The 71,645-nt window shown below is 43.8% G+C and overlaps 1 protein-coding gene, 1 long non-coding RNA gene and 1 pseudogene across 4 annotated transcripts; 1 reads left to right on the top strand and 2 right to left on the bottom strand.

Moving 5' to 3' along the window:
- Positions 1-4,057: 4,057 nt before the first annotated feature.
- ELF5 (E74 like ETS transcription factor 5) lies at positions 4,058-27,985 on the bottom strand. 3 transcript variants are annotated; one of them, XM_039866769.1, is made up of 8 exons: positions 27,874-27,926; positions 25,471-25,617; positions 20,861-20,988; positions 9,733-9,966; positions 8,780-8,830; positions 7,070-7,138; positions 5,903-6,098; positions 4,058-5,437 (listed from the first exon to the last, which is right to left on the bottom strand). In XM_039866769.1, the coding sequence occupies exons 2-8, from the start codon at positions 25,494-25,496 to the stop codon at positions 5,341-5,343; spliced, it is 801 nt and encodes a 266-aa protein (XP_039722703.1). In that variant the 5' UTR covers positions 25,497-25,617; positions 27,874-27,926; the 3' UTR covers positions 4,058-5,340. The 3 variants fall into 3 exon arrangements, with proteins under 3 accessions (XP_039722703.1, XP_039722704.1, XP_039722714.1); XM_039866770.1 differs by lacking the exon at positions 25,471-25,617 and having other exon boundaries at positions 27,874-27,985; XM_039866780.1 differs by lacking the exon at positions 27,874-27,926 and having other exon boundaries at positions 25,560-25,693.
- LOC120610117 (uncharacterized) lies at positions 22,241-22,359 on the bottom strand (annotated as a pseudogene).
- A 31,901-nt stretch (positions 27,986-59,886) lies between the features above and the next one.
- Positions 59,887-69,902, top strand: LOC120604308 (uncharacterized). The gene is made up of 3 exons (XR_005653305.1): positions 59,887-60,635; positions 65,492-65,550; positions 69,737-69,902. It is a non-coding gene; the product is annotated as an uncharacterized LOC120604308 (long non-coding RNA).
- Positions 69,903-71,645: the final 1,743 nt, after the last annotated feature.

Here is a 71,645-nt window from a genome sequence, read left to right on the forward strand (position 1 = left end):
CACTAGTAGAACCTTTACTGGTCATCACTCTTTTTCCATTCCTTCTTCCCTTCTTACTCTGTTTAGAATTTATATTTCAAAATAATAATTACTCCAGAACCCAGCCTTGCTAAAGTACACCTCTTACTCAGCTCCTGCACTAAAATGACTGTGGCTGGAGCAAAACACAGCCTCGTGGACTGGGCTTTTACAAATTTGACCACAAACCTCGAGTGGACCCTCGGCACTGCCTGGAAATCTGTCTTCCCTTTCTCAGTAAATTCTCCCACTTGTCTCTCTCCGTCCCTCTCAGCTCCTTAGTTCATCGAGGATAGGATAACGTCCTTATTTTCCCTCCACCAAAATCCTCCAGTGTGCCAGCATTGACATCGCGTGCTCGTCTTGCCTTCCCGTTGATAGAGGTGAGCTCTGCTAATACGGCAGGTCCGCCCCCTGTGTACGCACCGGTCCCATGCCTCCTGCCTACTCCGGAATTATCCCTGCCCTCTCTCGCTTCATCCGTTCTTCCCTCTCTTCTGTATCACTCCTCTTAACACGCAAACCTGCTGTTATGAATCTTCTCAAATTCTCTCTTGATCTCATAGGCCTTTCCTGTCATTGCCCCCTTTATTCTGCTCCTCTTTATTGAAAAATACCTTAAAATAATTGCCTTTCTTTGCTATGCCCTCTATCTTCTGTCTTCTCTTGAACTTACTTCGAGCGGGCTGTCCTGGGTTACCAAGGTTACCAATGACTTCCAGGCCACTAAACTCTGATGGTCCCATCCAGCAATCCCACTTCTGGGTATATACCCCAAAGAAGTGAAAGCAGAGACTTGAGAAGATAGTGTACACCCCATGTTCATAGCATTATTTTCAATAGCCAAAAGGTGAAACAACCTAAGTGTCCATTGATGGATGAATGGAGAAACAAAATGTGATATATCCAGACAGTGGGATATTATTCAGCCTTAAAAAGGAAGACTATTCTGACATATGCTACAACATGGGTGAACCTTGAAGACATTGTGCTGAATGAAATAAGCCAGATACAAAAGGGTAAATATGGTATGATTCCACTTGTATGAGGTGCCTAGAGTAGTCAAAAATACAGACACAGAAAGTAGAATTAGTAGTTGCTGGGGTTGGGGGAGGAGGGAATGGGGAATTATTGTTTACTGGTTACAGAGTTTCTCTTTGGGATGATGAGAAAATTTTGGAGATGGATGGTGGTGATGATAGCACAACATTGTGAATATATTTGTGTTTAATGTCATTGAACTGTGCACTTAAAAGTGATTAAAATTGTAAATTTTGTGTTATGTATATTTTACAACACTAAAAAAGAAATCTAGTGGTCCATTCTCATTCCTTGTCTCATATGGCCACTCAGCAGTATTTGACACCATTGATTACTGGCGCCTTCTCCTTTTTTTAAATAACAGCTTTTTTTGTGATATAATTTGCATACCATAAAAATCACCCACTTAAAGTGTACAAGTCATTGTTTTTTAGTATATGTAGAGAGTTGTGCAATCATCACCACAATCAATATTAGAATATTTTTATCACCCCCACCAAAACACCCTGTAACCATTGGCAGACACTTATCATTTTCCCTAACTTAATCCTGCCCAAATCTTGGCCATTATGAATCTTACTTTCTGTCTAGATTTGCCTACTTTGCACATTTCATTGAAATGGAATCATATAATGTGTGTTTTTCTGTGCCTGGCCTCTTTCACTTAACATAATGTTTTCAAGGTTCTTATTTGCTGTAGCATGTTATCGGTACTTCATTTTCTTTTATTGCCAAATAATATTTCACTGTACGGATATGCCATGTTTTATTTACCCATTCTTGGTGGGTAGATGTTTGAGTGGTTTCCACTTTTTGGCTATGATGAATAATGCTGCTATGAACATTTGTGTACATGATTTGGTGTGGACACGTGTTCTCATTGCTCACATTCTCACCTTCTCACAAGGCATTTTCACTTACCTTCTGGCACACCACTCTCTAAAAATCAACTCTTGATATTTTAAAATCTATTATTTGCTCTTTTGAAAGGACAAGTCGTGGTCTGGGCTTTTCAAAGCAGTGAAGGATCACCTTGTTCATTTCGAATTCTATGTCTGAAATCTGTTTAAAAGCATATTAATTTTTTCTTTCTCTGATAAGGAGACATCACTCTAATTTGTAATCTCCCCTAAGGAAATGAGTTTTAAGAACTTCTTAGCACTTGTTTTTCTGAGAGAGAGAGAGAAAAAAAAATAATGGGCAAGCTGCTAAGCCATTTCTTTACATCTTAGTTCATGGTATTACCAGAAGGCAAAGGGCCAAATTCTGCTTTAAATGATCTGGTAAGACAAATTGAAGGTTTAAAATTCTTATCAGAGGTTTTAAAGATGTGAAGGGTTAGCAGAGGTGAACTCAAAAAGTTCTGTATACTTTTGAATTTTTGAGAATTTTAAATCACATGTTAACATATGGAAAGTTTGCCGTGGAAAAAGCTCTATTTGGATCCTTTTTACAAAGGAAATACTTCTTCCCTCATTTGACTGTTTGGTAAGTGAATTTTGCATTGTCTGTTTTTATTTTTTGTTGTTTGCTTTGGTATTGTTTGCTTGTAATGTGGTATTTTAAACAGTCCTTCGTATTTTCTTTTCTTTAATGAATTGCATATGTTTAAGTAAAACCCACATTTTAAAGGACATAGTGGGTTGAATAATGAATGACTCCCAAAAGGATATGTCCATGTTCTAAACTCCGGAACTTGCCAAGGTGACCTTTTTTGGAAAAAAAGGCCTTTGCTAGTGTCATTAAGTTATGGATCTGGAGATGAGATCACCCGGGATTATCCAGATGGACCCTGAATCCAATGAAAAGTGTCTTTTTAAGAGAGCAAAGGGGAGGAGGAGAGGCGGGCCATAGGAAGATAGAGGCAGAGATTAGCATTTTACAGCTACAAGCTGAGGAATGCATTGAGCCACCAGAAGCTGGAAGAGCCTAAGGTTCTTCCTTAGGGCCTATGGCCCTTCTATCTTGATTCTGGACTTCCAGCTTCTACAACTGTAAGAGAACACATTTCTGTTGTTTTAAGCTACAAAATTTGGTGATTTGTCCTGAGGTAGTTCTAAGAAACTAATACAAAGAGGATGCTGGTTTAATGGTTTTACAAAATGAAAACTTCTTGAGTAGCAGAGGGATTCATTTTTTCATTCTCTGAATTGCCTGATATCTGGGGTTGGGGCCGCATCTCATAGGTAATGTATTAGTCCTCAGTCCTGTCCGTCACTGCCTTCTCTGCCTCACCTCGGTCCCCACCATCCCCCTGAGCTGCTGGCTTCTGCCAAGCTCTTTGCTTGAAAGCTCCCAGTTCCCCTTCTATTAGCTAATTTCCAATGTCCTGGACAACCTTTTCTTTCAACCGGACTGTGGGCTTTGATCCAGTCTATCAATGTGGTACTTACCTCTTCAGATGGCCAGGACAGGGGTCCCAAATTCAAAATGCACAAGCTTTCTGGATGTATGAAACAAACAACAATAGTACAAGAACAAAGCCAAACTCTGGAAGGCGGTAAAAATGGTTACCAAATGCTCTGCCCAAAGGGGCAGCTTCCACTTAGCTCCAGGAAATTATTGCCACAAATAACTGAGAAACTAGTGTTGCCAGATCTGATTTGTTAAAAGAAGCTGGAAATCTAGATTTTTCTGTAAATCTGATTTTTAAATAAGGCAACTAATTCGTAGTAAGACACAAAACAAAACCTTAAAATAACAAGCAAAAAAAAAAAAATCGTGGTGTGTGTGTGTGCGCAGCAAACAAAAATACATCTGTAGGCCTCACATTTCTTTTTTGAGATGACTTCTGTCTTATTATGTAAAGGTGTTGGATAGGATCACTCCATACATTTCTTACATCTTTTAGGGCTCTATAAAAATCTCCATCTCCTAAAGCTAGGGAGTGGAAGGGTCATCAAAGGTTTTACAAGTTGTCAATGCTTTGTTGGGTCTGCTTTGCTGAATTTAACAATACAGAGACAGTTTAACATGTTAAATATTTTATTCACATTGTTTACAAACTATATCCACCTGGAAAACACATGAATCCAAAAATAGATTATTTTACAGTAATTCACATTTTTTAAAACAAATTACTTTTGAAGTTAAACTCTAAGCATGGAGGTCCTTAGCCTGTATTGTGCATGGTTCAGTGCCTTGTCACATGAAGCTTCCTGCTCTGGCAAAGGGGAAGTCCTGGGCTGTCTACCTAGTTATAGGTAACTATAACTAGGCTTACCTACCAGTGACCGATAAGAAAGGTCAGTGCAGACTTTAACCCGTGAACATTTACTCGAGTAAATTCACTGTTGCTATTTTTGTCAAGGAAATATGTGTTTTGGAGCTTGAGTACGTATCAGGTAGGAAGACAAAACAGAAGAGACATGATTTAATTTGCTATTACAGAATTGTCAGGACATTCCCAGTTCTATAAAGGTTTAACAGCTTGGCTACAGATAGAATCAATGAATAACGATTTTATCAAAATCGTGTTGACAGCTTGAATCACATAAACGGTGGTGATTTGGGAACTGATATGTCTGTTGACTAACTCTTTGCATATCTGATGCCTCCTACCAATAAGAGAAGGCCGGGGCGGGGGGTTAGGGGGACGGAGGGAACTCAGCAAAAATTAAGAATTACTTGAGAAGGATGGCCCTGGGAGTTTGGCTGAGTGGCCACAAAAATGTTCTGGTTAAAAAACGTACTATCAAACTATGCTAAACCCAGTGATGTACCAGCTCAATGGCTTAGCTCTTTCACTAATTAAGAAGCTTTCCTATGGAATTCGACTTATGATTTAAAATCTACGGTATGTTTGTCTTACCCACATCTTACCTCCTCCTACTATATTAACTACAAACCAATCACTTTTTCCCCTTTGTGAGCTGCCACAGTTAAATAAATGCGTGAACACTTTGGAGCCTTTGGAATGGGAGTGCTAGGTGGGTCTAATGGCAGAATTGGATGCTTTTTCTCTGAGCAGCACCAATGGCGCTGGCTACTGTGGTTCTGCATCTCTTGATTAGGAAGTAATGTTTGCTCAAGGTATCGCAAAAGATCACCCTTCCTCCTCCTCTCAAGTTGAAAAAAAAAAAGGAATTTCTTAAGGGTTGTTGCCATCACCCCCACGTAGACAACAACAAATCTGAATCCAAATGTAAGATGAGATGTGGAGAAATTTTATCAGCACATTTGCAGGTTTAAAAGACAAAAACAAAGACGTTCAAATGTCTATTGCAATCTGATTGTTTTAAAAGACAGAAATCCATAACATAAGCTCGATGATGGAGCAGATCATAGCTTGTCTTCCTGCCACCCGTGTGCATTTTTTCCAAATTTGTACACTAACCTTCGGTCGACCCGTTCCAAAATTCCCGTTTTATAGTAGTACCTGAGAGAAACAGCAGAAGAGAATCGTGGGGAGGGTTTGCACCTCAGGAAAACAACAGAACATAAACACTCTCCTCCTTCCTCTCAGGTGACAAGGCTGCTCTTTGGTTACCCTGGTATTTTCACACCCTCTTATCAACTTACACTTAAACCTTTCCCAGACATCTTGAAGACTGAACCTCACCACATTCAGTTCAGAACGTGTTTTGTGTGTGTGTGTGCAAGATGGTGTTTTGTGGGTATGCATGAGATGGCCTGGATTCAGAGTGATCCTGTGGAAAACTGCCAAGAATGGAAAGGATGGCGTGTCCATTTACAAACCATAATCCCACCTGTAAGAACCAAAGTGTTGTCTCATGACCTTTCATTTATCAAGAAAAAAAAACTGCAAACACAATTTTTCTATGGCTGGCCACTTTATATAACTCTACCTGAAGGCTCATGGCATCTTGTGCTATTAACTTACCTCAGAGCTCTGCTCAACTTTTCGTATGTCATTCTGTCATTTTTCTTCCTTTGTCCCCACATCTTTGCCAGGGCTTCTGATTTAACCACCCGAAAAATACCTTGTTCCCTATCTTCCCATTCCAGAATGCCACAGTTTTCTTCAGGAGATAGAAGCAAGTCTCGTACAAATTCCCATAGGTGAGAACTTTGAAGGCCTTTTGAGAAGGAAAAAAAAAAAAGTTACTTAATTTTGTTTTTTAAATTATAAGCGTTGCACAACTTCTCATAACCCACGAGAACTGCTGCTTTATAGGGTTCTTTCCCATGATTATGATGGAGTGCTCTGCTTAGAACCTTACCGAGCTGTGAAATGTCTGACTTCTAGTAAAGAAATCACAAAACACATTCAGGGACACCAAACTTACTCTGACCAGCAACACTGTGGCTTACAGGCTTTCCTTGCTGTGGAATCATGGACGAATTCTTACGGAATTAATGAAATGACCATGAAACAATCTTTTCATTCATTCTAGCAGGCAATCTTGTTGTCCCACAGCCACAACTGTCTGGGTGGACCAATCCTACAGTCATGTTGGTCATGAAAAGCTGGTGTTTCCATTGTTCCACCGTGTTGTGGTTAAGACTGGTTCTGGAGTCCAACTGCCTGAATTCACCTCTTCCTAGATCTGTAATCATAATCTCTCTACTTATCTGTAAAATGGGATAATAAGAGTACCTGCCTCATGACAGAGGTTATAGGATTATGAGCTAATACATATCAAGTGGCTAGAACCAAACCTAGCAGACCGATTCTGCACTGGGTGGATCTGCCTTAGTGCTGGGAAAGGCTATCAGAATTGCCAACTCATGGCATTTTCTCTACTATCGTCCCTGAGGAGTTCAGTGAGAAGGGCCCTCAGCGGACCAGGACAAATAAACCTTTATTCAGGAATTCAACATGTTTAGAGAATTGTTTCCTCATTTTAATTCTTATAGTACCATTTCTAAGCGAAAAGAAATAAATGTGAATTTGATTACGTTTATAAAAATCGTCAACTTCTTCACTACCTGCTTTGGGAAAAAACTGGTCCCACTTAAACATTCAGTTTCAGAGCTTATGAAAGTGGATTACTTTGTCTCATGGTTTTAAGAAATTAGAAATGAAAGGTGGCATCTCTACACTTACTTGTTCGACTATGACTGTGACAGTCTTGACTTTTGATGCCACTTGTTTTCAAGCAGCTGGAATCAGCATCTGAAATAGAATGATTTACAATAGTAAGAAGCAATCTAGAGGCCACATTCAGACCTCGAATCACACCAAAATGAGAAAATAGTAATTGAACACCTTTGTGGTGGAAGACACCATGCTAGATGCTTTGGAGAACATTAGTAGGTGGGAGGTGCAGAGATGCCTAAGACTCAATATTTGTCTTTAAGGAACATTTGTATTCAACACTGGGGACCTGCTGTGAGCCAGGTTCTGGGCTCCATGCTAGGGATACAAGATCAACCAAGGTAGACTCAGCTTCGATCACGTGAGATTTAAGGACTAATGGGCAAGGTAAAATGCAAATGAAACGAACCATTGTCCGTGGTTTTAAGTGTTAGGAAGGAAACGGGATATTGGATGGAGAATGAAGGTGGGGAAAAGCACCTAGTTGCCGTAGAGTAGCCTGGGAGGGTCTCATGAAAAGGAGACATTTGCGCTGACAGATAAAGATGAGAAGGAGCCGTGTGAGTAGGAGGGAGAGAGTGTTCCAGCCCATGCAAAGTCAAGCATGGAGAGGGGACCAGTGAGGCAGGTGTGCAGCGGGCCCTGGGTAGAGTGGTAGATGATGGAGCTGGGGAAGCGGGCTGCCAGCAGATTACATAGGGCCTTCCTTACAGGCTTTGGTAAGGAGTCAGGATTTATTCCTAAAATAAAGAGAAGACTTTGGAGTTTGACAAGGTCCACATTTTAAGACAGTCTCTCTGGCTAGTGCGTGAAGAACAGACTGAAAGGGGCACAAGTTAAAGCAAAGAGACCAGTGCCTCGCTCTGGGCCTGGTGCAGTAGATGTTCAATAAATGTTTGTCAAATGAAAGAAAAGAGAAAGAAAAATGGATGAGGAAAGCAAAGGAGTTAAGGGCTTCGGATTTAGACATACTAGGGTCATCTGTCACCTTCTAACCTTGTCACCTTAACCTCTAAGCTTTAGTTCCTAATCCTGTAAAAAAGGCTATGGTACTAGGACTTGTCTTCTAGGGTTACAGGAGAGATTACCTGAGACAATGTCTGTAAAGATTCTAGCACAGGGCCTGGCTCATAGGAAGCCATGTCCCCTCCTGGCCTCGAGGCCAGAGCCTTCGTGTAGGGCTCAGTAACTAACAGGAATCATCATTATCATCTTATAAAAATGAAAGCTCCAAAGTTCCCTTTCCTAAACCTTCCCCATCTGCAAAAGCGAAAGAGTGAGGGCTAATTTTCAGAATCCGACAAGGCCATCTGAGGTCCTCTATCACCTTATAATTACAAAGTGGATCTGCTTAGTGAGCTCAGATTCTTTGTGGACACTATCAACCACAAGACCTCTAATGGTTAGTAATTATGGTTATTATTGCTAATGGATACCAGTTTTTGGAGCATCGATGCTGGCTGGCACTTGCTAGGCACTTTGCATACACTGTTTCTTGAACTCGCACACCATTTTATAGATAGGGAAACCGAGTCTGGGGGAGGATCAGAAGTCATAGACCCAAATCCCAGGCTCTGTCCATTGCATTTCTCCTGCTGCTTCTAGTCTGTGATTGTTTCGGGTCATCAACATTTCATGTGATCCTAAAAGAATGATCAAGCCCAGGTGCCCAATAGTAGCCTCAGCAGAGCCTTGAGCAGCTTGAACTCAGCTACTTACAGTCTTTGATGGCAGCCTTGGTCTCTTCGGCATCATTAAAAAAGGAATAACCTGGGAAAGAAAAAGAAATTCACAAATCATATCATGCAATCCTGGTTTTCCCTGGCCAGGCCTGGAGAGGAGGTGCTGAGGAGAAGGGGAGCAGTTCCCCTCTGCGAGGTGCTTTTATTTCAGAAAGAACCCTGAAGACAATCTGGCCTTTATAGGAGCACCCTGAAGCCAGCCCCAAGAGGTGACAATCTCTTTGTTTTGAAAGGCCATCTGGAGAGAGCCCCCAGGCCAGGTGTCCCAGCAGCCTCTAAGATTCTCAGTGGGCACTGGCTTGGGAGTGAGTCCTGGCTTGGGTTCAGGAGGCCTGGGTTCTGAGTTGGGCCGGGCCACTGACCCCTGTGGGGCCTTGCCTAGTCACTCAGTCTTTGGGCTCATGGGACACAACCACCACTGAGCTCCCCTATGGCTGTAAGAGTTTGTGATCTATGACCTGGCCTCGAATGTCTCAAGAATTTGAATGCTGGTTGGGTGCTGGTCAAAGGAGAAAATAGACATAGGAGGCCACAAGGAGTGCACAACCTGACCGGAGAATGTCATGAGGATTCGGGAGGCTGCCGGGGCCTTGGTCTGCTCCTCTGGAGAATGGGCAGGCTGGAGGTGAAGCAGGAGTTTCAGATCATGTTTTCATGAAGCTGCACAGTCCAAAGGACACCTACTTTCTGGCTGGGTGTCTTCAATTTTCTTTTCTTTTTTTAAAAAAATGCACTCAACTTGCTTTCCTGCTCCCTTTTCCTACAGTCTCCAGTTCTAGCATATGAGAGCTTCCTCTGGGCATCGAGAGGTTTTGGTGAATAGGATTTTGGTCCAGTGAATGAAAGTTTGCTGTGGGAGTCACATGGCAGGGAAGGACCTGATAGGGTCATGTAGTCCCTCCCCTCGGGTCCTGGCCCCTGGACACCGACCTTGCGAGCGGATGTTCTGCAGGATGAAGTACAGGTACTCCCCGCAGACGCCAGCCGCCTCGATGAACTCCTCCTGTGTCATGCTGCACAGCTGCAGCCCGCTGATGTTGAAGTGGCAGAATGAGATGCAACTGGTGTCCAGCTTGTACTGGTCGCAGCAGAACTGGAGCCATTCCCAGACATGGCGCTTAGTCCAGTACTCGGGGTGGACAGATGTCCAGTATGAGTCGCAAGCTACACCAGAGGAGAGAGAAGTGAGGGACAATGGCCCCTAGGGGAGCCTTCGAAAGGCCCCCTGAAAGTGGCTCTAGTTATGTTAACATCCTCACCCTTTGCACCATGAATTGAAAGGGCCACCAGCCCTGGAGTGTTCTGCTGGGGTTCAGGTCACTTTCTATTCTGCAGTGAAAACCAGAGGGGACTGGATCCAACCAATGAACTTTGGGGCAGGAGAGGGAATGACAGAGGCAAGAAACCCAGTCATAGCTTGTGAGTGCCCAGGCCTAGTTTCATTGCTTACAAGGGGAAGAACAAGTCCCGCCAGTGATTCAGTTTCAGACAACATGGTGTCAAAGTACAGGCTTTGGAGCCTGACAAGCCTGAGTTCAAATCTTGGTTCTGCCACTTTCTACTTGGGTCAGGTCTATAGACGTTACGTTTATGTTCTCATCTGTAAAAGGGAGAAAATATGCCCAACTCATGGAACTATTATGCAGTTTGGGATTCATGTATATAGGGTATTTGGTACATAGAAAATTATCAATTGGTTTAACAGTTATTAAATGCCTACTGTGTGCCAGGTGCCATTTGAAGCTGATTTGATTTCCTCTACCCCTATGGACGGCTGCCAACACTAGCCATTGGTTTATGCACTGCCTCTGGACATCGTGTGCCAAGGTCCTCAGACTGGTGAAATGTTGCCCAGAGTCCAATAGGACTTGGATCTCCACAGTAGGCTCCTCTGGGGGAAAAGGAAGTAGAAGAATTCACTGTATTTTTTGTGTTTTTGGTGTTGTTCTGAAGAATTTCTATTCTGAGACCAGTGCTCCTTCACTCCTTCAGAGGAACCCACCCAGACAGAAGCGCGTGCCATCCTGTGTGGGAGGCTGGGAAGTGGCCATGCCTCGCTCAGAGCAGAGGCTGAGTGCTTGACAGTCCTGTCCTAATGCCAGGAGAAACAGAAAGGGCGGCAGACATAGGGTACGGAAGGGGCGATGTACCAGGTACTTGGTCAAGCTCTTCGACATAAATAATTCTTGCAACTGCCATTTATTCATTCACCCATTCATTCAATAAATGAGCTTCAGGTACCTCACTGGTAAAATGGAGATAATGATAGCACTTATATCATAGAGTCGTTCTGTGGATTAAATGAGTTCATATATGTAAAATTACTTAGAACAGAGCCTGGAAGAGTTTAATGCTATTATTAAAATTATGATCGAACACCTACTATAGGCAAAGCAACAGACTGTGTGCTAAGGATTCATAGTAAATAAGAGGTTTGGTCCTTGTACTCTGGGAAGTCACAGATGAGGAGCCTGAGGATCATGGAGGACTTGCCCAAGATCCCACAGCCAGTGTGTGGTGGACCTGAAATTTGAACCCCAGTCCGAACTTGAAAGCCAGGTTCTTCCCACTCCGTCACACTGGTCCTCAGAGGGTCAGCACAGAGAAGAGGTGAACCATGGAGAGAGGAGTGGAGACAGTCAGAGAGCTAGAGAGAATTAAAGGCCTGAGGAGAAAGGCAGAGAGTGAGCACGCATAGCTGACCGGCTCAGGATGAGTCCACGACAGAAAAGGTCACTCACGAGCTAGTCTCCACAGGAAATGGCAACGAGTCCATTCTGTTACCCCCTTCAAATGCTGCATTTGCTGTCACTGTCCCCAGTGGAACTGTGGAGCTTCCCATCCCAAGCAACTAGGTTCTCTGCCCTGTCAGGTATAGGGCTCCCTAAGCATCCCCTGCGTGTCAGCATCTCAAGTTCCTCAGATCTTCCCAAATAGGGCGATTTCACAAAGGGGAAACTCACAAGGCTCTCTCTAAAACTCAGAGCCATTCCAGAAATCTCTTTTCCTACCCTGGTGTAGATTGAGGGGCAGTCAAACTTAAACAATAGATTTGTTTTAATTTAATTAAAATTTTAAATCAGAATTCTATGTGGGATGGCTGAGGCTGATGTCACCTCTACCTGGTAGTTGAGGAGAGCAGTGCGGCAGGTGAGGCCCACGCCTCTTCTCTGGCTCCCTGTCTGCTGGCTGGGGCGGCCCACCCGCCCAGGGGGGGTGACTCGTGAAAATAGGGTGGGCATTCCCAGTCTGGTCTGTGCTTTCGTGTGCTGATTTCTGGCTTGAGTAAATTTGGGCGGGGAGGGGCGGGGGGACTTGACTTTCCTGATATTCTGAGGAGATGTTTAGGAGCCTTGAAATTTTTCTGCCCTTGGTCCCGAGCTGAGCCCTGACGGAGATGGCTATTGGTGCCCTGCGGTTGGAGAACACAGCTCATTCCTTTTCATGGAAAGGCTTCGCCAAGCCCCTATTCCCCTCCCCTGTCCACGTCCACCTCTTCGTTATTTTCTTTGGCACTCGAAGGAGGACCACGTTGTTTCTGGGAGCCAAGAGGGCCTGAAGGGTTCGGAGAAGTGCCTGGGCGGGGGTGGGCGCTGGCACCGCGCACGCGGTTGCTGGCTCAGGCCGCCTCCTCCGCAGCGCTCTCCTCGGACGCTCACGCACAGAGCAGGCTTTGTGTGCGGCCGGCCCCTGGAGGCCAGCCAGGGCCAGTGCCAAGCACCGCGGGCTCGCCTCACCAGGAGAGTCCCTCCCACAGCCCCAGGGCCACAAAGAAAATGGCAGTTCTCAGCGACATGGAGGGCAAGGAGACAACTTCGTGGGGTGCTTTTCCGTTGTGTTTCCACGGCCTCATCCTCACGAGGAGAGCCGCAGAGGCGAGGCTGACAGGGCGAGAATGGCCTGCTTCACCTGGGCTTCTCGTCACCCGGGCTCCTGTCACTCCCCCAGTAGTGCTTCCTGGCTCAGCCCCTATCCACAGGCGCTGCCCTTTGCCTAGGATGAGGTCCCCGTCTACCTTCTTCTAACTAATTCCTGCTCATTCTCAAGACCACAGCTCACACCCCACTTTCGGAGTCTCTCCTACCTACACAGCCCCCCATCTCAGGTGCCCTTCTTAGAAGGATTCACACCCCCGCTCCCTCTCCCCAGACCTTAGGCTCCCTGAGGGGGAGTGGGCAGCTCAGCTTCGCTCACCCTGAGTCAGGGGTGCTTAGAGCCCTGCCTAGCCCACTGTGGGTGCTCAGCCAGTGTGACTGACTGGCTGGATGCCAGGTGGTTTTTATAGCCACTTTACAGTGAGGAAACAGGTTCTGGGAGGTTATATGAGTCTGCTGAAGCCACACAGCTAGTCAGTAAGGGAGTCAGGCCTCAGGCCAGCTCTTCCCTCTTTGTATATGTATTAAATTTTACACCTTTCACTCTTGGTTATTATCACCAGAGAGCCCCGAAAACCGTCCAAGTGAATGCACAGACATGTGTGTGTGGTTCTGTGTGTATTGTGTGTGTGTGTGTGTGTATTATTATTGTGTGTGTGTGTATTCACATACATATACATTGTCTCTGTATATAATCTTAATTTGAAAAGTCAGAAAAAGGATTGAGAGACTGATGACGACAATGTTTGCAACCCCAGTGAATGACCCAAAGAAGAGTCTTTTGCTACTTGGAAGAAATGAACTCAGAGCAAATAAAAGAAAGGGTAATACACACACAGAATAGGTTACCTTTAATCTGGAAATGTAAAGTGTTTTCCTCACTGCATCTACCATTTATAAAATAATCTAAACTTTGCGGAGGAGCTGAGCTCTGAGGCTCTTTCACCAATGTCTACCAGTTGGGGATGATGGCACCGAGTACCTAGTAGACTCCATCCAAATGTCCACGGGCCACTGTTAAGCAGCAGGCTTGGACAGCTCCTCTGAAGTAGGAAGTGGGTCAGGACACTTTTTTAAGGGCCAGCTGCACTGGGAAAAAGAATCGAAGAGCTAAAAGGAGCAATTCTGGGTGAATTGCCACAAGTGATGTGCTATAAACTGGGATTAAATTCGGAAGGAGCCCATTTGATCTTGAAAGAGAAGCAGGGTCAGGCCTGGTTAGTACTTGGATGGGAGACCACCTAGGAAGATCAGGTGCTGTAGGCATAAAAAATAAAAAAATAAGGGATTGTAAGCTGACAAGGTCCTTGCAATCTATGAGGTCAACCAAAGGTTGCCTCGCCTAAAAATAAAAATAATAATAAAATAAATTAAAAAAATAAATAAATTCAGAAGGAGGACTTGAGCTTTCAGAGCTGGGCTGGCACACTCAAATGCCCATAGGGTCAGCAGGTTACATCCATCCTCGAAGTGACCTCAGGAGGGGACAGTGGGAATTGGAAAGTTTGTGCCAAATTGGCAGCTGCTGCCCAACTCTGCTTGGCCATTGCTGGGCGGGAAGGTGGGCCCTGTGTGGCCAGGCCCAGACTGTTATGTGAAACTTCATGAATTTTAAATCCTGGCAAGAATTTTAATTTTTAAAATACACTCTGAAGGCCAATCAAAACTCTCCCATAGAAAATTTCACACGCTTTCAGGCAGCTGTCTCCTTTGAGATTATTGTTTAGAGTGAGCATGCTACAGTTTTATTTTTTTTTTAGTTGAATAGTATTTTCTTCAAATTAAAACTTATTTGGAAAAAAAGGAGCACTGCTTTTCTGTGAGTTGTGATGAAGGTAATAGATGGCTTCCCTCCTTAGCTCCAGAAGCCTCCTTGAAAATCTCCACTCTAGCATGTGAAACCAGGGTTCCTGTTATTTGGATTCCCCTTAAAAGTTGAAAAGTACATGGTCTCACATTTAGTGGTCCTGCCTTCTTGGGACTTATCTGTAACGTGGGGAAAATGGGACCTCCCTCACCATGCTGTTAAAAAGATTAAATGAATTAAAACATGGAAAATGCTTAGAACAGGGGAGGAATGGAGTAAGTGTTCATTAAATACCATCCACTTATACTTGTTAATATTGGGGCTACCCATACTACTACTTTAACTGCATTTCCTCAAATACTTCTAATATGTTCTCTCTTTTCTCTCTCTCTCTCTCTCTCTCTCTCTCTCTCTCTCTCTCTCTCTCTTTCTGTGTGTGGGCGTGGGTGTTTTTAGGCCAGCAGTTTTGTCCCTTTCCAGAGTTTTGGGTTTATTTTCATTAAAAAAAGTGAGGATACTATATATCTAATCATGCCAATTTGTCCTTGTATTGCTAGCATGAGTTAGGTGGCCAATGCTGTTCGAAATATGGGAACACAGGTTGAGGCTGTGTGACTTTGTAAAATGCTTCATGATCGGGACATACTCTGGACTCATACTTCTGAAACTGGAATGGAAGGGTAGGAGCTAAGTCCCCAGGGTAGACAGAGGGCGGCAGGGGTAACTGAAGCCCATGATAACGCCTGTGCACCTTTAGTGCAAATGCCAGAGAGTGGATCCATTACCCCACTGCCATCTTTGTTGTGGACAACTTGATAGTTTCTCAGTGCTTTTAAAAAAATTGTAGGCAAGTCCCGCCATCTCTCCCAATTGCATTGCTGCCCCGAAGTCCTTTCTGTATAGAAATGTTGGAGCCAACATTATTCATTTTCTTGGAGCCTCACTTGAAGCAAGAATTTAGGGGGAGGTTTTGATTTTTTTTATTACAACAAAATAGATATGAAGCAGAATGCAAAATCTGCAGCTTGCCGAAGTACTTTGAGCTTACAGCTTTGAGTTGTATCCCTAGATCCTCTGGCAGAGAACCTGATTTCACCTCTGCTGATCGGGGAGCATTGATGGGAAAGTCTGTGAAGCTAAATGAACCAGACTCTTGATCCCATCCTCTATCCTAGGGTTCTGTCAACTGGCCTGGCGTGAAAAGGACCTTACAATGGGAGTTGTAGGACTGTGTAGAGTAACTGAGCTTGGGCTGCGGCGATGGACCTTCCTAATCTGTGGTCCTGGCTCTTCATCTTATTAGCTGTGTAATCCTTACAAAGTGTCCTAACTTCTCTGTACCTCAGCTCCCTTCATCTGTAAAATAGGAATAATAATAGTGCTTACCTCTAAGGAAGTTTGCTGTGTGAAGAGGTAAAGAAATGATGTGTGGAAAGAACTTAGCTCAATTATCTAGATGACAGTAGCTTTTGGTATAAGTCACCTATCAATAGTCATTATTTTGGGACTACATTTGTTCCCAGGGAAATGAGACCTTCCTGGGCCCTCAGCCAGCCTAGCTGAGGGACAGCTAGAACAAAGTGAGCCCAGGGATCGGCTTGGGCGAGACAGACAGTCTGTGTCGGAGGAGGCCTGAGTTAGACAGCTTGGATCGTAATTAGCATGATTTATTAGCATGGGGAGTTGGGAAAGTTTTTTGCCCAGGGCAGCACTGAAGAGAGCCAGTGAGTGAACTGGATAGCAGGACACCATCAATTGTGTCTTTGTCACTGAAAGGAAGGACTTTATGAGGGGAAACCTGAAATGATAAATTGCTTCCAGGTTTCCTTCCAGAGCAGGTCTAGCCCTTCTTGGCTTTCCTTCCAAGCTGGTGGAATGATTTAGACCAGGAGATGGAAAAGAAAAAAAGCCCAGAGCCATGTAAGGACCTGGAGGGAGAAGCGACGAGAAAGGATGGCTGGGCATCAGCGAAGGGCTGTTGCCTGAGGTGCCTGAGATAGCAAGGGATGAAGAACACCAATCCCTGAGTGGTCCTGGGGCCACGGCTGCCCAGAAGCCTCAGATGTGTGCAGAACGGCCTAGGGCGGCAAACGGTGAGGCTTCTCCCTGGGGCGTCCTGCAATGTCACGATTACCACAGCCCTCACCTCAGACTTTCCAGTGATCTTCTACTTACTTATCTGCTTTTGATTTAGAAATTCTTAGACTCTTACTTTTGCATGTGCTCTCAAACTTCTACGCCAGGCACATGAGTCTTGCTTAGAAAAGCCCACATGGGACCCAAATAACTCTCTCCCTGATCTTTTGGATAGTAAAAACAAAAATCAGTGGGTTTTACACCTTTTTAAAAAAGTTCTTTCTTCAAATAAAGTCTCCCATTGGGTAATAATAGTCAATAGATTTGTTGAGTGCTTAGTATGTGCCAGACACCATGATACAATCTGAGTTTTCTCATGCTATCCTGAACACAATGCTATCAGGTCCTAGATCACACTACCCATCTTACAAAATAAATGAAGAAAGTAAGGCACAGAGCATGAAGTCCCTTTTCAAGGTCACACATGAGTAAGTGGCAGAGCTGGGAGTAGGTCACATAGGTATCTTCCAGCTCCCGTCGCCAAGCCTTGATAACCACTATGCTGTGCTATCTTCAGAAGTAAAGTACAGGAGCCTGGCTTAAGGGTAAGAATAAAGAAGGGGGAGCTGGAGCCTGTCCTGAGGGACCTCCCAGGAGCTCCTAGACCTGCCCCAACCTAGAAACCCTGCTGCAAAGTAGAAACAAGATTCCAAAGCAAAGGGGGCAGTGCACGTGGGCGTGGCTACCTTGGCACTGGGGGTGGAGGTTAAGGGTGGAGTTCCAGAAAGTAGGAGTGAGGCCAGGATGCTCCATGGCTTGTCCAATGCTTGGCTACTGGAACTCGATTGGAGAAATAATCTTTTAAAAATATCATATGCATGTGAAATATACACAGCACTCCCTTTGACAAATTTTTTTCAGTATTTGTAATTTTTTTTAAATTTTAAGAGCCAAAGGGAAGGCCAAGGCGAATGAATGAAATTCTGGAATATTTTGCAATCTGATCGCCCGCTCCCAAGCCTGCAGTACAGCCACGCAGAAGTCCTCCTTCAAGAGCAGATCACGTCTTTTGCAGTTAGCACAGAATCAGCTGCCCTCTGTGAAAGCCACTTGAAAAGGTTGTAAAAACAGCTGGTTTTCCTAACTATGCTGAGTATTCTTGCCTGCCCGCTCAGAAACATCATCTGGCCAGTGGGCACATCATTGCTTTCTCCCTTTCTCTCCATTTGGTCTCGAATGTCTAAACTGTCAAAAATTCTGAGTTGGAAAGGGCGAGATGGAGACCTTTGTTGCTTTCGTTCAACATGAAAAATGAAGAGAGGAGAGAGAAAGCTATTTTTCCATTACCTGGGAGTCGCCAGCTGTTTCTGGCTGTGGTAAGCATCTCCCAAGAGCCAGGCTCTTTGCTATGCACTTGATGCGTGGAATCTGTCAGTCCTTCCAACACTAGGAAGCAGACAATGTTCCAGCTGGGGAAAGTAAATCTCAGAGGCGTTAGATAAAACCCACCCAAGGTCATGGGGTTGGTAAGTGGCAGAGCCGGCCCTTGAGCCTGGATTCTAACAGGAAGCTGCCACTGGTACAAACAACCCTGAATTTAAAATGGAATCTCCCATGAGGTAGGAGAGGTGTCTCTGAGCCTGCTGACCACAGAGCACATGAAGTTTGCAGAGCAGTGTCCAGAGTGAACCTAGCTGTCTCCTGACACATCCTTCTGGGGGTGGGAGGGGAGCTTTTCAGATATGCAAACTGATGTGTCGTCTCTCTGGGTGAGAAAAAGACAGAAGGCACCTGCCAGGCCTTCCTCCCCTAAGTGAGCTCCGAGGAGAGCCAGCGCCTAGGAGGCTCACCCAGCTGCCCACTGGGGACTTCCAAACTTTGACCTTTAGGAGGTCAGAGACACTCAGCTCCTTCTAAAGTGCAGACAGCCAGATCCAAGTCAAAAGTCTGGTTCCTCCCTCTGCTAGGAAACTGGATCACTCCTGGGGGCTATTTTATTCCCATTGGTCTCACAGCTTGGTGGGAATTTCTGTTCTCTCAATGGGTGATGGGGGAAGAGGGCTGCATCTACGATCTTGCCTGATGCAGAAATCATAGAAGCTTCTGAAAGAGATCCTTGCAATGACCTGGGCCAACCCCTCCTTACACTGATGGAAATCCAGAGGCCTCAGACAGGAGAAGACTATGTCTGTATATCTGATTGTTGGATTTAAGCCACATTGACAATTGTATTGGTGATCACATTGATTAATTCTTCATTTTTTTTCACTGTGGTAAAACACGCATAACATAAAATTTACTGTTTCGGCCCTTTTTTAAGTGTACAGTTTAGTGACATGAAACATATTCATTGTTGTGCAGCCATCGCCACTGTCCATCTCCGAAAACTTTTCATCCCAAACTGAAACGAATCCTTCATCTTAAGACACTTCTGTGTGCTGGCCATGTGCCTGATTGTCCCAAACACTTCACACATATTAACTCATTTCACCCCCATAACAACTCTCTAAGGTAGGCATTATTACTATCTCCATTTTACAGTTGAGAAAACTGAGGAGCGAGAGGTAAGAAGACACAGTTATTAAATATCAAAGCCAGACTTAGCATTTCGGAAGCCTGGTTCAAGTCCGAGCTCTTGACAACTGCAGAAGCTGACGCCTGGGGTAGCACATGGGGCAGGTGAGTCCACCCTCTTCCACCACCACTCTAGTTGCCACCCTGCAGAATAGGCGGGAAGAGGGGGCTCCCAGGATGGCAGGTCCTGGGATCAGGAGCTGGGCCCACCATGGTGGGACACATGGAGAGGGGACGTGGATGTGAAAGCCACCATATTCCTCCTTCGAATTTAGCCTCTTAATCAAATATTGAGGGGAAGAGATTGAGTACATTTCTCATCGTCTTTCTGGGAATGACGTGTTTCTTAGGCCTAAGGGAGAATTGCAGTATGTATCTGAATGAATCAGGTCGAAATGCAGTTACCTGGACCCTTCAGATGAGGGTGCCAGATGCGACGTGCGTATGTGTGCACAGGGGTAGGGGTTGGGAGTGGGTGCACCACTGAGTTGTATGGGTAAGGGCCTCCAGTCTGTCTGTACAGCCCTGGCTTCTGGCCTGGAGGCTGGGGCTTCCTTGTGGTGGTGGACATTTCACAGCATCCTCGGAGGCCTGGCCTTTCCTGGACTCCTCCCTCAGGGAAAGTTGGCTGCCGCCTCCTGACCCAGCCTCCCGACTCTGAACATGGACTCCACCAGGGTTAAGGCTCTGTGAGGACTGAGGCTTGATGCCTTGATTAGCAATTGCATCACTGACTCCCAGCAGGGTGTGCACCTGCCCGGTGCTAGCAGTTGGCCAGGTTTGCTGTGAACTGCAGTCACCCAAGCACCTGGGGAAAGAGGCCCTCGGAGGGCAGAGCTCAGCTGGCCTCCCTCTGGCAGGGGATTGGCACAAGGCCCTGTGCTTCCTTCTCAGGAGGAGAAAGCTGGGGTGAGAGAGGAGGAAGGGTAAGGAGGGTGGCCTAGGGGCGTGCTCCTATTTCCTGAGCACTCGCTTGGGCCAGGCTACATATTTTACACACTTTGGCTTTCTTAATCCTCACAGTAACTCTCATCATTCCTGCGTTAGGGATAAGGAGATAGAATCTCAGAGAATAATGATAATACTAATATCAATAACCACAGCACTGTGTCATTTATAAGATGACCATGTAGGATAATTAAGAGTTCAGGTGCTCAAGTCAACTTGCATGAAATTTAACTAACATTGAGACCTTGGACAAGTCACTTAACCTCTCTGTGCCTCAGTTTCTTTATCTATAAATTGAGAATAATAATTGTTTGTTACTCATAGGGCTTCTATAAGGATGAGATGGGTGCTTGGCACAGGGTCTGGTGCATAGCTAGTATTCAGTATATGTTAGCTAAAGCCATGAAGATCAAGCAATAACAATGTACTAGGCTATGGGCTAAGAGTTTCTTTCCACTATGTTGTTTAAATACAGTGACTGCAAGAGATCGATATTATCATCTCCATTTTACCTGTTAGCGAAATGAGGTTCAGGGAGGTTAGGAGAGTCTCCCAAGGCCATAGAGCCAGGAAGGGGTCAGGGTGAGGGTTCCAGTGCTTCTTTCTCTGCAGGAGCTGCCCTGCCTTCTGCCCAGGCCTCCCCTGGCCCTCTGCACTGAACACTGGTGAGAGCTGACATTTGCAGTGCCCCAGCATGTGCTTGTCACCCGCCCGAGGCCAACATCACTTTCTGCCCCAGCCCACCTCAGCTCAGATGGCCTTCTCCAGATATACATACCTGTCTGATGCTCAAAGGTAGGATAATACTCTTCGTTGCTGAACAGATCAGTCCACGACATCAGGGGGTCGCAGAAGGACGTGTTGGGCAGAAAGGTGCTGCTGTGTGTCACTGAGTCCAACATCACCCTGCAACAGCGGGGAGAGGCTGTGAGGAGGCAAACGACTCCCAGGAGCCACCCTGCGGGAGCCCTCAGCAGGCCACCCTTGGTTTTAATAATGAGAGCAAACACAAGCAGGCAGACTCCTAGGAGCCAGGTACCCCTCTATGTGCTCTCCACGATGACATCAATTAATCCTGCCACATCCCGTGAGGTTCATTCACTTATCCCCATTTCATAGATGAGAAAACTGAGGCTGAGGGGCTGAGACAATGGCTTATGTAACATGACCAGTAAGAGGCAAAGCCAGATTTGAGGATTGGGGCTCTTATTACGCAACACTGCCTGTCTTTACTTTTCCTATTTACTCACATCTGACCCCTGAACTCTGGCTTATAATGTCTTACAATATGCTTCTGAAAAAAGGGCAAGAGTTGTTATAAACCCACAAATGCTTATCCAAAATTCTGAAATCTAAGAGCTCTGAAACCGAAAGTGCATGTGTATGTGTATGTGTGTGTGTGTGTGTGTGTGTGCTAGGTGTGTGTATTTGGTGCAAACTTATTTCCCAGCAAAAAATAGTCCTGAATCGATGTTATAGAGTTTTATATACTGTTATATATATATTAATCTATGCATCTATATAAATATATACACTATATGCTATACACATATAAGCATATACAAACTATATTCTATATAGTTTTACAACGATAGTTACAATTTTATTGATTCTACCTGATGGCTAGTCATGTGATACACTGCAGGAATATTAATGTGTTTAAGGAGTCGTAGAAGGAATATCTGGAGAGGAGTGTTCTGCGTTCTGCAGTATACACACTGTATAATCTTCCTACTGCCTGAAGAATTCTGAATTCTGCAGCGCATCCAGCCTGGGGGTTTGGGTCATAACTGTTACACACACTTATACACTTTGGACTCTGTGCTGAGCACTTTACAACTTTACATTCTTTATTCATGGTCTCCTCAGAACAACCATTCTGAGACAGGTTCTGGTAGTTGTTCCATTTTATACATGAGGGATGGACATTGTGACATACCAGGTAACATAATCCAAACCACCCAGCTGGGTGGAATTTGGGTGACAGCTCGGGTTTGTCTATTTAAGGAGTCATGACCCTAATGGCTGTGCTCCACTCCCTGGGCACACTGGCGAGTGCGACACTTTGGGAGAAAGAAGGTGGCCAGTCAAGGCTCGGAACGGGGAAGAAGAGATGGGCTTGGGGCCCCCACTGGATGCATTCTTTTTTTTTTTTTAAACGCTACAGCACCTAATCTTCCTAGATGATCTCCCATCCAAATACTAACCAGGCCCAACCCTGCTTAGCTTCCGAGATCAGACAGGATTGAGCACATTCAAGGTGGTAAAGCTGTAGTGGATGCAGACTTGCTCACGCAAGTCTCATCCTTCAAGTTTCTCTTTGCTGCTTCCTGTATTCCCACAATTCAACCAAAAAAAAACCCCAAAAAAACCCCATGTCTAGTGGATTATAAAAATCTGTTTGCCCAACTTCTCTTTTCTTCTTATTATAGTTCGTTGATGAAATAGGGTGCTTCTACTCTCACATTTTGCGAAGGAGACACAGCGGCTCAAGATCATACAGCCGGTAAGTTTCAGAACAGAGACTGGATTCTGGGTCTTGGGATATTAAACACATGGAATTCTAAGATGGCCAGGAGCTTATCAATCATCTCTTCTAGTGTTTTCCCAACTTTAGTCATCTGCCTACCATTACGATAATTTACTTAATATATTTAAAAAAATCAATTCCCTTTTTGTTTTAACATAAATACATTTATTTGAGAGGAAAACCTTGTATCACCACTATAAATAAAAAGTCAGTATTTTTTAAAAACATACATAACAATTAAAACATAAGCATTTAAATAAAAATTGTTCATCCATGTACCACCTAAATCAGAGGTTAGCAAAATACAACCTCCTGGCCCAATCCAGCTCACCACCTATTTTTGAATGGCTTGCAGCTAAAGACTTATTTTATATTTTTCAATGGTTATATACTAAATGGCCTGCAAATTCTAAAATATTTACTATCTGTCCCTTTAAGTAAAAGTTTGCTTCGTGTGTCATGGATGGCATGAGTACCACATGTTGGAAAATACTGAGTTAGTCGCATATTTCCCCTCACCTTGTCATTCTACAATTTAGAAATTTAAAGCTTAGTGAATTTGTGTCACTTGCTCAAGGTCACACAGCCAATGGCATTATATTGTATGACGAGAGTTCTTAAGTTTTCTGACTCTTGGCTCATCTGCGTTTCCTTCTTAAAACACTCATGGTCACATCTGCCTGTAGACACATCCAAGGTACACTTACATATCAAATAAGACCTCAGTACCAAGAGGGGACTGGGTTGTGAGCTTACAGAACCAAAGACCAATTGCTTGGGGGGTTTGCAAATCTACCAGAATCATCACCATCAAATATGCATGAGAACTATGCTCCTGACATAGATAAATTACTGAGTTCAAATTCTCACAGGTAGGCACCTTTCTGTGCCATTAAGAAAGAGTCACCAGACCCCACTGGGAAGCCTCCTTCCAGACAGGGTTAACTGCAGGGCGGATTATCATGTTCATGGATCTCTCCCTGAGAGCCATATCAAACAGAGGTCAAGGCTGCCTGGGTTTGGACTCTGATTTTCCCACGGATTGGCTGGTTTTATATCCTGAGCAGGAGGCAGGATAAAGAGGGATGGGAGTAGGAGGTTATGAGAAAGGGAAAGGCCCCTGGAGCACAAAGTTCTTTCCACTTTCTGGACTTGACCTCAGGAAAGTTCCCCTAAGTGAGTGCTCCAGGTAGAAAGCCCCCTTCCCCTCTGGGCCAGATGAAGAAGAGGATGGCAGACTTCTGACATGTCTTTCATGGTGGGTTTGGAGAAAGGAGAGGTGGACTCCACATGGAGGAAAATAGAAAACCATCCCCAGGTCTTCAGTGTCAGTAAGAAAATCCTCCAGATAAAAACACGACAGTGGGAGTGAGTGCTCCCTCATGTACACTGGACGGATAGCTCGTGAAAGTCATTTGGTAAATTGAATTTAGTCATATCAAAATTAGGAATGTTTTTGATGAAAAAGGAAATTTACCACTTTTAAGAATTTTTTTTTCTCTTATACCAGATCACTCAACTTGCTCTGTAATCTCTCTAGTGCCTTACACAGAGCTATAACTGATTCCCTTTGTAATTCCTTCTATGGCCGATTATACCCATTAAGTTTTCTTAAAGGGCTCTCTCGGTTGTATAACGTGCTATTTTTCTTCTGCAATTATTTCTTGCTTTTTGGGAAAATGTTTTTATAAAAGCAACCGAAGTTTTTTTCTCCCTTCTATTGCATAGGAGGGAATATTATTAACTTGGACTTTCCACAAAAGACCTTGGCTGCTTGGCCAGCATGCTCTAAGTGTGAGAGTTCAGGAATAATGGCTGCTTTGTATTCAGTAGCCCAACTTCTTAGGCCCTCTTGGATCCTTGCAATATATGAACATTTTAGCTCTTAAGATTCTGTAGGTGGGACAGGGTGGGTGAGGACATTGAAGCCCAGTGATGGGTAGGGCCAGGCCTAAAGTGAGATCATAATTCCCAGCGGGGGTAATATTGACCCCAGAGGGAAAAAATTTCTTCTTGGAGATCAAAAAATCTTAGCTATTATTATGTTTTATGATCCTCCAAGGGGCCATAGTACATTAACGATATGCAGTATTTCTATGGTATTAACATTTCATGGGGGGAGGAGGGGAGACATTTAAGAAACAATTATCTTAAAAGTCTCCTTGGTGGAGCGATAACAAAAAAAGATTGAGTGTCACTAGGTTAGACCTAGAGTCAGCAGCAGGACAAGAAGGAGGTATCTAGGGAGGGTGTTAGGCCTGCTGTTCTAGCCACACATTTTTGTTTTTTTGAGGCGCTGGCTGGTCTGTCATCATGGAAAGAGCACTGGACTGAGAGTCATGATTCTGCCTTTGTATCTCTCCAAGCCTCAATTCTTCATCTACTAAATGAACATACTGACGAGGTGGACTCCAGGCTGTGCCTTAGCTCTGTGATTTTCTTCAGGCACCCTCCCAACTGGGCCAGCACACCCAGACATGTATACTCATCCACATCCACATACATGTTGGTTGTATTTGGATACTGTGGTCGAGCAAGCTCATCAGACCACTACCAGCAGAGGTTAAACTTTTAGCTCTGAAAAAGCCTCTCGATTTCCTCTCCTTCCATTCCTCCTATGCCCATGACTTTCAGCAGTGGGTTTTGGATATTCTTGCCTGCGTTATCCAGGCCCCTCATGCATTTCAAACCCTCGCTTGCTGCGCGTCAACAGACCCACAGCTGTTGGAATCAGTTTCCCCAAATGTGGACACCATTCTAGCTGCCTAGTAAGTAGTAGAGGATCAAACATAATCCACACAAGGGGGAAGAATCAGGTAGGTTCCCTTTCATGCATGAGAAAGGCTAGCCACAGGTACCTTTCAGAAGGAGACAGCGATGGCATAGAGGCTGAGGTCCCCGATGACTCCAAGGCCTTCCTAACCCTTTTGAGAGCCGGCGCACTCACCCAGTGTGCACAAGGAGACTCCACACAGTCAGAGGGACAGGCCTGTGGGCTTCTCACCCTACACGAATCAGAAGCAGCAATCACAGGTGTGGTGACCATGGCCTGAGCAACTGGGCACCTCTGCTCAGCCTTCCAGAGAGAGAGGGAAGGAGCAAACCACTCAGCCTTGGCCTGTTTGCCAGAAGAGGAAAATTCCTTCCTGACTCTGTCAGAGATCATCAACTTCACTCTGGCCATGTGACCAACAATCCACCCAATTAAGCATCTACGCATTGGCTTTTTATGCACCAAAACATTACCAGGTAGAACCAGGCTGTGAGGGTATAAAGCAGGGGTCCCCACTCCCCAGGCTGTGGACCGGTACCGGTCTGTGGTCTGTTAGGAACCAGGCCGCACAGCAGGAGGTGAGCAGAGAGCGAGCGAGTGCAGCTTCACCTGTGTGTGCAGCCGCTCCCCAGCGCCAGCATCACCATCTCAGCTCTACCTCAGATCATCAGGCACTAAATTCTCATAGGAGCACTGGTCTCTGGTGCCCAAAGTGTTGGGGACCGGTGATAAAGGATCCCACCATCTGAGCAGTCTCAGTGGGAAGAAAAATGTTTTTCTTCCTTCTAAGCCACAGTGACACCCGAATGTGCACTTGGTCCCGAGTCCCGTGGGCAAGGTAGAGTCAATCTCCCACTCTTTGTACCTCCCAAGAAGGGACACATGGAGGAGATCCCAATGGACTATTTCAACACTTGCCGTTAAAGAATTGTAGGTTGGGTGCTTGAGTGTTTGCTCTTCTGGGAGAAACCAGAGCAGCTGGGAGAACCGACTTGCTGACGTCTTGCCAAGCGATTCTTCACCTTTCTTTAGCTTGCTTAGGGAGCTTGGTAGTTTGTTTTTAGTTGTTTTACTGAAGGCGCAGCAAAGACACACAGAAGGTACTCCATACAGTTTACGGTGAGCTCCAATGCAAAGCTTCTTGGTTTTGGATTAAACCTATTGGGGATTCGATTCTACCTCAGCCACTCACAAGTCAAGAAACACGTGACACATATTTGGAACACATGTTTCTTACTACTCAGCCTGTCAAAATTACTTTTGTTTAATACAAGGTGTGGCATATAAAAATCCATGACCGTCTCCAAGCTCATCTCTAAAATGAGGATTTTAATATGGACTTGTCACAATGTCCCGAGGATTTAATAAAATTAGATAATATATGCAGAAGACTGAGAACAGGACACAGATTCATTTCTTGGGGGAGAGGGTGGAACTGATCATCATTGGTGTATCTAAAAGGCTGTTATCGGAGGACTTCTGAGAAAAGAAGTCAACGAAACTGTGAAAATGCCTGCTGAGAATACTTTGAATCACGAAAAACATTCTCACAGAGAACATGGGGACGAGAGAATTAAGCTTTCACTCAGGGCGGCAAACAACCCCTTTTCATGGGTCTTTAGGCTAAAACACAAAGCTGTCTCCCTAAATCACTTTGCTTTTCTAGGCTCACTTTCCTCATCTGTAAAATGAAGAGGTTGTACCTAATGATCTCTGACATCCTTTTGGGCTTGTAAAATTATTAGCACATCCAAAGGTCTGTCTGCAGCTTCAGGAAGAGAGCATGTGCTACCAGTGGCTGCCAGTAGGGGGAGGCTGCATAAGGTTACCCCAACCCTACCCCCACATCCCCCAGCCCCATACCCTGCAGAGTCTTTGAAAAACGTCTGAGAATATAGTGGAAAAACCCTAATCATTGCATTTCTGGAAGGATTCTATACTAAGGTGGCGTGAGAGGACAAAATAGGTTTCTTTTAAGCTATTACATACAAACAAATTCCTGAAAAAATGCCCCATACTGTAATAAGGCAGCTTATTTTCTCTAGATTAAAGTGGGGACCAAGAGCAGGCCAGTGGGGAAAGGAAGAGTTTAACCAGGGGGAGGTGGGCTTTCCTTGAAGCTGAAGATCTTTTCAGGGTAAGATCCAGCTTTCCTTCCTAAAGATAGCTTTAGGAAGCATGGAGAATTGAGTGCCTGTACACATTCCCTCTTGGTTTCCCTTGGTTTAGTGGAGTGATCCAGAGGGAGTGGGGGCTGCCGAGGGGAGGGTGGGTGGCTACACAGCTTGAGGAGGCAAAAATGTCTCTCTCAGGCAAGCAGTGAAATTCCACTTACACAGCTCCCGGGAGGTGCCGTGACTGACAGAACTGGTAGGTAGACTGGTAGACTGGAGCTGGAGACCGATAAACAGACCCAGGCCCCAGCCCGAGCCTCTAATCCCTGACACCCCTTACAATCCATCCAAAAGAGCAAAGAAAAGGTGCTTACGTGAGGACAGCGGTGACTAGGTCCAAAGAGGAGGCTTTCAAGGCAAGAGAAGGCAGGCGCTCCCAGCACCAGCGTACAGTGGAGATAAAGGCACCTGTAGCCTTGTGATATAAGTAACACCTACAGACAGGTCCGTTTGGTTTTTCAGGTTTACGCACAGCCCCTTTGATGACGGTGACATACAGTGTGACACGGCTCCTTGGGGGGGGGGATGGTTCTCACGTGCAGAAAGTTTACCTTTATCCTGCTTTTGAGCCCAGCTCACAGCCCTCCCTCCTGGCCCAGGGGACTCAGTAAACAAACTGAGAATTCTTGCCTCTGGGAGCTTTGTGGGATCCTGCGTTGGCTGGGGATTCTGGTTTGTGCAAGCTGGAGGGGAAGCTCCAAAATGCAGCCCCAGTGCCTGTGTCAGTAGCCTCGCTCCTGGCCTGGTGGACTCCTGCACTTTTATATAGCATGTCATTCTCCCCTTTTCCCCGTGTGGCAGGGAGGAAGGGAAGGATGGGGTAGTGGTTAAGAACGCAGGCTTTGCAGCTCGATGGCTTCGGGTTCAAATTCTAGGTCCCTAATTTTCTAACTGTGTCACCTTGAATAACTTAATAAGCCTGTCTGAGCTTCATTGCTCTGATGCAAATAATAGTACCTATCCACGGGGGGTTGTGGGAATCACGTGAGGTAATGCCAGTGAAGCACCGAACAGCCTTTTGTCAGCCGTGATGGTCATAGCGTTTTCCCTGAGAGAGCACAGTGACCAAACCCCCCTTCTCTACTATTTCCTCCAGACTCATGCCTTCACACTAGCTGAGGGGAGCGGCCAGCTTGCAGAACCACTGTTGGGCCTTTCTTCTACTTTTTCACTCAAAGCACGAACGGAGCATTGGACACATTAACTTGTTCGACTTTTGACATCTTTGGGTGTAATGAGCCCTGTGATAGCTTTCTCCCTCCTCCCCACCCCATACCTCGTAGACACAGAAACGAAGGGGTTTAGGTGCCCGGTCAGGTGTCTACAGCTATGAGGTGGGACCTGACTTGGATGCCAGCTCTCAGGTGTCTAGCAAAGAACTACCTGCTTTTGAGGACTTCCCTGTGAGAGCAGAAGCTCGACCTAATTTAGGCTGTGAAATACAGCGTCCTCGGTCATGGGACAGTATTTATGACCCTATTGCACTGGGTGTCCAGCTGTCTTGGGGAGCTGAGACATCGTGTCCAAAGTGCAGACTCCAAGCTTTAGGGTGAAAGCAGCGACTGGTTTGTTAGGTTTTCTTGGGAATACTGGGCACGGGGACAAACACACAAATACAAATACGTGAACGGTCTGGTGAAACAAAGGGCAGTTCATAGAGAACTCAGGTGTCATCATGGAAAAATTGCTGAAGGAAGATGGGGACGGCCTAGGCTGCTGACTTGCTGTGTAACCTCAGGCAAGTCCAGTAGCCTCTCTGGGCTTCGTTTCCCCCGGTGGTAAAAAGAGGAGGTTGGATTAGAATAGTGATTTTCAAACCATGGTCTAAGGAACCCCAGGGGTTCCCCAGAGCCCTCATAAGGGATCTGGGGGTGAGAGGATGGGAGTGGAGTGGGTTAGGCTTTAGGCTTCTCTTCCCTGTTTCAATAAGAGCATCTCAGCTTTTATACAAATTTTCAGGATAAGATTTCACTTGAACAAAAGAATCTGTACTTAAAAAGAGTTTGCAAAGAACTGGATTAGATGGTCTTTGAGATTCTTTTAAGCCTTAAAATTCTGTGATCTGCCTCTTCCTGCTTGGTGTCTGGGGGACCGCAATGGTCCTACACACCATGTTCCCCGCTGTTGGGCACTTTCCCATCTTGTCACTGGTTTCTGAAATGCTTCTCAGGTTTGTGTCTGCACATGTACATTCTTTCCAGTGGAGAAGTGTTCGAGGTAAACATATTATTCTGCTATTGTTTTTAGAAGAGCGTTTTTTTGTTGTTTTTTTTTGAGAAATTATATTTTTTCTATACTGTCTTGGCTCAAATATTTTGGAGTGAAAAGTTTTCTGACAGTGGATGTATATGACAACAAACTCTGTTTGTTTCATGATTCTGACAGTATAACACAGCATCTCTGAGTGCCTGTGTGGGAAATTATAGGCTTCTGGACCAGTAGATAAAAGGGGTGATTAAGATAAAACCAGAGTAAAAGAGGAATTTGACTCTAATTAAGTCTAACTATCACATTGAACCTAAAATTGATTGGAGTAGAGATCTTGGACGATATCAAACACTAAGCTTATAAAAACTGTATAATGAATGTTAGTCAAAGACAAGAGATGGGGGTTGAGGGTGGGGACGAGGTTGGCAGAAGGAATGGAGCATTTCAGAATTTCCAGCCTATTCTCCTTCTGGTGTCTCAACCAGACAGTGACAACAGTAACACTAGGCTTATAAGAGCTACTGGAGGGAGACTTCTGAGTCTGCTTTGCCATTTGCTGGCTAGGTGAGCCTGGGAAGTATATTTAAAATCCTTACATCTCAGTTTCCTCATTTATACAATGGAGACCAAGAATACATCTCTTCTAGGGTTGTTGGGCGAATTCAATGAGTTAAAACCTTGGGAAGTGGTGAGAGTCCCAAGCGTGTCCTCTATTATCTACATGCTGGCCTGTTACATTTGTTAAAGTAATTAAACAAGGAGGCCATTAGACTCCGCTGGATCAAATGCAAGCAACTGACACCGAAGCCAGAGTTGACTATAAATGTTACCTTTCGGCATTGCCATAGGAAATAGGACAATATTGCCCTTCTACAATGCATAATCATAATCGCTACCATACATGAGGCATTTAGAACAGTTTAGGCATGCTACATGTATTAAGTCATTTAATCCTTACATCATTCTTCTGAGGTAGCTACCATTATTATTATGTAAAATTTACTCATGAGAAAACAGGCATAAGGAGTTTAAGTAACTTGCCCAATGTTATTCAGCTGGTAGGATTCAAAGCAGGATTTGAGCCCAGGCGGATAGCAACAGAGTCCACAAGCTTCACCATTATGTTATCATTTGAAACCTCTGATGGAGGCAGAATTTGAGTCGAAGAGATACCAATGTTTTTAGCTATCTCAGGTTGTTCGCAGGATCTTTAAAAGCAGGGACAAGAGTTGTAAACCTGTTGTCCCCTAAAACACCCAGCATGGACAAAAGCATAAATCAGTGCTCAAGCAATTCTTTTTGGCTGATTGTGTATTTGTTTTGTTTTTCTCTTTGGGTATCTTTCCCCTGTCTCCTATATCCAACTCATCATTTAGCTGTTTGGGCTGCCTGTTCTCCAGACCAGAAACTCTAATTCAGTACATGGCACCAGTGAGTGGCTCTCTGATAATCCCTCCTTGGTTATGAGCCTCACGGTAGTAATGGATCTTTGTGTGATTTCCAGCACTGAAGGCATCATGGAGGTTCAACAATGGCAAAATCAATGGTTGGCAGAAGCATAATAAAAATGAGGATAAGAATACTGATTTGTTGTTATAAAGCTGAATTATCATAATGTTTATGAAACAGCCAACACAATGGCATGACTGTATTTCTAGTCTCCTCTCTTCTCATAATAGACTGGAAGTCAACCTAATCAAAGTTTCTCTGCATTGAGTCAGTCTGAATAAATCTGAAGCTATAATTGCTGTACGAAGTCACAGATACGAGGCCCAAGCAAAGGATGCCTACTCAAACAGAGAGTTTTGGAAGACAGAATCTTCTTTAGTTGTTTTCCTACCAAACGTCAGTCCCCTGGCAGGCATGAGGGCTTACTTTCAGAGAGAGTTGCAGGGGTGACGATTTGAGAAATGGATGACATTGACTCCTGCAACCAGTCTGTCCCATTGGTTGGAGGATGGCATGGTGCTAATGGCGCTGCCATTGACATTTTGGGCATCAGTTAGACCAGTCTCTCCAGCCATGGCTAATTGGCTTGGTTAATCCAGAAACCACACTAATGAAGGGTAGGTTATCAGTAGATAATTAATCAGTCAATCATTACAGACTCAACCTTCCTACAGGTGAGCTGACACCAGACTTGCTGGGAACTTAAGTATCTGAAACTCAGTTTCCCTGCCTATCAGTGAGAGTGATCATGCATGTAGTTTGTAATGTGTGTGACCACACTGACCTCCACGTCTCCAGACTGAACTCCTCCCTTCTACCAGTTGTCATCCAGAGGCATGTCTTTGGTCAAAGGATGGGGATGATGGGGCCCAGAGAAAGGGTGTGAGGCTGAGGGTGGAAGGTAAGGAAGGCGAGGTTGCCAGGCAAAATTCGTGATTGAATTCATGCAGATCTCTCCTCGTCGATCAACCGAATCTTATTCTAAGATGGTGATTATAATACACATCTTTGATTTAGATAATCATCTTGGGGAGAAAACATTATGTTAAATGTGCAGATAAATTATAAAGCTTATCCTGATTTCAGAAATGTTAAAATGTGAATTTGGTAGATATGTATAGTAATTAAAAAATATTTTTATAATAGGTCATTATTGTCAGGAATACAAAAAAGAATAACACTTAGTTGTGGCCTTTAAGTAATAGGTATTTTAACAGAGAATTCATGAGGAAACATTTAGAGGCAGTATATAATTCCATGCCAAGTTTTGAGTTAGGGGCTATAGAACTTCAGCAAGAGGGAGATCAGTAAGGGCTGGAGGAGTTAGAAGTTTCCTATGGGAAGTGGCATTTGAGCTGGGCCGTGAATGATTGGAAGTGCTTGCTAAAAATGGTTGATTATTATGTGCCAAGCACAACAACTGTTGGAGTAGGGGCTATTATTATCCCCATTTTACGGAAGGGAAAACCGAGGCTGAAAGAGTTGCAGTAATTTGCCCAAGTGCACATAGCTAACAAGTAGCAGTGCCAGGATTTCATCCTGTGATTGCCTGGTTCAAAGCTCGGGCCATCGTTCACCGTGCTCTGTGATGTCTGAGATGACCAAAAGGAGAGGCTCTTTCAAATAAGAGGAAGCCTGGAGAAGTGTGAGGATGAGTATGGGATAGCCCAAGATGCTCACAGAAGCTTGGCAAGAGTCTTACACGTGGCCCCGCATGGCAGCCCTGAAATTTTGAATCATGGTGCTGGTGCCTGAGGTATTGGACCCTGTTAACAAGAATAGTCTCTGGCCAGTTGATGGGAACTTTGAGTTTGAGGAGATCTCATGTCTTGTCCGCTCTTCAGGGCGAATTTGTTCAGGGCAGCAAGGTGAGACTTGGTCAAAAACTTTGATTTTGCTCACTTTCTGCCCACATATTTTTACGTGATCATACAACTATTTCTTATAGAGATTGTTGCTGGATTTTCTTCTTCCAACAACTCTGAAATAATATCGTCACTGTTGTTTCTTTGCATTCTTTTCTTTTCTCCCACAGATTAATTTCTCATTGGAAAATATAAATGTCTGAATTACACACCGCAATGTGCTGAGTTTGGTTCTGTGCAGGAACTAACTTAGAGAAACAGTCTCAGTTGTAAACACTGAGAATTTAGGGGTTGGCCTTTTTATAAAACTTCAGTTTACCGCTATTATGAAGTTTTCGGCTTTATCACTTTCTTACAGTTTGTCATCATATCTTAATTGAAATCAAATGATTCCTTGTACTTATAAAACTGTGGGGAGAGCCCGGAAATTTAGGAAGCTGCCCATCCTCACCAAGAGGTCGCATCAACACAGACTCATCTGTGCCTTGAACTTGTAAATCTGAACTTGTAAATCTGAACTTGTAAATCTCGGAGGTTCCAATTAGGAACTTTGCACTCCCTGAAGACTGTGTCTGGGGTCAGCGTTTTTGGATGTTATTGCTGTGCTATTGGAGTTTAAGTGAAAATAGCTGTTTTCTTTGGTCAGCTCGTCACTCTCACCGGCGCCTCTTATAAACTTGGTGTTTCGATTCTTTCTCGACGTGTGAAGGGAGATGGGTGGGAGTCAGTTTCATTTTGTGTTGACAGCTATTGCTTCAGTTCCACAGAAGCAGTGAAATATGGGACTTGGCTGAACATTTTCAGGTGAGGCACTAACAAAACAGATAATCATGGTGGTGCCAAGAGTAAAAGTCAGATGAGAAGGCGGCTAAGGAAAAACCAGTATTTGAAAAAGTACTGGGTTTTTAATCTGATGGATGTGGATAGTCAGTTAGTTATCTCCTTGAGCCACAGTTTCTTCATCTAAAAACCTAGATAAATAAATTGTAACTTCATAGAGTTTTGGTGAGAGTTAAATGAGATAATGGAATATAAGAATTACTTAGCTCAATGCCTAGCACATATTAAATACTCAACAAATGTACTACTACTACGAAGACTTATTATTATGATGATGATGTTATTGTTATTGTTATCATTATTATTATTCTTATCCAAGTCTCAGTTTCCTAATGAGCAAAATGAGAATCATATTAGCTACTCACTAGATTAATTGAAATAATTCGGGTATATGCATCTGACATATAGTAGATCTATCTATTTATTTTTAGTCTCTTATCTGGTATCTATCAAAAGTTTATCAACCTTGGGAGTTAGGAGAAGGCCACCATATTTGGCCAAGTCCTTAATTATCTTAAATGAAGCACTACTCTTATGAGATGTTTATTCCGTCAACCACGTTTCTTTTCTGAGCTCCAATCTGCCCTTCTGGGAGCAAAGAAGCTCCAGGAATCCCAATAGCTCAGTTTATAGAGTGGCCAACAGATCCGCCACGTGGCCGTAAAGATCCCAGCGGGCTCGCTTTGCATCTCTCTACACAAGCGCTATGAGTGGGGCTTTAGCAAGTTCACATTTCTGCAGTACTCCTGGGTGAATGGGTGTCACCCACCTCTATGGGAAGAAAACAGCTACTGGATTCTTTCTGGTTTTCAGGTTGTGTTCACCCCAGGCTGCAGTCGTCTGTCACTTTGGGCATAGTACAGGTAGCACCTCTGCATTAAGGCAGCAGGCAGGTTTTTCACAAGGCTTCTCAAGGAGGAAATAATCAATTGGGGTCAAGTGTTCCAGTGAAAGCAAGCAGTGAGTTGCACAATCGGCCAGCAGATACCGGCTGTGCTGAAAGAGGGCTGGTTCAGGTGCCTAACGCACCTGGGGGGAGCAGACTGGGGACAGAGATGACCCGGTTGGCTCTGTGACTATCCTGCAGCCTCTGGGCAGTTGGTCACCCCTCTCTTTAAGGGCCTTGAACTGAGCCTTGGAGTGTTACCTGACACCCACTGGACCACTGATATTTAACGAAGTTTAAATCAGAACTGGCAGCTTTACAGGGAACGCCTTGAGTGTCTGGGCCCCAACGAGTTCCTGCCCAGAGGTAAGTGGCATTGACTTCAGTTCAGGCCAAAAAAATATTCGGGAGGAGTACTGCTCTTTCAGGATCCCTTGCAACTGAAAAACTGGTTTATGGTCATGGATATTTAAGACGAGCCAAGATAGATCTAGACATACAATCAGTGGCTAAAGTGGGCACCTACTAAAAAAAAAAAAAAAAAAAGAGGACACCTACAGGTGGGATCTGCATTTGAGAGTTCTACAGATGCTGGCTAAGTACAAATATGGAAACATCTATTTTTTGGAAAAAGAGTAATGACATGTCTTAGGTATGGTGAAGAAACAGGGACAATTTCAAGTCCAGTTGCATAAACCTGAGCAAACAAACAAGCACACTGGCCATCAGAGCTATCACATGTCCTCCCGCCTCTCAGGCACAGAGCCCACAGAACACCTAGACACCACTCCCAGCCACACTCCTTCCCCTTCCACGGTCCTCCCCGTAGACCAACCACACACGGCATGGATTCTCCCCCTCCTCCCATACCATGTACAGCCATCAGATAAACACAGTCCCCTTAGGAAGCTGATTAATAAAACTATTTTATCTATAATTACACTTGACTGATAATAATGTCCTCAGAGCCTGCATGGTTAGATTGGCTTAGATTGTAACATCCAGATTAGGGCTGAACTCCCTTTGAACTCTTGCCTCACTGCTGGTCTCTCCAGCTCAGAGATTACAAATGGCTTTAGCTGGATTCGCCCCATGGAACCAGGAGGGTAAGTAGAATTCCTGCTCTCCTTGGTCGGTTCTCTGTTCTGTCTGACGCTGTACAGATGGTATCTGTGAAAACACTGGCTAAATCAAATGACCTCCTCCCACCCATCGCTGCGTACCCTGGCGGGTCGATTTTCAAACCAATTTCGAGCTCAGATTCCGTGGAGGACGTCACTGTGAATGCTGTCTTGAAGACTGACACTTGAAAATAAGCAGTTTAATTCCTGGATCTTGGGTTCTTTGGGACCGGCTCCAGTGAGCCATAATTAACTCTTTAAAGTGTTCACGGTGTCCTCCAAGTAGTAAAATACCTAATCCTTTATGATGCAACGCTGAATGGAGGCAGCGAGGAGGCCTTTTAGGCTAATTACGCGTTGGAATGAAGTTAATGACATGCCGAAGATTCTTTGCACAGCTCCTCTGACGTTGACAAGTCACTTAGTAACATACGAGGGATAAGACAACGATGGCTTTTAAAGAAGGTGGGGGCTGAAAACTGACCTAGACAGGCCCCTGACGTCATTCCCTGAGTCTAGTCCCTTCCTTGGGACTAGCCCCTTGAATTCCAGGAATGAAAAGATCTGGACGTTAAACGGGCCTTCCACGGCATGGGCCTGGAGGTGTGGACCGACATGCACCTGGGTCTCAGCTTTGAACTAGGCATTTATAGAAGCTGAATTAAGCCAAGGATGAAAGCAGAAGTTTACTATCTAAGGGGGCACTTGTGGGCTGAGCAGAAGGCATGCCAGTACAAATAAGCCAGGCGTGCATCGAAACGAACAATCGGATCCCAGGAAAACACCCGGTACTCAGGAATGAGTTCTGACAGCAGCCGCCTGGAAGAGCTCAATGTTACTATGATCCCATGCTGCAGATGAGCACACTGGCATTTCAAAATCGTAGAAGGATATCCAACAGCTACCCCTTTTCTACTCAGGGCTAGGCATGACTTTGAGCTGTTCCAAGGGACTTCAGCCTCGAGTACCTTAACAGTCCAGAGTGCCATGTGCTGCTTTTTGCCTCCCCAACAGTACAGATAGGAACCTCAAGATTTCCCTGAGGTTCTTATCCTTTCCCTTGAAGGAAGGCCCCCTTTTCCTCCTTAGTGAAGGGCCGGGGCACGGCTAGCTCTGCCCACTGAGTGACAGTGTTCCTTTCCTGCCAGGTGCCCTTTCTTCTCCCCCCACACACAGACACGCAGCACCTACCTCAGCTCGCTCGTCCCGCCAGGCTGGGCTGGGCACGGCTCCTCCGATGTCGTCATCACCCCGCTCAGAGAAGGCCCCGGTTGAGGGGGCCCCTCTTCCTCAGTGACAAGGACACTGCATGGCTGCCTCCAGGCAGGCAACACCTCACCTGGGTGTCCCAGCCCAGAGCAGGCTCCCAGGTGCAGCAGAGTCCCAGAACAGCAGCCGCCAGGTGGGTCGCCCACCTCCACAGTGCCCAGGTGGTAGCAGAATGTTAGGTGAGTCTCTTGTTTTGATGGGCTGCAGAAGGGAGAGGCAGAGACCCGTGAGAGACACCTGCTCACTTCCTGGATGCCCGTGAGGTATGAGCACACTGCAGGGGATGCCGACAGGTCTGTGGTCTCCTGCGGAGAATGGTGTGGTGTCTGGAGAAGCCAGAGAGAAATGTGTCAGACAGGGCTTGTTAGCATCTCAGCACCCTGCCACATAGTAATTACCAGCACCTCGTGCTACCCAGAAGAGGGAAGGCAATATTTTTATCCCTATTTTATAGAAGGGTAAGTGGAGGCCCGGGGAAGTCAGACAACCACTTTAGCCAGTCAGAGGCTAAACTTGGCCCTGAGGGAGGCTGACTCAGAGGTTACCCTGGAGCTTGGCTGAAGCAGGTGTGTGGGGACACCACAGGTAGGTCTGCCCCTGGCAATGTGGGCCCCAACAGTCGTGGGCCTCTGTTCTCCTCAGGAATCCCTCCTCTCTGCCACCTCCGCCTCTCCCATAAGCCTTATCTGACTCTGCTTTCTACTCTGGCCCCTTCGGCATCTGTCTAGCGCACACTTTTTCCCACAAGGGAACACTGGTTTCCTGAAATACTGTGTGGAGAAAAATGTCTCTGGGCAGCTAATTCAGGACGGGCTGCCATCTACATTCTCTGCTTGGGGTTCGCCAAGCATGTTAGCCTATTAAGAGCTCCAAGGAGTCTTCCAGTGAAGAAACCTATTTAATTTCACTACTCCAGCACTTCCCAAACTTATTTAAGCAACTTTTTCTAGTAACATCCATTAGCACGCCAGCTAGCTAGTGTTCCACCAGATGTGCATTGGGAAATCCTGATGGAGATGGTGGTCAGCTCCCCCAGAGAAGGGCCTGTGACTCTTTCGCCAGGGTGTCCCCTGCACTACCCACTTTTGGCAGGCTCAGAAAATTGGGCAGAATTGAGCAATGCCATCATTTCCCTAGTTCCTCAGGCACGAAAGCCTGAAGTCATCTTCAATACTCATTCCTCAAAGCCCTAGCCCGAAGCCAGCCACCATGTCATGTTGGCCGCCCCACCCCCTGTGACGTTTCTCTCATATCCATCTTTCTTTTCTTGCCGCCGGTGTTCAGTGATCTACCACCTTTGCAGAGTGGCCTCTCCTGACCCCGCTTTCTAAAACAGCACCTCTGGTCAGGATGGCCACGTTGCTCAGGCCCGGGGGCTGCCATTTCCACGGACCGCACGTCCATGGCGACTGCTGGAATTATGCCACGCGGCTGCCCTCTTCTTCTCAGTCCCCTTCACGTTGTTGTTTTTTTTTTTCATAGTACTTTTCACTATTTAATATTGTGTTTACTTATGTATTTATTTGCTTATTGATTATCTCCAAGACATCAGCTCATGGTCACGTAGGTTGCTCCCTGTATGAGGGGACTGGGCCAAGTATTACCTTGTGCCTTTCGGTATCATTCCTGAATTCACATCTAGATTGCAAATTCCTGCATACAGGGACAGGAGGCAGAAATCTAGCCTGAGTTCTGCATTCTAAGCTGAGTGACCTGGAAGGGACTGCATCTTCTCATAAAGAGGCCTATATTCAGTTTGCACAAGAGGGATGTCTACTTGACCAACTGTGCACCGGTGGGCTGTGTCCACCCAGGGGAGCACCCTTTGTCTAATTTACACACAGGTGCCATACAGGATAGCCTCATTGTCTCTTCCATAGACTATAAGCTCCATGAATTGATGACCATTTAATTTATTATTCAAACCAGGGCACGTAGCACAGGCTACCTGGCATTGCCTTGTATCTTATTTGTTTGTGTGTCTTTCCTGAATCTACAACTAGACTATAAACACTTGTATGCATTAGGAGCTCAATAGATTTTGTTGTTGATAAAGATATATTCTCCAACAAAGGTTAATGAGGAACGGAAAATGGCTTTTATTTTACAGATATGGCTGCCTGAAGAGCTATGTTTAGAAGGATGCTGATGTTGTGTGTAGACTGCCACAGTCTGTTAGCAATGTTTTTGGTAGGCGAGAGGCCTTGTCGGGGAAAATGGGGATTAGGTAGAACATAGGCACATCTGTTTGCTACTCCTGAGTTAGACCTTGCAAAGGTTCAGTGTTGTTAGCTTAAATGGGATAAATGACGTGTAAGATGATTGAGGGAATTCTCAAGTAAAAGACTAAGTGATGCATTTCACCTTCAAGTGCTGTGGGGCGGTTCTCATCAATGGGATTCTGAGCATCTTTCCACATCTTGTTCTTCAGCATGATTTTAATGGCTTCCATCCTATTCTGCCTTCTGCATGTACTGCAATTTATTTAACTAATTTCTCTGTATTTGATGTTTTGTTTATTTCTAGTTTCCTACTGTTAAAAACACTATTGCAGATCTTTTTGATGGTTCCAACTGGGGCCAGGGCAGGGTAGGGAACCTCTCCACTGCCTGGGGTAGAGCGAGCCTCCCAGAGCCCAGCCAAGGAAACTGACTGGCAGGAGTCTCAGGTCAAGCTTATTAACACAAGGGAGGGCCTTCAAAACCTACAACAACACTTCTTAGTTTTTTTTTGAATGAATAAGATTAAGGGAAGATTTATGACCCAAATAAGAAGAGCAGGAGGGTGTTTTCAACTTTGTATTCCGATAAAGATAGGGGATGGGGCAAAAATTGATTGAGGGCTGTGCAATGATGTTGCCTGGAGCAAACACTGATTAGAGGCTGCCTGTTTGCTTTAGCTCTTCTCCTCCCTGTAGGACACAAAGCTTAACAGAGCCATTTCCTGCATGAACTACACCCCTCCTCACAGGGGCAATGGGTGAGATGTGGCCTTCAGAAGAGTTTGGCACTATCGCCAGATGTCTTATAGGAAAGAATAGGCATTAAATAGACATTTAGACAATAGGAAGAAAAAGACATTTTGTGTTTCCTTTGTATGTAGTCACTGTCTTGTATATTATTGTGTTTCTGTATTTCCATTTGAGGAGAGGGTGACCTACCTTGGAAGCAGGAATGACAAATGGACTTGAACTTAAAAAGAAGTGGTCAGAGAGTGAAATTCTGTCACAATCTACAACCGTGAAATAGGAAGGTGAACCTCGAAGACGCTATGCTAAGTGAAATACACCGGTCACAAAAGGACAACTGTTGTATGGCTCTACTTATATGAGGCACCTAGAGTAGTCAAATTCATAGAAGCAGAAGGCAGAATGGTGGTTGCCAGGAGTGGCAGGGAGAGGCGGAAGGAGGGGGTTCGCATTTAATGAGCACACAGTTTCTGTTTGAGAAGATGAAAATTTTTGGAGATGGATGGTGGTGATAGTTACATAATATCATGAATACGCTCAATACCACTGAATTGTACACCTAGATATGGTTAAAATGGGAAATTTTATGTTATGTATATTAAAGAAAATAGCTCTTCTAGGAATTTTAGTTGAGGTAGAAAAAGAATGTCGTATGACCACGGAGTGACAGAACAGCTACCAATATTTACTTGTCAAGAGCTGCGCTAAGTGCTTTATATACGCATCTCATGAATCATCACAGCACCTCTCGGAGATGGATGATGATTTTCTCTGTTTACAGAGGTGGAAACTGAGGTTTAATGAGGTCTAGTACCTTCCCAAGGCAGTACTAGAGCAGAGCTGGACTTCGAAGCCATGTCTGGTGGGTCTAGAATCTGCTTTCATTACATTCATGGAGACTGGACCGCTACAGGATGTGCTTTGAATATTTGTTTCATTTAATCCACATAATAACCTGGTCAATTTGTTATTATTATCCCATTTTACGGAAAACCAAACTAAGACTTGGAAGTTAAGAGGTTTGCCTAACTGGGCACAGATAAGGAGTAGCTGAAGCTTGATTTGAACCCAGGTCTTCCTGGATTTGGAACCCGTGCAATGTTTTCCTGTGACTTACTGGCTTAGACCAAGCTCCAGGGCACAGTCTGATTCATTTTCCTTTTAGTCTGGTTCTTTGCTGTCCCAGGAGAAGGGAGACTATTTGCTCGTGTTCTCTTACATTAATGTTTAGCATTTTAAGATGGTCCCTGGCTTGTAGAATCTCTTCAACTTCTTAGAAGTTGTGCAAGTCTTAGCTTGCCTGCCTTATTATTTTTCTAAGAACTCCTGACACCAGGACATTGCATGAGAAAGATTTATTGGTCTATCTGTCTTGTCCACCAGATTATAAGCTCTAAGAGGGTGTGGGCTCTGTCTGATTTATGTTTCCTCAGTGCCTATCACTGTGCTCGCTCACAGGAGGGACTTATTAAATATTTGTTGAAAGAATGAATGCATGAAACCAGAGCGACCAATGGAAAGTTACCGTTTTGAAAAAATTAGTTCTTCAATATCAGCCTTACCTGGCTCATAAATGAAATAATCTGTGAAGATAGTGGTCAGCTTTTGCCCCTGACCTTGCTGTTTATCTGAGAAATATTGATGGAGCCATTGCTAGGTGGGCTGGGAAAACAGAAATAAATATTATAAACCCCTACTTCTCAGGAGCTTACTGTCTAGGAGGTTGGTGCAAAATTACAAACAAATCCTTGAAATAGTGGTCATGAGATAAACAATGTTAAGTGTCCTGAAGAGAGATGAGATTTCTGGAGAAGGCTAAGAATAGAGACAGAATGAAGTTAAAATCCTGGGTCTTGACATTTAGGCTGCTTACGAGCTGTGAGATGTGGGAAGATTACATAAACTTTGTAAGGCTTCATGTCCTCATGTAAAATGAGGAGTTATGGATTGAATTATGTCCCTCCAAAAGATGTTGAAAGTTCTAACCCCCAGTACATATGAATGTAACCTTATTTGAGAGTAAGATTTTTGCTGATTATCAAGTTAAGATGAGGCCATGATGGTGGGTCATAATCCAATGTGACTGGTGTCCTTGTAAAAAGGGGATTTTTGGACATAGAGGCAGACACATACAGAGGGAAAACAATGTGAAAATACAAAGCAAACACCATCTACAAACCCAGGAATGCCTGGGGCTACCAGAAGCTGCAGGAGAGGCATGGAATGGATTCTCCGTCAGAGCCTTCGTCAGAAACCACTCTACCAACATCATAATTTCAGATTCCTAGCCTCCAGAACTGTGATAACACATTTCTGTTGTTTAAGCTACCCAGTTTCTGGTACTTTGTCATGGCAGCTCTAACGACTAATACAGGGGGCAATGATAGTGCTTCTCTCATACAGATATGAGGATTTGATGAGATAATATAAGCAAAGTGCTTAGCAAAGTTCTTGGTACATAGTAGTAGCCATTGGGTAATGTGAAGGATTCCTGTTCTTTTTGCCTGCCCAGCATCTCTTTTCTTGTCTTTTTGGTAGTAGTAGCCACTCAGTTTTCCTTTGATAAAGTTGCCTCTTTCCTGCTCCAGTCATGGTTCTGCCCTGGCTGGCTAATTAGAGGTGTCCAGCACCTAAGTCTTATAATGAATCCAGGAGGGATCATATGCCCCAAATAGGGTCTTGAGAAAGGAAGGATCTCTGTTCCTCTGGGATGAGAAACAGTAAACACAATGGACTTGACCCTGGAGCTTCTTGGGAATCCTTTTTCCATTTTTCTTGACCATGTGGAGGAAGCCATCTTCAGGATGAGGGAAGGAGGCTAATGTGCAAACAGAAGAAAATCTAAGTTGGTAAGTGATGAAGATGAGTGAATAGGGGTGGGGGAGAGAGAGCTGAAGATAGTGAGATAGGGTCTGAGCTCTGGGAAATAGCATTCTTGAGCCTAGGTGCCCATAGACCTTTAAGTTATTGAAACCAATAGTTTTTTTCTTATATGAATTTGTGTCGAAGTCGATCACATGACTCTAGAAGAGTCCTGACCTAGATGTGATCTTCAGATGCCCGCCTTTTTCCAAGGGCAAGCAGTTTCTGAGTAAGAATATTCAGAAGGTAGTGATGGTGGTTGTGATGGGGATGGGGGTGTCCATCAAAGAACAGTGGACCGTGGAAGACAGGAGAAACTTCTGTTTGGGTCTTCTGTTTTGACCTCTGTGGAGAATAAGGCTAGTCCTGTAAAGAATTTCAGAGGTTTCAGGAACACAGAGGTTACTTCTCAAATTTAATGGAAAATTTCAGGAGTCTGACTTGGGAGACCTCCAGGACTCTTTGGGATGGGCATGGAGAGGCATCCCTTTTCTTCTGAGGTGTCAAGGATCTAGCTTATCTTGGAATTTCTGCTCAAGCTTAATTTCTAGTACTCTTTAAGTATCCACCTCAATGATGATGTAGCTGTTCTTCTCATTGAAAGGGGTCATAAGAAGCTCCAGTGTTCAGATTTCATCCTGTTGACCTTCACTCAACTATGTACAAGTAGTTATACGCAGAAGACCAAAAATATCTGAATGTTCTCTGTTAATAGTTTACTATATATTTCTATTTAGCCTTCTAGTCTAAAGATTAGTTAATGTACAAGGTTATTGAAAGACTTGAAAGAAAACTTTGAAAAATTATTACTCAGTAACTAGATTATGCACGAACACATAGTATACACTAAATTGTAGAATTAGATTTATATTCTTTAATTTAGTGCTAGGAAGCTTGAGGAAATGATGAATACATCATGGCTGCATCTCAACCATCAAAGATGTTGTGCTCCCATAGGGAATATAGTCAATAATACTGTAATAACTATGTATGCTGTCAGATGGGTAATAGACTTACCAAGGTGATCACTTAGATATATAAATGTCTAATCACCATGTTGTACACCTGAAACTAATATAATATTGTCTGTCAACTGTAATTGAAAAAAAAAAAGACTTAGCCTTGGTAAAGCGCAGAGACACAGAAAAAAACCCCATCAAAACAGAGAAAAAAAACACAGGAAAAAAAAAAACCCATCTCAGTTCTCTTGGAAGAATTAGACTATGAAGTGATGTGGGCTAGGTGATACAGGAATACTAAGCATTTCGAAGCTTATAGAAATAACTGTGATAATGTTTTTACAAACAGCTTTTGACTACATGTTTATATAATTCCTAGTTATTGACCGAGGACTACTGCTGAATTCTGCCATTTTACTGAGAACTCAAGCTACATATGTTATTTATGCAACAGAACAGTGCCTGGAACATTATCAGCATTCAATACTTGGTGACCAAATGAATGAAGTATTGGTAGTGAACTCTATTTCCCTTCTCCCTCAATGTTCCAGCTTTGTTGGGCTTCTCCTTTTAGTTCCTGGGATGTCCTATACTCTTTCTTTCCTCGGGTCCTTTGCACACGGTACTCTCCTGGGCTGGAACACTGTGCATTCATGCAACAAATATTTATTGAATGCTAATTATGTGGCAGGCACTTGTACAGGTGCTGGAGATACCATAGAGAACAAAACAGACAGTGAGGCTTATATCCCGGTTGAGAGAGACAGATAATAAAGAAAAATAAGTATGTACAACACATGTTATATCAGATGAAGCAAAGAGCTAGAGACGAAAATGAAGCCCAGAAGCGGGGAGGTGCGTGGGTGGGTGGGGGCTGTTGTTGCAAATTTTAAAGAGGTGACAGCTGACTAGCTGAATCCTAGTCATCCTCCAGGCCCTCGCTGAACCCCTGGATTAAGTAAGCGCTCCCCGTTTCAGGTTCCCATAGCACCTTACTTCTTTTGTCATTACATTCATTATAGCTGCAATTGCTTCATGAAAACTGTCTTCTCTGCTGGACCGAAGCTTCATAAAACCAGGAACCATGTTGTTTTATTTACCACTCTATTTATTCCTGGCATCTGTGACTATGCTTTGCCTATAATAGAGACTTTATGAATATTTACTGGGTAAACAGATGAGTGAAATAGGACATGTCTTGGAAAATATCCTATGTTTTTGTGCTTGGTGTGTGTACACTATAAACGTGTATACTATAAATGATGGTTTTTTTGGTTGGTGTACATATTAGGAACTGTGGAAAACCAAGTTTGTTTTTGGAAATTGGCCAATGGGCTGTGAAAAGACTTAATCTCAGGATCTTCATTGGAGCTATTGAAAAGAATTTCTTTCTCCTGGATTTGTAAGCTTGGAGCTGCTGAGGGGCTTCGTCCTGTGGTAGGGGATTGTTGGAGAGGGAGATTCACACATAAGGAAGCAGAGCAGACACAGGAAGAGACGAAATCTTGACGGTTGTTTGAGCCCCTTGATCCAGCAATTCCTGAACTTCTCTTCGAGTTTTCAATGAGCTGCATCAATAACTATTCTTTTCTTATTTGTTTTAAACTAGTTTGAGTTGGATTCCTCTCACTGACATCAGAAGAGTCATGACTGATATAGTGGACAATATTGTTGGCAACACAGTGTTTACAAACCTTGTCCTTGAAAACTGTTCATTGCTATAAAAAAAATCCAGGATATCGCTAATCCTACTTCTATAAGAAGATGCTAGAGGAGCCTTATCCATCAATTGCTATTAATGAGCACATCCAAAACACCAGCCTTTGGATGACCTAGGCTGCACTCTCATCATGTACTTCCGCCCTCTTCCCTCCATGACCCCTAAGTTTCCTAGACTGCCCTGACTCGCAGATAAATACCACGTGCCTGTTTCCAGCCTGCCTTGCTGAGAGCAGGACTGGCTTAAGCCAGGGGAACAACCTGGAGCTCTTGAGTGACTCATCTCCAACAGAGCCCCAGGTTTGCCTGGAGATGTCGTGGAAGCTGTTTTGTGAGAAACTGTAGAATACACATGAATAAATTGGGACTCAGTGCCAATTTGGAGCGATTAAAGGATCCTGTGAAAGCTGAACCTCTAGAGAGATGTATATACGCTTCTATTGTATAATCCTCTAAATTAAAGGGGCAGAGGAGTAGTCAGTCAGTCTCCTTTGATCTGAGCACCTGTGCACACCAACTCTTGGCCCTTTGGTTCTTGGCATGAGCAAAATTTGTGTTATCATGATGGCCAGCCCCAGGGTCTTTCCTATCACTCTGGGAATGTCTTCTTATGAATTCCTTCAGAGATTTGGTTCTAGGCCTTGCTAATTACTCTTTGTATGTTTAGACATGGCTCCTGGGTGTCAGCAGCAAGAATGAGTTGCCAGAGGATCAAATTCCTCCTTGAGGCAGTTCCCTCCTCTTTTAGCAGGAAGTGGTGATGTATTCTTCCCTAGGTACCTCTCTTCTCTTTTTGAATCCCAATCTCCAAATGCCACCTTATCTGGGAATGCATCACTGACTCTACTTCCTCACTGGGCCTTGGAAGTTTTACAGCCTTGGAGCTTTCGGAACTCATTCGGAACTCATGCTCTAGTTGGTGAGTTTTCCCCACACAGAGTCCTTCTGCACAGAGCTCCTAAAAAAAAAAAAGGAATTTATAGTGATACTGCAGGATTCAGAAGCAGCTTCCTGAACCCCCATTTTTCTGAGACTGCCTCTAAAGACTTCTCAGTGGGACATGTTGAAATCCTAAGGGCTCTAGCTAATGCGAACTCAGTAACTCACCTTCCTCTGTCCCCAGAGTGCAGGGTGGTTAAATTCTGGAGATAAGATCTTAGCTTTGGAAACCTGCTCCATCTCTTGCTAGCTGTGTGATCTTGGGCATGTAACTTAACTTGTCATTAACTTGTCACTTTCCTTATTTGTACAATGAGGATAATGATGAGCCTTGCTACTGAGCACTGCTGTTATTAAATAAAATGATTCAGGTAGAGCATTTAGTACAGTGCTTGGCACATAAGAACTCAGTAACAGCTGTTGTTCCTACTATAAATCAATAAAAAAGTTATTTAACGTCAAATAGAAAACAGGGCACAGTTTTAAGTTCCAGCATGTGAGTTTCACGTGGAATTGACATCTTCATATCTTGAGGCAGTGTTCAGATCTTACTGTGACCAACTGTACCTTTCTTCCTTATTTATTTATTTTTTTCACTCACTCAACAGATACTCACTGCCTGTCTACTATATGTCCACTATATATAAGCTATAGCTCCCACAGTCGTATTGTGAGAATCAGGATTAATGCTGGGGAAATATTTTGCAGTTTGGGCTGCCTGATAGATTAGTGTTGTAGATATTTACTTCCTCAGTAGAATTTATTTTGCCAGGTCCCAACTCTGTGGTCAGGGACAAGAAATGTTTGCTTCACTTTAGAGAAATGCGAAGGGTGAAATCAATACCCTTGTTTCTGCTATTTCTTACACAGAGGCAATTTAAAGGAAGCTTAGGAGAGAAGTGTGTGGGTTGAGACAATGCTCTCTGGCTGGTAAGAAATGAAACCACAAGGATTAGGAGGTATACTGCACATTAAGCAAAAAAAACAAAAAAACACAAAAAAACGGGAACAAGCTTAGGGCTTGACTCTTTGGGTACTGGGCTGAAGTTCTGTATTCATAATCCACAGTCCTTGGTTAGTGGTGGAATATGGATTCATTTGTGGATTCACGTATGGATTTATGTGTGGATTCATATATAGAGTCATATATGGATTCATGGGCCCGATGTGATTCTCACATGCAGCCAAGATTGTAAACCTCTGCCATAGGGCAAGCTGAAGAGGATAGAACTATTTCCTGTTGGTTCTGGTCTTCTCAAGAGGCTTTTAAAAAGAGATTATGAGATACAGGAAGCTAGATGAAATCTTAAGTCGTTTCTGTGGAGAAATTAAACCGAAAAGTGAGTGAGGGAGGAGGTGTGTCCTGGTATGGTTTGTAAATGAACTAGAAGCCTACATCCGGCCAGCCTGCGCATTGTGGTGCCTGACATTTCTCTGGTGGTGTGCAGTCCCTCGGATATAGGAGTGAAGCAAGTAGATAAAGGTGATGACCCAGGGCTGGTGAAATAGAACTCGTCCAGCCGGATGACTGGAGGGGCTAAGCTAGGCAACCCAACCATCGGCTCTTCGAGGAGTCAGGGGAGACCAGAGATTTGGATGAAGTCCTACAACGAGAGCAGAAAACTGTCCAAGAAGAAGATGTGGGCCTCCATGCCCTTTACTCTGTCCTAAGTCTCCAAAATCAAATGGGGCAGGAAATGGGGAATGAGCTGGATGAGCAAAAATGACATCACCGATGACCTTGCGAACCTGGGGAGGAGCTCAGATAACACACTTCACACTGAACCCAGACATGTGAATAAGGTGGACAGGAAGTCAGATCTTGTTGGAGGACAATGGCAATTTTATTGCTGCTCATGGCTATTGTGCCTTTTCCGGTCTGCCCCACCAGGTAGTGGCAACAAAGGGACCACCAGCTGTGACACCTACTATCGATGGAGAAAAGCTCAGTATCCTTTTCAGACGCAAAAACTGCTCTCAATAAATGTCCCTAAAGCTCTGCAAAAAATTTTTTCATTAGTTTTGGCAGGGATTGGGTTAACAATATAGAACCCTCTGCCTTCCTGTACTTGGAGGAGCATTGGTTGTATGTAACACTTTGTGTGACCGTAGAGTATGATTCTGTAAACAGTACTTTCCCCCTTAAATTCTGTTTGCCCCTTATATTCTGCCCAATTATTCAATGGCAAAGATCATATAAAACACTTCCAGGCTGCAGTTCAACATGCAGACCAATTTGTTCTGACAGTGGTTCCGTGTTGACTGGTTATAAATTGTTTCTCTATCAAAACAAGGTGCTATTAGCATTTTGAGAAGAACGATTATTCTTTTTGTGAGATCATCTGCTGCATTCCCTCTGAAAGACGGTCACAACTTCCAGTTATTGCAACAACTGAAAATGTCTCCCCCCATTCCCAAAAGCCCTACAGAGGGGCTGCAGCATCTCCTTTGAGAACCGCTGGATAATGTGAGCCAGAGCTCTAGCAGGTCTTGTCCGATAATGTGGCATTGCTCATAGAACTTTCCCCACTGCACTGGCCACTGCCACAAATCCTGCACAGACCCATGCCAGGTTGTATTCTCTGTTGTTTTTTGGTGCTTGGGACAGGGCTTGACCCTCAGTGGATTCTTAATAGATATCTGCATTGGGTTTGTGGAAACGCTATAGGGTATAGCGTTAATTTCATACAACCTAGTCGAACTGTACTGCAGAGTTTGTCAAAATATTTAAGAAACAGTATTTGCACAAGTGCTGACCCATCAGAACTTATCCTGGGGAGTATGGAGGCTCTCTTGAGGAAAAGATCAACCTTTAGTTACTGGCTCATGGGGCAGTTCCGGGGATCCCAGGAATGAGAAGCAGGGAGACGGGACAGCGAGGGACAGAGTCTATTTAAATAGTCAACTGAATTTTAACAGCTCTCAGGTCAATACTAGAAGATGCTCCTGAATATCCTCAAAGTGGCTATTGTGTACAGCGTAGCCCGTAGAATGTTTTCAGGACATGCTGCTAGCTATATATTCATTGAAAAATATTGTGAAATTTCATTACAAAACGTTCTCCTCTGACTCCCAAACTGTCAGCACTTATTTTTCCCAAAAGTCTCTCTTCTCTTTGCTCAGTCAATGACAGTCCACATTATTGAAGAAAAGAGTGAGAAAGAACATAGGGGCTCATCTTATATTTCACGGACATAACCCAGAGACAAATGCCTGTTCCTCGGGAGCCTGGCCAATGCTCACTACACTAATAATTCCTTCTAACCCACTCTGCTCCTGCCCTTGAAGCCCTACCCCTTGCTTCAGGTGAGTCTCTTAGAGACTTCTAGTCTCCAAACCTTGGCTGAGCAATAGACACCATAGACATGGAGGGATAGTGACAAACATTTGGATTCCAGGACATCAGGAGACCCAGATTTTAGTCTTATCTCTTTCCTTCTCAGATGGTTAATTTTAGGTAAAGGAGAAAAAGCACATATTAGCGTTGGGTGCCTGTGAACAAATCACTCAGCCTCTCAGTTACATCAACTGTAAAATGGAAGGTCTACATCAGCTGCTCTCTAGGGCTCCCCCAGCCCAGATGCCTTTTGGTCCTATTTGCTCTGACCATCTCTGCGTCGTGAAGGTGGAAGGCTGATCCCTGTTTTGGTCCCATGCCCACTGCTCTGGCTGCTGGTCAGCTCTTCCTTCACCTACATGGCCGGTGTCCTCAGGCCTTGCCCACGGAAATCCAGGCTTTGTCCTCTCTCCCTTGACTTAGACCAAAGGGTCTTTGGACAGTGGAGTCTCCAGCCCTACCCCTGAGCTCAGAGGGTCTCCCACAGGAAACTATGGTCACAACTCCTTCCTTCTGTCTCCACGTCCACCCCTGCACTCCTCTCTCCTTCTTTCTCACTCTCATTCATGGTCTTGCTCTTTCTTCTTTGATTCTCTCTCTCCTTCTCCTGTCTCCTTTCCTTCTCCACACTCTCAGCCCTGGACCTCATCAGCTCACCTGCTTCAGCTCCAAGGAAACCGAACTGCTAAGGCCTCCATCGCTACAGTCAAGCTGCCGCTTCCTTCCTCTGGTTCCTTGGAAGTTACTTAATCTCTGCTTGCCTCAGTTTCCTCATTTATAAATGTAATATCTGTTCCTGCCTCACAGAGTTGCTGGAACAATTCAATGAAGTTATAAAATTAACATACTACAGCAGTGCCTGGCAGGCGGGAATTGCTCAATGTTATGTCGGATCTCTTTTTTTTTTATCCTGCAGCAAGTTGACTTGGCTCATTGAATACATATGGGTGTGATAAAGTCAGTTATTAAGCTGCCCTTGAAAGTTTGCATTATCTTTCCTTCAAGCATTTAAAATATATGAGCAATTTACTCCCCAAGCTTTCTTTTACCATTCAGCTGCCATTCCTATTCCTTTCTACAAAAACACACATGCTTCAACCTGACTGAACTATTTGGACTTCCAAGACTCATTGGGCTTTCTCAATCTTCCTTGTCTCTTCCTTTGACTGGCATGCCCTTTCCCCAGTCTACCTTCTTTGTCTTTGGTGGTGGGATGAGTTAACCTCTTATTGAAAGTTGCTTCAGGAATTAGCTTACATGCCATCTCCTCCAGGAAGACTTCCCTGACTGCCGCCACTCCCTAAGGCAAAGATGGGTGCTTTTTTTTGGCTACTTTTTAGATACTGTTGTCACAAGGCTTAAGTCACAGCAGTATTATTTACTTGTCCCTCTTTCTAAAATGGCACGTCCTTGAAGACAGGCTCTATGCTTTATCCATCTTTGTGTCCTCAGCACCCAGCCCAAGTTTTTGGTACATAATGTATACTTAGTAAATATTAAATAGAGAGAATGTGAAATCATCTTCTAAAAACACTACAGAAGTTGCAAAGTCATCGCACTGAAGGGCCTTCATTTCACTAAAAGGAAAGTTCTGTTCCTATTTCTTTTCAGACATATGTTCCTACTTTTGGCGCAATTATAACAAGTTTGATTTTTACAAAATCCATAGCTATTAAAAAGCTCTGATTCGGAGTTGTGGGGACGAAGCTGTTAGACATAAGATCACTGAAAGCAGAAATGTCCCCTGATCCTCCGATAGCGATAGAAACAGAGAAAGTACAAAACACACAACTGCGTGCTCACGTATGGGCTCGTTTAGAGCATGGGGAAACTGCTTTCAATAGCACAGGATAATCTCACACAGGTTAACAACTGACATTCAGAAGAAATGCCCTGAGTTACTGAAAGGTTAAATTATACTTTGTAGGCTCTGCTTAAGAAAACAAAGTGTGTTGAAACCTATTGGGTTTTTAATGAAATAAATTTCAGTCACCTGGAAAGGGCGTGGGACCCTTCATTCATTAAGATGCTACTTGAGTATTTTAAGACAAAAACTGTGTTGCTGCAGACGTTCCTGTGATCTCATAACTACCTGTGGGTACAGAGGGCATCTTGCCAATAAACAGCAGAGTGGCACCTTCTGCTGTACCTTCGAATCACCTGGGGAGCTTTGAAAAAATTCCCAATGCCAGACCGTGTCCATACCAATGAAATCAGAATCCCTGACAGTGGGACCAAGTGTCAGTATTTAAAAAAACTTTCCAGGTAAATAGAAAATATCTTGGGACAGCACTTTTCAAACTCTTCCCTTTGGAACCCTGGGGGTCCCTCGGTATTCTCTCCAATGCTGATTCTGGGATAGGGGAGCGTGGGGGCTACAGTCTCTCCACTTACCATCTTCAGCCCCTGTTTTCTTTGCGACAGGTTGGGTGTCAGTGTAGGATTTTGTTTGAAGAGTCCTCGGCTAAAAAAAAAAATGTGGTGACAGTTTTCTTATGGCAGGTAAAAGGGTATCCAGGTATATGTCCTTAGAAGGCAGTAATTAAGAATATCATTTGAGGAAGTTCGAGTCCCACCTCCTGGGCTTCACTTTGCTGGATCTCAGTTTACCTCTTTCTGAAATAGGGCTGGTTGTAGTCCCTGTCTCACCGGATAGTTGTGAGAATTAATTAAAATACATAAGGTAATTAGGACAGTACCTGGCATGTAACAAGCCTATCCAAGTGTTTGCTATTTACTATTTAAGAAGCCCCTTGATCAAGCATGTCTTGTGATGGGGGAGGGAAAGCTTTGAAAGCCAGTGCTATCTGAGCCTTGAAGAATAAGTAGGTGTTTGCCATGTAGAGAAGAGCAGGGCATTTTAGTAGAAGAACAGGCGAGGATGGGGAAAGATCATATGTTTGGGCCTGTGTCCAGGACCTAGCACACAGGAGAGGCAGAATAAATGACAGACATGTTGTTATTAAGTAGCGTCCCACGTCAGCCAATGTGGTCAGGATGGAAAGATGGGGGAGAGACGACAGGATGGAAAGCAGGGGAGTAGAGAATGGGAAATAGCAATGCTGTGGTGTGGACCACCCATCCTCTCCACCTTGCTAAGGAACCAGAACTTTATTCCTAGGGCTCTCTTTGTATCTGGGTTTTAGATAGATAACTCTGGAAGTGTTGTGGAGGATAAAGAAATTAGAAGGGGAAGAGAAGGATGAAGTCAACGGCTGTTTTAGAGATAAAACTCCCAAGGTAGGGCGTGAGGCCAGGGACAGGGAGCGGTCCAAGATGATTCCAGTTTCCTGATTTGGCAACTGGGTGGGTGGGATGCTGTCCATCAAGTCAGGGAAGGCAGGAGGAGGAGCAGGTTTGGGTGGGGAAGGGAATGAGTTCACTTCTGGGACAGGCGGAATTTTGGGTGCCTACGGGAAATTGAAGTGGAGACACCCAAAAGGCAGTTAGATGCTGCATCTGGAGCTGAGAAAAAAAGGGGCAGCACTGAGATAATGATTCCTAGCCACCTATTTAAAACTTCGGGAGCAGTTAAGTTCACTCAGGAAATGTGCGTAAAATAATGGAAGAACAAGAATGGAACCCTGGGGAACGCTGACAGCTGGGGGCAGGCTGAGGACAGGGTCAGCACCAGAGACCGGGGGGCGGGGGGCTGCCAGGAAGGCACAGCCCTTGGCATGAGCACATGGATGCAGAGCAGCCTTCAGCGGGGCCATTCCCAGGACTTGCCCGCCCTGCTCATTTATCTGAAAAACATTATCGCTGTCAAAGGGCAAGACGGGATTTATGGTCTTGGAATCGGTGTTCTTTGGAGTTGAAAAGAATCTCAGAGATTTTATGGTCCAGTGGTCTTTTTTTAAAAAGTGTTTAAGGCAGACAACCTTTAAAAAAAATGAAATCTTGTGCCCAAACTGAGTAGATGATAGAGTTATAAACACAGCTACCGTCATTGAACCTGGAGCTGGTGGCTTTTCCCAAATGTCTTGGATCAGCCCATGCGCCCATTCATCCCACAGATATTTATGGGGTACCAGGTATACGACAGGCCCTGTGCTCAGTTCTGGATATAGCTGTGGACAAAATAGGTTTTGCTCTTGGGGCTCACTGGTTCTCTATCTTGGCTGCACCTTTGAATCACCCAGGGAGCTTTGAAAAAATTCCCAATGCCAGGCTATGTCCAAACCAATGAAATCAGAATCCCTGGCAGTGGGACCAAGTGTCAGTATTTTTAAAAACTTTCCAGGTGATTTCATTGTGCAGTGATGTGTCAGAACCGGCTCAGGAGAGACAAGCGAGGATATGAAAGTATGTCCACTGAACCCAAATGGCAGCATCTTGAGCCAGTTCACTCCCCTCGATTTACCCACCAGGGGGAGAGGTTGAGTTGGCCAAGGTAGACAGTGAAGGGGTTGGGCCTAGAGCCCCTGTTTCCTGTCCCAAAACTCCTCAGCCAATGTCCCTCTTACTGGCACACTGGTGTGGCCTCAGCCCATTTCTTGATGTGTGGCCCTTAACCTGGTTGATCACCTGGCTTTGATGTTAAGTAAAAATCAAGTGAAAGATCTGTATTGTTCTTGTTTTTCACCTGGGCTGTCTTCTTTCTCCGTGAAAAACCAGTTGAATTCTTTCTCTAAATGGGGTATTCTTCACTGAGCGGAGACACAATGAGCCTCTTTCACCGGCAATTCAGTCTATTGTAACAGAGACCTCAGGGCCTGCCAGCAATCTCCTTATGAAACTGGCATGTACCCGGCTTCTGAAAATGAACCTTGGGCACCAATGCCTGGGGAAATGGGGCCCCACATTGTGCATGGGGCTCCCTGAGAGCCAGGGGCTGCTTTGATACTGTTAGGGTAGAGGGGCTGGCAGGGCTCTGAGCTCACACTGGGGTCTCCTCTCCACAAGGGGCAGCCACGAGCCCTTTTCACCACCAGCCTGGGGCGCAACCACTGCTTAACTCAGGAAGAGTACCTGTGTGACTTTGGGTTAGTGGAGTAACCTCTCTGAGCTTTAGTTTCAAGCTGGAACGTTGCAGACATAGGGTTATTGTTAGGATTAAAGGACATGATGAATGCAAAATGTGGAGCACACATACTTACCAAGTGCTAATTTAAGGCTCTTTTATGTGTAGAAGGTAATCGAACCCACAGAACTAAATCAGCAAACTCGCTGTTGTAGATTGCTATCTCTAGTTTATAAATGAGGATACTGAAGCCCAGAGAAGGAAGAAATGTGTTCAGTGTTACAGTGGCATTAGTTAATGAGCTGGACTTTGAACTCAGGCCTCCTATAGTGAGAGGTCAATAGTGGATTAGCTGTTACTGTATTAACAGATGTTGCTTAAAGTTCAGATGGGAAGAAAGAAAAGATGGCATGGGACACGACAAAGACTTATCTTACTACTTTGGAGTTGTGTTTATAGCCATGATATTTAAACCAGAAGCTGAAGAATTTCATACTGGGAACAGGGAAAAAGAAACCAATTTTTGCTGGGACCGACTATGTGCCAGGCATCATGCAAAAAGCCTCTTCGATGTACATTTCTGTGTTATTTAATCCATAGGAATAAATTGGCAAGGGTGTTGTAGATTTTTACCCCTATTTTGGAAATGAGGATTCAGAAGCTGAGACGTCAAGCCACATGCCCCGTGTCACAGAGTAAGTGTTTAAACTGGACTTTGAACGATGGTCTATCTGAGAAGCATCTGCCCTTTTGCTTTTGCTTGGCCTTACTGAATGTGTCCTGTTGACCCTCAGAACTGAGGTCGCCTAAGTATTTTCAGTTCATTCACTTCCTTATGGATTTCTTCCCAATTTCCTAGGTTCTGCAAGTGTCAGAAAGGGTGGTTTCCTAGGCTGTTTTTTGGCAGCCACATTGGCAGGAGAGTAGCACCGATACTAATATTAATGATAATAATAATTATAACTAACATTGAACGTTGCGTTCCAAGTGCTCAATATGTTCCCGACACTGTTGCAAGACCTCAACAGGCACAGGCCTTTCCTCGTTATTAGTCTCCCTGTTTTTGCCAATGGGAAACTGGCACAGATCAGTCCTGCAACTTGCCTAAGGTCACACAGCTACTCACTGTGGAGTTGAGATTTGAACCACGTGGTCAGACCCAGAAGCCAGTTGACAGAACTTACTGAAAGCAGATATTGTGGTCACCGTGTCTTCTTACCTGGCAGCTCCCACAGAGGTGTTCCATGGGAGACATTCACTGGCACATGATTCTCCTCACTTCATTTTGAGGAACTGGTGGTTGCTGGTGTGTGGAGTTTCAGAGTGAATTTGAGAGAGCTCTTATTCTTTTCTGCCTGTAGGTTTCCACTGACTTGGTCTTTGTTTGACTTGGCCTTGACCGGCTTACTTGGCTGAGCTCTCAAAGCTTACCAAGTCCTTCCCTGCCCTTCTTAAATGAGAGGGTGCTCTCTTTGCAGGAGGTAGGTGTCCTGTGCTTTCTCACCTTGTTCTCAGGCCACCTCTGTGTCCCCGGACTTTGGATCCAGGAGCTGGACTCAAATATTGTCTTGAGTGGCTGGGGAACCCTTGTGCACCTCTGGCCAACCAGGGCCACCAGCCCAGCTTTGTCCGGGGAACCTGGCCACAGTGGGTATGGCATTCCAGCCGAGGGCTCGGCACTGCGTCGTGCCTACAACTATGCACTTGGACTTACGTGGCAGGGAAGGGAGATGGCTTTTTCTTTAAAGTGATTTAATTCAGTCCCCTCACTCTCAAGGGGGTACAAATATAGTAGCATTCTTTCTGCCTTTTATATTTTCTACTTAAAACAACAAAAAATCACACTCTGCTTTAATAATATTAGGGGAGGCAGTGATTGATTGAGAACTTACTATGTGCCAAACACTTCACAAACATCATCCCATTTTAATCCTCTTAACAGTTTTGAGGGGAAGGCCTTGATTATCCTGTTTTTATGGTTGACAAACCGAGTGTGGAGAGATTACTTTGCTGAAAGGCACACAGTAAGAAGTGGCCAAGCTAGGATTTGAGCCCATATCAGCCTGACACCAAAGCTCTTAACCACTAGCCATGAAATTTTCTACCTCTTTCTTTACCCATCTTTCCCTTTATTCCAAAGCCCCAAGTGTTGCATGGATTGGTGGGAACTTAGCCAATTTGAGTGACACGGGAGCTGTTCTAGTTGCTATTTTCTGCTGCCCCCACTGTGTGCCTGTGATTTCTTAAATCTGACACCAGGGGGATCTTGAACAGTCTGTTTGGGGCAGACTGTAAATAATTCATTTGTCTTTCTCTCTCAGCTTGACAAGAACAGCCCTGTCATGTGTGAATGTGCGTGGACACTCGCATGTTCCACCCTAACTTGTGCTTCCTGACAGATAGCTGGTCCTGTGCCCGAGTTTGATTCATTTCTAGTGAAAAACAATCCCAACCTAAAGATAAGAATTCACTTAAGCAAGATTGGAAGGTGAGATAATGTAGAGCTAGCAATGAGTTCATTTTAACTGGTAACTTATTCCACCCAAGAGTTCTCACGTGTGAGAAGTGAGTCCAGGCCTGGGAAGGCATGAGGGGGAGGTCGGGAAAGCGGCTTAATCCTCCGGGAGGGCCTAGGACTTCCTCCTGCAAATGCTCCGGAGCCCAGACCCTGAACAAGGAGCAGAGGGTGGCGGGAACAGCTGCTGGTGCAGGCCTCTGGGGGCCATTCGTTCTGTAGTAGGCACTTCTTACGTTTGTGGCATCTAGCTTTTTTGTATGTCTTCTTAGGTTTGTTTCTGTGTTCTGAGCCAGTTCCCCGGTGGAGGAGCTGCGTGCTGGCTTTCTCAGCCCTCCTTGCAGCCGAGTGAGGAGTCATGACTTAGGTTCCTTCAGTGAGACACCTCCAGAGTAGCCTTGATCTTGAAGTGGGTAATATGAAGAACATGGCACTGTAGGGGAGCCATATACAGGGGCAGCAATGGTTGGGGTCCTGGCAGAGTCAGCGTGTGGCACAGTCAGATGGTGGTGGCAGAGGCATCTCTGTAGAAGCAGGACTGTGGTGGGGCTTGAGTGGTTTTCTTTTTATTCTTGGTGGCAGAGCTTCCATGTCTCCTTTCGGGAGATTTGTGACCTACATCCTTTCAATTTGTTCAGATTTGATTAATGGCCCAGGATATGGTCTAACGGTATATGCTTCATGGCTGCTCGAATGTGTATTCTGCTGTTGCTGAGTGGAGTGTTCCATCAACGTTGATTACATTCTGTGGGTTGACAGTGTTGTTGCGTTCTTCTATATTCTTGCTGATAGTCTGTCTAATTGTTCTATAGTTGCAGTCTCCAACTATAATTGTGAATTTGTCTAGTTCTCCTTTCAAGTTCTATTGGTAATTTTGCTTTACATATTTTGCAGCTCCATTGTTTGATGCATACTCTTTAGGATCGCTATGTCTTTCTTGCAAATTGATCCTTTTAAAATCATTATGTAATATCCTCTGCCTCTGGTAATTTTCTTTGTTCTGAAATTCACTTTATCAGATATTTACATAGCTGTCTTTTTTTTTTAATTAAAGTTTACATGACATATCTTTTCTCATCCTTTTTTAACTTTCAACCTACCAATATCATTATATTTAAAGTGAGATGGCATATAATTGAGCCAAGTTTTAAAATTCATTCTGACAATCTTTCTCATTTAATCTCTATATTGAGACCATTTACATTTAATGTAATTATTGGTGTCACAGTCCTTACTATATCCTTTTATTTTATTTTTTTCTATTCAGTCTTTGGGTTTTTGTTTGTTTGTTTCTTTGTTTGTTCCTCTATTTTATTTTATCTACCTTTCCTTGGGTTACTTGACTTTTCCCTAGGCCTCCTCTAACACCATCCAGTGGAGAAGAAACAAGGTACCTTGATATTTCTAGATGGACTTGGAAGTCCAGACTCCCCATGAGGGCTCCACTGACACCATGGTGGGTCAAGTGCTTGTTACCATTTGATGAAGATGAAGGTCTCAGCTCTTTACTTGGCCTTCCCAACATCACAAATTTTGTGGGTGGAGTAGAGCAGTTATTGTCTAAAAGTTTCCTGTCTTGCTTCCCTGTCTTAGTTCTTGGCTAGAGAAAGGAGGTGTTTGGTTTTTATTTTATTTTTTGTGTTTTTTTTTGTTTTGTTTTTTTTTTTTTGTCTGTGCTCATTTGTATTTCTTGGTGACTGACTTCTTCAGCTCCCAGTCTGGGACATATGATACAAAAAGAAAAAAAAACAAAAAACCTGCTTCCATGTCATTCCTCAGATCCCACATCCCTAGCCTGATACCTTTTTCTCCCTACGTGTCAGAATTTTCTTATGATTGTTTATACATCAAGTCTGTGGTTTTTAGTTGGGAGGAATAGGGAGAAGTATGTCTACTTCATCTTCCTGGAAGTGGAAGTCATAACATCCTTTTATAAAACCCCTTTCTGCTGCAACTGGCCACAGTGGACTCTGTTGTTTGCAGTGAAGAACCCGATTGATGCATTATTCTTTTGAGAAGGGCAGGGATACAGAAGAGCTCTCCTTCGAAGTGGGCATACCTGTCTTGTTAACAAGTTTTCAGAATTGGTGGCTCTGTTTTCCCTACGAATGGTTTTCTTCTAATCCACACAGCTTGTCTTGCGAACACAACAAAAACTGATTTTTAATTACTTTCTTTTGTTAAAAAAGTAAAACTTGTTCTTGTAGAAAACTTAGGAGAAAAAAAGATAAATAAAACAGAGAACATCTCACACCAGAATAGCTATTGCTAATATTTATATACCTTATGTATATATAATAAAAATGTAATTATGCTGTACTTTTTGCTTAGTAACCTGTTTTTTCCACTTTACCGGATATCTGAATATCTTTCCACTCCAATACATATAGTTTAGATCATCACTTTTTAATGGTTACATAATATACCATTGCAAGAGCACAGTTATTTACATATCTGTTCCCTATTGTAGAACATGTAGATTATTTTTAATTTTCTTCCATTGAAAGAATTCTGCATAGAATATCTTTGTAGGTAATCATTGTGTACTTGTCTGGTTATCTTAAGATAACCCCCTAGAAATGGAATTATTGGGCTGTAGGGGACGCACATTTTTTAACAAAGAGGTTTTGATACATATCTTTACATAGCTTTCCCAACCTGCTTCTAGTCCTTGTGTCATTGCTTGGCTCTCATTCTGCTCCAGAGTTTCTTATTCATCAAGCACATGGTGTCCCATCTTCAGCCTCCTCTCCACTTCTCTCTATCCATTAGTGCTAGCTCATGGCAGAAGGACATGTGACAAATGAACTCAGTGTTGTGACATCTTCCATGTTCCACTTGCTTACATCCTGAGGACCTTTTGCCATTCAAGGCAGGGTGGAACTTCCGAACTAAGGTGGCAGTTTTAAGATCAAGTGCTGAGGGTTCAGATGGAAGATTCAGAAAGTAGATATGATCAGCTATTTCCTTCCTTCACCACTGATCTCTGATCCTCAGGGAAGAAGAGAGGTAGAGATGAAGAGGGTCAGACATGAGTGTGAGTGGCCCTATCTTGTGTCGCCTTCCACCCTCTAAGATAAATCTTGGCCAGGGGGACATGATAGAATCTGCCTTGAAGTCAAGAGGACCTGTGTCAAACCTCCTAGTGTATAATCTGGAGAGTCATCAAGCTACAGGTAAGTTCTCTGTTCATCAGAGAAAGGCTGCTGTAGAGTAGAAATGGTAGTATGGTAGCTCTAGTAGGGAGAAAAGGGTATAGGGACAGACTTCAAATTTTCCCCAAGGCTCAGAATGCTGATGGTTAAGCACCTGAATGTCCCTGAGACATCAAATTGGTGTACAGAGGAGGAGAGAGAGGAATCGGAAGGAGAAGGAGAGGGAGAGGAAGAGGGTGGGGAGAGAAGAGAGAGAAAATGAGAAATGAGAGATGGGAGGCCTACAAGTGTTCCTTGCCTGAATGTGTATAGACACCATGGCAGAGATTGAAGGGTGGTCATGCTTCCAGACATCTGATGAGGACATGGATGCATTTCAGAGAATTTTCTTGCATGGGACACAGTAAAAAGTAGATGAGATGAATTAAATTTGAAGCCAGAAGCCGTCATGGAACCAAGACAGAGGCAGACAATGAGGTAACTTCTTTTTTACACTGTACATGGGGTGACATTCCGTATCTCTCTCTCTCTCTCTCTCACACACACACACACACACACACACACACACCCCTCTGAAATGGTGATTAAAACACACTGATTTTGATTTAGTTTACTTGAAAGTAACTAGATTAGTTATTCTACATTGCTACATTGGCCAGAATAGGTATCCCCAGGTAGAAAGTACACCCATTAAAGGAAGAGTTGGGGAAAGAAAGGAGTTTTTGCAGTTCTGAGTTTACATTGATTGAAAATTCTTACTAACTTGACTTATTTCTCTAAACCACCATGGCCTAAGGGAAGATGTCTTCCATATTTAAGCCTTTGCATATCTCAAACGAAAACTCCTTTCATTTATTTCTGTTACATATGCACAGTAGTTATCAAACTTTTTAAAGTCCATTTTGTTCAAACAAAAATTTTAGTGGATAGCCAATATCATATAAAGCAAATAAAAAGTCAGCCAGTGGAGTGTGTGTGTGGGGGTGATGATTTCTATCAACCATCTGAGGTTCATAAGAGGGCTCTATGGAACCCCTAGGAATCAACTTATCCAAGGATAACATTTATGATTGTACAGTGTGCACATTCCCCAATACAGTTGGCTAAGGCACCCCTTGGGAATTGAAATCCAGTCCTGGTTTTACTCATCAAGTCTTGGACTCTGGCACAGGGCTTGTACCTACCTGGGGATAGGGATGTCTTTCTCTTTGCACAAAATACAATATCCTTATGAGCCATGTGTCCACAGAGCAGCATGCACCCACAGGAGATTTCTTTTCAAATTTATCCACCCAGATAGGGCACCTTTTATACAAAGGCCACATAAAGGCCCACAATGGTCCTGCATGAGCATGCTTTAAAAACTACAATAAGTGTTTATTGGTACATAGAATTTGGCTTGGCTTTCTAATTTTGAGTCTCCAGTTTGCTAGTAAATTTCAAAGCAAGTTCAGTACATTTCCTTGTCCCTGAGTTAGAACATTACTGCTTGAGTGTTGGTGAGGGGCCAACAGTCTGTTGGAAGAGCAATGACTGATATTATGATTACACTATGGAGAACTGTGCCAGGCAAGATCTTCTCTGGGCAGAATCCCCTGCTGCGATTTTTAGGGTTACTGAAAAATTCAAAACTAGGAGACCAAGGATCACATTAGTAAAACATCCTTATTTTAAAATCAGGAAATGATGATCCTGAGAAATTACAGCTCATGCTCAAGGCCACAAGATTCTAGGTGGTGGAGCTGGGACTCAAATATAAAGCTTCATGGCTATGGTCTTGGGGCTCTTTAGTTTGCTACGTGATGATGTGGACTATATAATCAAAAATATGGTGGGAGTCTTTCTCACAGGACTTTTTCTTCCAAAGACAGATATTTACCTCTTGGAGATGTTCTAGGCTGGTCCTACTTCAAGGAAGGAAAATGTCTCACTCCACGTGGGGAGACTAGCAATGCGCCATCACGTGATGTTGATGAAATAGGCAGTCTCTAAGTCAATGGCATCTGCAGTGCTAAAATGCTTCCTCACTCTGCCCTGATGCTGAATGCAGCCCTGTTTCCTGGGTTGCAACATGGCCACCCACAACAACAACAATAATAATAACAACACTCACTAATGATGGTAAGGACCATCATCATCTTGTTTGGTCCAGGCAGAGCACCTTTGATCTGGGGATCTCTAAGCATGCTGCCAACATAATCTAGTGGCTAGTGTCATTATCTCCCATTTACAGGCAGGGGAAATGAGGCACAAGACATTTAAGCTAGAGGCTCAAGGTGATGCGGGGCATCATTAGTGGAGACATGTGAGGAACTCAGGTTGTTAACTCTGAAATAAAATCTGTAGACACTTAACTGGCTTTTGATCGGCAATGGCTGCTCTTTATGAGGACTGTATATTTTTTATAAACCTTGCCATAAAAGCGAATACCGATCATTAGATTTCATTTTGAGCATGTCTTTCACAACCTTAAATGCTGTCAGCATGCGGCAGATGCTCCCCTGCTCTGAGCAGCCAGTTCCACACATAGTTCTCTATACTACTCGGGATGGTACCTAATGGTTTAGGAAGGGGAACCTTCTCTACCAAGTCTCAAAGCTGACATTATACAATAGAAGGGACATTGGTCAGAGTCTCAGGGGACCTCAACTTGTTTCCCCCCCAGCTTTATTGAGGTTTAATTAACAAATAAAATCGTGTATATTTAAAGTGTACAATGTGATGATTTGGCATACTTTGTGGAATGGTTACCACAATCCTGTTAATTGTACATCTGTTATCTCACATAGTTACCTTTTTTCTTTTTTTTTAACGACTTGAATGGTTAAGGTCAACTGTCTTAGCAAATTTCATATACATAACAGTATTAAAAACTCTAGTCACCATGCTCTACATTAGATCCCCAGAGAATATTCATTTTATAACTGCAGGCTTGCATCCTTTGACCAGCCTCTTCCCATCTTCTCCATTCTCCAGCCCCTTGTAACCATCATTCTACTTTTTATTTCTATGAGTTTGACTTTATTTCTTAAGATTCCACATATAAGTGAGATCATACAGTATTTTTCTCTCTCTGGCTAATTTCACTTAGCATAATGTCCTCTAGGTTTATCCACGTTGTTGTAAATGGCAGAATTTCCTTCTTTTCTCATGGTCGAATAATAATAAATAATCAGATCGTTTTCTAAATTTCTCTTTCCAATAGTTTGTTGTTAGTGTATAGAAATGCAATAGATTTTTGTAAATTGATTTTGTATCCTGCAACTTAACTGAATTTGTTCACTAGTTCTAATCATTTTTTGGTGGTGTCTTTCTGGTTTTCTATACATAAGATCATGCCATGTGCAAACATATAATTTTACTTCTTTCTTCCTCGTTGAATAACTTTTTAAAAATAAATTTATTTATTTATTTTAATTAGTTTCAAGTATACAGTACATTGGTTAGACATTTATATAGTTTATAAAATGATCCCCCTAATCGCTCCTTCTCTCCTCTGGTTTTCCACCGAGCCAATATCTTAATGTTAATTGCATTCCCTATGTCGTGCTCCTCATCCCCATGACCATCTACCAACTACTAATTTGTACTTCTTTAACCCTTCACCCCATTCTCCCAGCACCCCCCACACTACCATCCATCACCAAATTGTCCACTATATTTGTGAGTTTGTTTTTGATTAGTTTGTTCTTTTTGTTCCTTAGATTCTGCATTTAAGTGAAATCGTATGGTATTTATCTTTCTCTGTCTGACTTATTTCACTTTTATTTCTTTTTCTTGCCTGTTGCTTCTGGCTAGGAGTTCCAGTACTAGGCTGAACAGAAGTGGTTAGAATGGGCATCCTTGTCTCATTCCTGATCTTAGAGGAAAAGCTTTCAGCTTTTCACCATTGAATATGATGTTAGTTGTGGGCTTGTCATATATGGCCTTTATTACATTGAGCTACATTCCTTCTATATCCAATTTGTTGAGAGCTCTTAACATGTAAGAATGTTGAATTTTTTTCATTTGCTTTTTCTGCATCTATTGAGATAATCATATGATTTTTATACTTCATTGTGTTAACATGGTGTGTCATATTTACTGATTTGCATATGTCGAATTGTCCTTGCTTCCCAAGGATAAATCCAACTTGATAATAGTGTGGGATTCTTTTCATTGCTGTTGAATTCTGATAGTTAGTGTTTTGTTGAAGATTTTTGCATCTATATTCATCAGGGATATTGAAATGTAATTTTCTTTTCTTGTAGTGTCCTTATCTGACTTTGGTATCAAGGTAATGTTGGCCTCATAAATGAGATTGCAAGTAGCACCTCCTCTTGTAATTTTTGGAAGAGTTTAAGAGGAATTGGTATTAATTGTTCCTGAAATGGTAGAATTCATTAGTAAATCTATCAGGTTGTAGGCTTTGTTTGTTCAGAGGTTTTTAATTACTGATTCAATTTCCTTACTTGTTATTGGTCTGGCCAGATTTTCTTTCTTCATGATTCAGTATTGGTAGGTTGTGTGTTTCTAGGAATTAATACATTTTTTCTAGGTTTTTCAATTTGTTGGCTTATAATTTCACAGCAATCTCTTCCCATCTTTTATATTTCTGTCATACTAGTTGTAATGTCCTCTTTCTTTTATGATTTTATTTATTTGAGTCTTCTCTCTTTTTTTTTCTTATTTAGATAAAGGTTTTGTTGGCTTGGTTTACCTTTTAAAAAACAGCTTTTAATTTAGTTTATCTTTTTTATTGTTTTCTTGGTCTATTTTATTTACTTCTGTTCAGATCTTTGTTATTTCCTTCTTTCTGTTTGGCCTTAGTATATTCTTTTTCTAGCTCCTTGAGGTATAAAGTTAAGTTATTTGAGTTTTTTTTTTTCTTAATATAGGCTTTTACTGCTATAAACTTGCCTCCAAGAACTGCTTTTGATGCATCTTGTAAGTTTTGGTATGTTGTATTTCCATTTTTATTTGTTTCAAGATATTTTTTATTTCCCTTTTGATTTCTTCTTTCACCCATTGGTTGTGCAAAGTGTATTGTTTAATTTCCTCACATTTGTAAATTTTCGATGTTTCTATTATAATTCTTCATACAAGGGCATCATTGGGGCAATCTAATTTGTTTCTGGAACCATGATTTCAAGGGTATCCAGGAAATGTTGATTTTCTTTTTTTTTGTAGCTCCTGAGTTACAAGGAATGGAAAATTAATGCCAATGGTTCTAGTCAGCACAAACACTGTTCAAATATCATTTTATATGGTGTGTTAGTCAGGATAGGCTCTGTTATGCTGCAAAAACAAACAATCATAAAATTTCAGTGAATTCATATAATAAACACTGATTTTTCACTCACCAAGTATCTGATACAGGCTGGTTGGCCTTCCTTCTCTTTATAAGTATGTCATCTACAGCAAATAACATTCAAGACATTGAGGCAGACGAAGAGAGAGATATAGGAGGCACATCAACTGTTAAGTGCTTCAGCTCTGGAGTGGCCCATATCACTTATACCCATAGTCTGTGGCCACAGCTAATTACATAGCCCCTGGCTGGAAGGCAGCTGGGAAACTAAGGGAGGATGAGGAGTATTTGGTAAGCACTTGCTATTACTCATGGTAAAAGGGTGAAATACTTGGGTTCTAAGTTGGGGGAAGCCTGCCTCTCAATCTCCCTTTCCCTCCATGAAAGTCTCTGAAGACAAAGCTAATATAGCTCCTTAAATGCCAACTGGACACATTTCATATTAAAGAATTCAGAACTATAATCTAGATATCCGTGTGGCATCCTTGGCGAATCAGCAAAAAAATCTCCTTCTCCATAAATATCTCTCTCATTGGCCTAATCTAACACCTAAAATTTCCACTGTTAATATTACTCTTTGTGAGCTGCCTCAAGGATATGCCTATATTTAAAATAGATTAACTCAGTAAGTAATCTTGGATTATATTGGAGCATTTTAGGGAACAGAGATCAGGATGTGGGATAAATGGACTGAAGGCACGGACAGGGGTATGAGAAAGGAGAACTGGTGTCAATGGATCCTATCGATGAACAAGAGGGTCTTGGAGATATAGAGCAGGGAGCTGGAAGGAAGTGGACAAGGCACTCAAGGAAGATGAGAAGGAAGCTTAAGGCAGATTCTCCACATCACATCTTTGCCGAGAACCTGACCTACTGGGGGCTCCAAGGCAACCATACTTTCACCCAATGTATCCAGTAAGGTCAGAGGTATCTCTTTGGACTGAGCTTGCTTTTGAAAGATAAACTTAGGTCCAATCAGACTGTGGAGAAGAGAAGTGAGACTGAAATGGAATGTCTGACTGCAAGTCCAGCAGCTCTCGATTTGGAGTCCAATGATTGATTTTAAATCCTGACTCAGCCACACTCTTATTGGCACTCCTGGGGACCTGTGAAATACAACTGTGTAACCTTGGGCAAGATATGTAACATTTCTGCATCTCTGTTGGGAGGATTAAATGAGAAATGAACATAAGGCACATAGTAGAGAATAAGCAGATCCAAGCCCTGTTCCCCCTTTTCGTTTACCTTGGTCTCCCTACCTGGAAAATTAAATGTATGCACCAGCTCTTTCTCTGAAGCTCTAGGTCTCCACAGTTGTCTCGGGGACCCAAGGAGGGGAGGAGGAAGCTGAGGTGAGGAAAAGCTTCTTTACTCTTATGTAAACTAGGGCAGTCCCAGGTAAGATTTAGTTTGGAAAAAAAATGTATTCTGCTGCTTAAAGTGAACTCTGAAACCCTCTGGACTGGGTGATCCCTCTATTTGCTTCCCTCTACCCTATTATCATCCTAAGATCGAAATGTTTGTGAAAATGCCTTAAAAATGACAACACATTATAAAAATGTAAAACTATATTATCACTATCATTTTTCATTTTGATCTTAGCTTGGACTTTGGTCAGAACAAATTGCAGTATCAGCTTGCGAAACCCCAATAGCTCCACCAAATTATCGAGAAGCCTATTTAGGATGATCGTTCAGAATAATCTGAGATTGTTCATGATAATCTGAGAAGCTCCTTTCTTATCTTTTCTTACAATGCATTTATTGATACTACTTTGTCTAATATAGTAATAAAATGATCTCTCTCTTTTTGTGTCTGTCTCTTTTTCTCTCAAAAGGGCAAGAAAGATTATCAAGCACAATATTTCAATAAGAATTACAAATTTTTATCATTTTTATAAAGTTTTGAGCCATGTAACAAATATTAAATATTGCTAATGGATACCTGAATATGTGGTAAAACTATAAAATAGGTATGGAAATGATGAACCCCCAATTCAAGAAAATGCTGGAAACAATTCAGCATCTAGAAACCACTCACAGTATGCAGTAAGTAGTCAATAAACACTATTGAATGACTTGTTCTTTCCAGGGAGAGTGAGGAGAGAAAAGATTAGGGTGATGTGCAGAGACTTAATTTTTGTCTTTCATTTCTCAGGCTGAGTGTTTGTTACTTGTACATTTGTAATATTTCATACTTTTGAGTGTTTGAAATTTTTCATAATTAAAACAAATCTCAACCCAAGTCCTGCTATCCGCTTTCAAGAAGCTCACAGGCTAGAACTAGAATTGTTACAAATAGTTGATATTTATTATCTCAGACCTGGCACTTTTTGGCTGTGTGCTTTGGGCAAGTTACTCACCTTCTCTGAGATAATATTGTCATTGTAACATAGGGATAAACAGTTTCTACCTCACAGAGCCCTTAAGATTAAATGAGACATAGCACAGAGTACCTGGAATATAGTAAGTACTCAGAGACATGTCTACATACAGCATCTTAGATTTGCCCAGCAACCCTAGAAATATGAAGCAGACTCAGGTGAGAGCTGGAAAGTGATGTTTTTCATTTTGATGTTTTCAACCAAACACCACCTTTTCTCCTAACAAGGCTGAAAACTAAAGGAGATGGAAAATGAAATTTCCCTGTCATCTCTCTCTCTCTTTTTCCTCCTCTGTGTTCTCTGGACTTTCAGCACTTTACAGTGGAACTTTTCAGTGTTGGCCTCCACACTGTAGGCTTCCCAAGTAGGCATAGGATTGCCCCAACTCTGCCCTGTGGCCAACCCATGTGCCTTACAACTTTCTATTGCCAGAAGGGAGCCCTGCTTGTCCTCTAGATCCTGCCAACAAGGCTGCCTGTTATTCCCAAAATGCCCCTGGACAGTTAGAGGTGCAGAACAACCTGCGGTATCTTAGGCTTGCCAACTATCTTGCCCGGTATTAGCAAAGAGAAATTAAGCTATCTCGAGAAAAATTAGTGTTCCAGACGTAGAAGCAGGGGATGCAGGTAAAATAGTGAATAAAGCTTGCCTCCCTTATAGAGCTTCCAGTCTGGCAGGGGGAACAGAGAAGTAAATTCAATAGGATGAGAGCTCGGATTGGCTCAGAGAGCTTACAGTTTGGTAGAGGAAACAGGTAATCCAGTAGGTTAAGAGCGCTAATTGGGTAGCTGGGCTGCCCATGTCCTTGGAGCGGTGGGAAGGTCGCTGATCTCAGGTGCCAGGCTCTGCCACTGGTGTGGCCTTGGGCAGGTCCTTTCCAACTTCTGGGCTTTCATTTTCCCATCTGCAAACGAGGGACTCTCTGTAGTTCATGTCGTACTTTCAGCCCTTTCAGTTCTTACCTTCTGTTTTTTTTGTTTTTAATTTTTATTTTTCGTTGTTTTTTTGTCATGTGATGTTTCTGGGAGAATGAGTAGCAGTCTGGTTTAAAGTGTGAATTGAATAATTAAAAAAAAAAAGAAAAGGGCTAAAGAGGATGTTTCTTTCGTATTTTTTTTTTTGTCTTTTTCTTTGGGAAAGTATAATGTCTTTGATTGAATGCTTATTGGCTTGGGCTACACAGAGGCTTCCGGGGGGATTCTCACAGTTCACTGAAGTGACTAAAATGGCCATAAGACACCAAAAGGAGAAGAAATCTTCCTTAAGACCAGACGAATGAGGGGTTTCTGCTGGTGGAGAAAGTGGATCTGGACATCCAGGGTGAACCCAGGGGTCTCGAGAATAGATTGGCTGAGCATGGCGGAGTGAACTCTCCAGGTTAATTTTGTCCCTAAACTGAACGACCTCTCCCAAAGGAAAGCTTTTTCTCATGGGTATCTCATTCTTCAGCAGGTATTGGTGAAGAAACTGCTCCTGGAGTCCTATTTGGTCCTTACGACGACCCTGGTGAATGAGAAGTAAAGGGTGCTGATCAGTAAGTGATGGCAGTGCATGTGAAGACCACTAGGAGCGAGATGTCTCTTCTACACCTGGTGGCATCGACCCCCATGTGAACATTGGAGCCATGGGAGAGGAACATAGTGACCACAGCTACTGCTACAACCGTAACCCAGTAGGGAAGGAGTCAGGAGAATAAATCGCTTGCCTCTCTGTCTCCCAGTCTCCTCCTGGCACTTCCCATCGGCTGAGTGTAACAAGAAGGCAGAGGGCAAAGGAGGCTGGTAATGCACTCCACAGTAGTCAGCCTCTTGAGGGTCAAAGCAGGGTCTGGTATACAAGAGAGAATTTGCAGAGCTGGGAAGCAGAGCAGAGTCGATACCGAGCAAGAGGCTCCTCAGACTCTCAAAGCCTTGGGGCCAAGAATCCAAGTTCCCACCGAGCAGTTGCTCAAACACATGTACCCGGCCCTCTCTTACTTTCTTTCCCACGGCAGTAGTAAAGGAGCCACAGACCACGTGTGTTGGTTGGGCAGAAAAATGTCCATGCTGTAACAGGAAGTAGAGAAGAAACCTGATTTCATTGACCTGTCTTTCCCAGAAGATGAGGGGCCAGCATGGACCCGCCCTTTTCCCCAAGATGAAATGTTTTTCCATTCATGGGAGGGGTAGGACAGATGGACATTTGTCAGATGTCTGTTGCATGTGGAGTACGGAGTTTGCCTTTGTGTATGTTGTTTGCCTCTGAATCTTTTGGTGATTAACTTCTGAAAGTCAGCAGCTCCAGAGCCAGCTGCCTTTGAAGGAAGCAGGCAGGCCTGGCTGCAGAAAACCTGGTGACGCTAACAAAGTTTGACTGCAAAGCCTTCCCTCTTCTCTCATTCCTGCGAGACCCAACCCAGCACCATGGGCCAAGCACCCACATACCTCTCCCATCAGGAGAGAACAAAATGTCCGATGAAGTTATTTACTCCAGGTGTTAGGCACTTAATGCGTTCTCCCCCACGTCCCCCTCCCCACCCCAGGAGAATCTATGTTTTCCATGATGGTCAAAGAGTGGGTGGTGCTGAACCGAAATGAGTGACTCACTAACGATGGAATCCCAGGAACTTGGGGAGGTCATATTTCTGGGGTGGATTCCCTCCTGACATTGTTCATATCATACAAAGGTGGCGGCCACCTATTGTCTCCCGAAAGAACATTGTCCCTGTGGGTGTGGTGACAGTGGAGAATGACGGGCAGTTCCAGGCTGAAGCCAAAGCCTGATTTTTAAAACCAAATCTGTCCCTTTGAACGAGAAACAGATCAAACATCAACACAGCCTCCCTGAGCTTAGGGAAGAGTCTCTGCCCTCCTCTCTGAAACTGGGTTTCTGTCACCTGGTACGCGGTGCTGTTGTTATGCAATGTCTCTGTTGGCAGAGGTGTTTGGGCCCCTTGTTTTCAGGACTGTGTCATTTCCAAGAAGGAGCTGTGGCCTTTGAGTAGGACGGGGTGGCTGAATAGAGGCTCTGATGCCAAATGAGGGAGCCAAGAAAAGGGAGAGAAGAGAAAGTTCTGACTTTTACACGAAGACGAGACAGGCGCTCCCACAGCATCCAGATGGCAGCCCTACTGCCTTGCAGCAGCCTTGGGGTCAGGCTGCGGGCAGAGCTGGGCTGGGGGCAGGGAGGAGACAGTCCAGGCCAAGCAGAAGAGATGAGCAAAGTCTCTAGCACTGTGAGAAAAGTGAGTCTCAACTCTTGTTGGGAGCTGTAGGCTTGGTGGAGAATGCCCCTCAACGTTCAAGTTCAGACCCCACAAACTTATAAAGGCCAAGCTTGTGAGAAAGACTGTTCCTACTAAGTTCAGCAACATCACCAA

Source organism: Pteropus medius, unplaced genomic scaffold (assembly GCF_902729225.1).
Source record: "Pteropus medius unplaced genomic scaffold, Ma_sr-lr_union100, whole genome shotgun sequence".
NCBI classification, from domain to species: Eukaryota; Metazoa; Chordata; class Mammalia; order Chiroptera; family Pteropodidae; genus Pteropus; species Pteropus medius.

Bases quoted from the DNA above. Each gene is read 5' to 3' on its own strand.
- ELF5 (XM_039866769.1), bottom strand. From the start codon at position 25,496: ATGCCATCGCTGTCTCCTTCTGAAAG. The intron at 6,099-7,069 runs GTAAGTGTAGAG...CCTTCTCAAAAG, and splicing joins TCACAGTCATAGTCGAACAA to GCCTTCAAAGTTCTCACCTA. The intron at 5,438-5,902 runs GTAAGTTAATAG...TGTTTCTCTCAG, and splicing joins AAGTTGAGCAGAGCTCTGAG to GTACTACTATAAAACGGGAA.